The sequence below is a fragment of the Hemicordylus capensis genome, chromosome 8 (assembly GCF_027244095.1).
Source record: "Hemicordylus capensis ecotype Gifberg chromosome 8, rHemCap1.1.pri, whole genome shotgun sequence".
Classification (NCBI taxonomy): domain Eukaryota; kingdom Metazoa; phylum Chordata; class Lepidosauria; order Squamata; family Cordylidae; genus Hemicordylus; species Hemicordylus capensis.
In genome coordinates, this window is record NC_069664.1 from 10,844,452 (window position 1) to 10,903,161 (window position 58,710).

At 48.2% G+C, this 58,710-nt stretch overlaps 1 protein-coding gene across 1 annotated transcript; it reads right to left on the bottom strand.

Annotated features, from left to right (window-relative positions):
* Positions 1-1,063: 1,063 nt before the first annotated feature.
* Positions 1,064-34,772, bottom strand: IKBKB (inhibitor of nuclear factor kappa B kinase subunit beta). The gene is made up of 21 exons (XM_053269155.1): positions 34,562-34,772; positions 28,517-28,611; positions 27,953-28,070; positions 26,528-26,597; positions 25,270-25,358; positions 24,076-24,165; positions 22,715-22,839; positions 21,704-21,811; positions 21,072-21,201; positions 19,083-19,277; positions 14,117-14,231; positions 12,057-12,180; positions 10,883-11,034; positions 8,752-8,813; positions 6,582-6,691; positions 5,729-5,778; positions 4,164-4,263; positions 3,435-3,582; positions 2,886-3,013; positions 1,674-1,764; positions 1,064-1,396 (listed from the first exon to the last, which is right to left on the bottom strand). The coding sequence occupies exons 1-21, from the start codon at positions 34,679-34,681 to the stop codon at positions 1,328-1,330; spliced, it is 2,289 nt and encodes a 762-aa protein (XP_053125130.1). The 5' UTR covers positions 34,682-34,772; the 3' UTR covers positions 1,064-1,327.
* Between the last annotated feature and the right edge of the window lie 23,938 nt (positions 34,773-58,710).

Sequence of the window (58,710 nt, forward strand, 5' to 3'; positions counted from 1 at the left end):
CCTTTTCTCCCAAACGCTGGTTAGGGCTACCTGATGCTTGGGAATACTTAGTGAGGAGCTTGCCTCTTCCTGGCATGCCAAAAGCCTAAACCTTGTCTGCTGTTGGCTACCTGTTTGTGTCTCTATCAGCTAAGAAATGACTTCTAAGTGGATTCAAATGTAATTTGTGACTGATGACCGAAACATGTTGACTGCTCCCTTCTCAGAACCCTGAGCTGTTAAGATGCATCTTACAGTTTCCGTCTGAGACTGGGGCAGGCTGGGTCTGAATGACTAGGGGACCCTCTGGTAAGGAAGTTTGGTAGAGCAATGGCTTTCACCAACTCTGAAAACCAGGTTAAATGGACACATTTCAAATAGGAATGCCAAAGTGCAAAGGCAACCCTAAGGTCACCTAGCAGCTGACACTGGAAAAAAGTTCTGCTGACAACACTGACTGGAGAGATAAATGCATCTACTGTTGGAAATGAGATCTTGTAGCCACAGACTGTTGAGGCACCACTCCCTTGATTTAGGCCTGGTTAGCTAGTTGTCTTGCAGTTGTGGATCTTCTCTCCTGATCCCACACTCCAGTGGTAGCTGTCTTTGCCAAAACATCCTTTCTGCAGGTTTAATTATTTTGATTGATGAATCATGTTGCCCTGAGGTTATCTGACAGAACAGCCATAACTGCATAAAAGATGTTCTAGGAAGGGCACAGTGGATTCTGAAGGTTCAGCCCCTGGAAAACCTCCTTAGCCCCTCCAGATCTGATGGCTGTTGGATCCTCTCAATCCTACTGTCTCGATAGTCCTGGTTTGAAAGGCGAGAAAATTCTCTCTGAATAGGACCTAAGCCCAATGCTATTAGCAGACAATGCCAATGAAGCCAGCGGGAGGGAGTAATCTTAATTTGGTTGTCTGCTGCTGAAGAAGATGGGCTGACCTACCCCATCTGGCAGCTGTTTCCGAGAACTGGCTCCTCCAGATTCATTTTCTGTGAGTCAAAAGCAGAACCAAGATGGAAATGGTCAGGCTTTGAGGGCAACTTAAACACTAAGGAGCCAGGTAGACACTTCACTCAAAACAGTACAGAAAGTATGTATTTATATACAGATGTTTTTAAAGAGTCTTATGTGGTGCTACATAAGAAAGAAAAAAACCCTGCTGGATCAGACCAAGGGACCATCCAGCCCCAGTATCCTGGCTCACTCAGCATCCAACCAGGTGCATCCATCAGTAGTCAACAGGTACAGGTTTCTTATTCAAGGACAAGCCTGCAGTCCTATCTGGCCATCCATCATGAAGAAAACAGTTGGGTTTTAAGCTGCTTAAAACTAAAGCTGCCTTCACATCTGGGTTTGTTCTAGGCTTTCTCTTCCTTCCACTTGAAGCTTCAGCCAACTCCAGTCCAAAGCCTAAACAAGAAATCAAATGCTCAGTTAGACACGTCTCATTCACAAAGTGATCACGTTCTTCGGAAGGGTTCCCTTCCTACCTTGAAGATCTTTATTTTGCTAGAATTGATTGAGAATGCAGCTAAAGGGGTGCTCTAAATATACTGAAGACTAACCAAACTCTTCTCCCCCAGCAGTTTGCTTTCCATACCCCCACCCCTTAAAAACATACAGCTGGGTGGAAACAGTTACTCAGACCTCCCCCCAACCCTTGCAGCATAAACACAAGGGGTGTCACCATAAAGCTGTGCTCCTGGTCATTCATTGTGCTGAGCATCACGTTCTCCAGTTGGCTGCAGAGGCTCTGGGATTCCAGCAGTAGCTCCTCACTAAGAAGCAAAAGACAGGAGACCTATGGGAGAGAGGGCCTCACAAACCCCAGAGAGCAACTACCACTAGTACAAAGGGAGTCGGCTTGCTCATGACACCAAGATTTTTGCCAGGATCCGGAGTGTGCTGCTTTTCCCTATTTAATAATTTGCAATAAAAGGTAACCTAGGTCCATAGCTGCCTAAGACCCACATATCAGATACATAAAATTACAATCTGGGAAGCTTAAACACAGTGGCCAGAGGATATGCTGTCTCTAAACCCTGTGCCTCAATCTTGACCTACTTGCATCTTACATATTCAGGTATCTTGAAGCTTGGTTATAGGACTCTCTTTCCAAAAGCACTCTAGGTCAGCCTGATGTTCACTACACACTGCGGAACACATTAAGTGAAGTGGTGGGAGGTTTATCCAACTGACAGTTGTAAAACAAACAAACACGTAACGCCAGTTTTCTGGTCACCATGCTGGAAGTGTCTTTGACCAAGATATTTTGGTTGTGCTGCTGTGCTGGCATCTAGAAATGCTGAATATCCCACTGGGAGGGCTGAAACCGCTAAAAAGTCATCCGTTCCCACGAAATCCTGATGCGTTCACAGGAGTCTAGTGCTGCGGGGGGGGGGGGGAGAATCTTCTGAAACATTTGAAACAGATTCCACACATATACCAGCACCTGATCCCTCACTGTCACAAGCATCTCACCTCTCCTGGAGCCCAGGAAGATAAGCATGGGGAAGTGGATGGGGGAAGGGAAGCATAGGAGGCTGAACCTCTTCCTAGTCAATACAGCCCAAGTTCAACCCAAACCAGTGCAGTTTGGTTTGGCCACTTCAGTCTGGAACGGGTTTAGCCTCTGAAGCTTTGCACAGTCTTCTACTTTGCAGCAGCTTTGAAACAGAACAGTTGCTTTCAACATTACTGATCCATCCCCAGCACAGCATCCCTCCAGTGGCTGTTGCTGGTGTCTGTCTTCTGGGTTGGTTTGTTTTTTAAGATTGTGAGCCCTTTGGGGATAGGGAGCCATTTTTAAAATTTATTTCTATATATATTATGTAAACCGCATTGGGAACTTTTTGTTGAAAAACAGTATATAAATATTCATCACATTGTCATATCATACCTTTTAATCCCAGGTTCCGGCACATTACTATGTGGTTCTGGAGGCTGCAATGACAGCTGGGCAGGGTTACTAAGGCGTGATGCATTCATGCTGTCTGGACTGCCACTGACAGGACCACGCACCTTACTCTGGAGAAGGGGAAGAGAAAAATTAAGCTTTCTGCACACAGCAAGATGGGGAAAATAAATTATTTGCAGGAGAAAGTGCTTGCTGCTGTTGCCTACCATGGGAAGAGGGGATAGGATAGATCAACCCTGACTTCCTACCAAGCGCACTCTGCAGTGGGGAGTGATGGGTGTGCTCTGGGGCACATCCCCAGCTGATATAGGCCAATAGGCTGGACCAAGTGCCCCCAGGAGAGAGGGTGTGGCCCAGAGTGTCTGTATCAGAATGTCTGTATCAAACAGGCATCCCTCCGAAGACAAGGAATAGGTTCATTCAAAGCAATGAGGGGGGGATTGCCAGAGCAAGGGCTCCGTTGCACTAGCTGATCTCTGCCAGGTGGAGAAGAACCTGACATTCTTAGCAACTATCTTTCACTTCACGCACACAGGCAATTTTCAGCAGGTTCCAGAGTTCTTTCTGCCGTTTCTCCTGAAGTTTGACAACCTTCTCCTCATCTTCACTCATCAGGCTCATCACCTCGTCCACTTTCGGAAACAACTCCAGGGCCTTTTGCTTGCAGACAACTGTATTACTGTTTTTTAAAAAAGAAAAGAAAGATATCTGGTCACTGATCAGCAGCTGTATCAAGGCGTGGCTGCATGGGCCAGCTGAGAGCCAGAGAAAATGTGTAGCTTACAGGTATCTGAGTGGTGGAGTCAATGCCAAATCTTATTTATTCACATTTATATCCCGCTCTTTCTCCAAGGAGCCCAGAGGACTATGTACATGGTTATGTTTATCCTCACAACAACTCTGTGAGTTAGTCAGAGAGAGCTCACACTATCTTATGCTGGTCTTGGACCGTGATAAAGATTATTCATACATTCAGTTTCTATACTGCCATTCCAAAAATGGCTCAGGGCGGTTTACACAGAGAAATAACAAATAATGATTAATCGTCAGAGGGAGACTGACCCAGAGCCATCCAGTGAGTTTCATGGATGATCAAGGGGAATTTGAACTTGCCTCTCTCCAGTCCTCATCCAACACTCTACTCGTGATACCATGCCAGCTCTCACCTTGTGAAAACAGTGCCTATCTGCACTGGATGGCATTATCCCTGTTCCAACTTGCAATGAAGTAGCCATTACAAGGGGTGTTTTGGGGTCCTACCTGAGCTGACCATAAAGGAGGCGGACTTTTTTTTCAAACGTCTGGATTGCCTGCAACAGCAACCGGACTACTTCTTGACTGTCTCCGCTAGCCCTTTGGTCTAGAGAGAGAGAAAAGATAAGAAATCAAGTGACAGAAAAAGAGTGCTCATAAAAAAGCATGAGTATGAAAGTAGTTCTCTGTCTGGCACTGCTTTATGCAGCTGTTGGGAGGAGGTATAGGGTATGAGAAGCAGCCAAAGGGGCTGAAACTCCTGAGAGGTGGGGTGTCGCAGCAAGAGTTTCTCTGATCTCTATCTTGCTGCAGGGATGGGGGGGGGGAACCTTCTGCATGCAAATGCTCTTCCCAGAGCAGCCCCATCCCTTGAGGGGAATATCTTACAGTGCTCACACAAGTAACCTCTTATTCAAATGCAAACCAGGGCAGACCTGCTTAGCAAAGGGGACAATTCATGCTTTCTACAGGCAAGGGTAAACCCCTCCTGTATTCTACAAAAAACAACCACAGTGCTCTGTGGTCACCAGGAGTCAACACCAGCTCAATGGCACACTTTATTTATGTATTTATTCATTCATTCTACATTTTATATCCTGGTCTTCCTCCAAGGAGCCCAGAGTACTACATACTTAAGCTTCTCCTCACAACAACCCTGTGAGGTAGGTTAGGCTGAGAGAGAAGTGACTGGCCCAGAGTCACCCAGCTAGTATCATGGCTGAATGGGGATTTGAACTCGGGTCTCTTCGGTCCTAGTCCAGCACTCTAACCACTGCACCACGCTGGCTCCCACTACACCACGCTTTTACAAGACCACCGGCCACCTAATGGCGCAGTGGGGCAGTAACTTGCCTAGGGAGCAAGAGGCTGCTGGTTCGAATCCCTGTTGGTGTGTTTCCCAGACTATGGGAAAGACCTATATCAGGCAGCAGCGATATAGGAAGGTGCTGAAAGGCATCAGCTCATACTGTGCAGGAGATGGCAATGGTAAACCTCTCCTGTATTCTACCAAAGACAACCACATGACTCTGTGGTTGCCAGGAGTCAACCCGACTTGACAGCACCACCTTACTTTACCACAAGACCAGCTCTGCTTCTCCCTCTCCATCAAGACATTTCTACTCCTTCAGCTAAATCCATTAGAAGAAGCCACTTTCCCCTCCCTGGAAGCCCAGCCCCTTCAGCCCATCCTAACAATCTGTTACAACGTAAAATTTCTTTTAATCTGTGAAGCGTCATCTGGGTCAGAAGGTATTCAGCAGCTGGGTAGGACAAAGGCTACAAACAAAGCTTTCCTACCCAGCAGAGCAGCAAATGGGAGTGGCACAGCTCCCGCACTAGGGTAGGAGGCTCCTTCCCTCTTCATCATCATCATGTGAACATAAGACCAGCCCTGCTGGATCAGGCCCAAGGAGGCCCATCTAGTCCAGCATCCTGTTTCCCACAGTGGCCCCCCAGATGCCGCTGGAAGCCACAGGCAGGAGTTGAACTGCTTTAATGTCTTGTAGTCCTCTCTGTTCTCTACTTGCAGCCCACCTGTAGCAATATTCCAAAGCTACCATGCCTCTTACCTCTTGGCTTTTCCCTTAGCTTCCGGTACAAGTCCTTTGCTTGATTTTCTCTACAAAAGAAGCAGAAATACAATAACCACCTGGGAAATGCAGGTGTGAAGGGGAGGTATTCAGGGAAAGTACAATAGGCTCAGGGATACATGTCATGGCTTGTGTCCAGAAGGTCCCAGCAAGCTGGGAAAGACCTTGGCCTAGAACCCAAGAGTCACTGCCACTCAGAGAAGACCACAGGGACGCAGATGGCCAGACTCTGTATAAGACATCTCCCTATGTCTTCTAGGGAACAAGAAGCTGAATTAGTCTGAAGATGGTACAGTCCAGAAGAAAAGTCTTCACCACTCAATGCTGCTGAATGCATAAGTTGAATTTTATAGAGCAATCCTATGCATGCTTACTCAGAAGTAAGTCTCACTGTATCTAGTAGGGTTTACTTCCAGGCAAGTGTGCAGAGGATTGCAGCCTTAGTACCAGTAATACATCACAAAGCAGACTGCATGACCTGCTGGCCCTTTTTAACCTCAGTTGCCCATGAGAGCACCCTGGAGAAAGAGAAGCACAAACACACAGCTCTAGTGAATTGAACTGGACTGACATGCTTGGTTAAATATTCAGTCCCACAGGCTTCAATACGTATACCCAGCTTTCTGTGACTTCTACAGAGTCTTCTAAATAGTGGGTGACCTAAACAGAAGCCAGCATTATGCACTCGTGACCACTTGCCAAGACAGAGGATTGGCATGCTGATAACAGAGGTCATTTTCCACCACGCCAGGCTGGGATGAATATTTGCAAGAAAAATCTCTTTAAGGACAGAGCTAAAGCCAAAATAGAAGCATCCAAACGAACTACATACAGATCATCCAAGTTGATCCCTTGTTTCCGGCCCTGGGGGATTCTCTGCAATTCCACAATGTCTGTCTGGAGGGCCATGGTCTTCTTCACCAGCTGCTCAACATCCTTCTCCTTAGAGCAGAAAGGAGGACAACTGTCACCCAGAATCATTCAGTCATCTGGATCTCAGAGCATGGTTTAAGATACAGCCACCCTACTGAAGCTAAGCAGGTCTTGGTGTGGATGGGAGGACCATATATGCCATCTTTGAGGGTGGGGCAACAGCTCAGTGGTAGAGCATCTGCTCTGCATGCTGACAGTTCCCAGGTTCAATCCCTGGCAGCTTCTCCAGGTAGGGCTGGGAGAGTCTCCTGCCTGGAACCTTGGAGAGCTGCTGCCAGTCAGTGTAGACAATACTGAGTTAGCTGGACCAATGGTCTGGCTCAGTACTAGGCAGCTTCTTATGTTTCTAAGAAACTTGCTCATGGTAGTTTAGGCTGCAGGTAACTAGTCCTTTTCTGCCACTGTTTTGAAGACTCTCAGGTTGGCAATGGGAAGGCGGCCTTCTCCCCAAGAAAACTGGTAGAGATACCCTTTTCCAAGCAGGACGTTGTATCTTGGGCTTGTCTAGCCACTATTGGTTTGGCTGCTGTGAAGTCACAGCTGATGTCATAGAAGGCCTTTCAGCCCCAGACCTAGTGAGGCTCAATGATGAGGCACAATTGTTTGATTCTGAACCCCAAAGTCCACAAACACCCCGAGTAAAATTAAAATGCAAATGTTTGCCAACACACCATGGTCTTTCAAAATGACATGTTGAGAGCACAAATCCATTGGTTGCTGTGGACCAGTGGTCTGGCAGCTTCCTATGTTCCTGGTGTACGTGAAGTGCCTTGAACACTCAAAATACTGGATTTATGCATTTTATTACTGGGTTGCCTTATCCCCTCTTCTGCTGCGGGCACTCAATCTAGCTGTTAAATTCATGGGAACTTAGGAAGCTGCCTCATATTGAATTAGACCATTGGTCCATCTAGCTCAGTAGCAGCTCTGGGAAGAGCAGAAGGTTCCAAGTTCCCTCCCTGGCAGCATCTCCAAGATAGGGCTGAGAGAGATTCCTGCCTGCAACCTTGGAGAAGCCGCTGCCAGTCTGTGTAGACAATACTGAGCTAGATGGACCAATGGTCTGACTCAGTATATGGCAGCTTCCTATGTTCCTATGTCTTCACAGACTGGCAGCGGCTTCTCCAAGGTTGCAGGCAGGAATTTCTCTCAGCCCTATCTACAGATGCCAGCGAGGGAACTTGGAACTTTCTGCATGCAAGCATGCAGGTGCTCTTCCCAGGGCATCCCCATCCCCAAAGGGGAATACCTGACAGTGCTCACACATGTAGTCTCCCATTCAACTGTAAAGGATGGCAGACCCTGCTTAGCAAAAGGGACAATTCATGCTTGCTATCACGGGACCACCTCTCTTGTGTGTGAGAGAAAAGGGGGAATGCCTCTTAAGATCATGCTTGCCACCTGCAGGTTTTATAACTCAAAATAGTAATTTTAAAAAATTGCTGCTCAGTTTATCAGGGGTAGGTTTTCAGGTAATTAGATATTTTAATTTTATTAATCTAATCACTGCAGCCTGCATTTCGTACCATGTGTCATTATCCTCTCTTTCAAGTCAACCCAAAAAGGCTTTGCTAAAATAGTTCCTCTCTGGCTTTGAAATGTGCCCTCTACATCTCATCAGTCCTTTTAAAAAACATTCTTTTTAAAATGAAAAAATTAGTTTGAACACTGTGTAGAATCTGACCTTGCAAAAGCAGCATAACCACTAGCATCACAATTATATTAACTGTTGGTTTGCTATTTGCAGAAGGGTGTGAAAGACAACAAGCACTTGATCTCTAATTGCACAGAACAATTATCCCCGATTTACAATCCCTGTGATTTTCCTGTCCAGTGCTGCTAAAACCAAGAGAGAGAAACAATTAAGGCTTCCAAAATAGCACCCACATCACTAGCTTTCTGCTTGCATTTGTTTGCAAGGGTTAGTATGTACAACCCCCACAAATCCTTGCCCACTCATCTGCAGCTTCCTAAAGCCCAGTAGAGCAGGCACGATGTGCCCCCATCTCTCCTGCCCCACCTCCCAGGAGAGCCCCAGAAAACATCCCCATATAAAAGTAGAAGCCTACCCGTCCACAGAGCTCTACAGCCTGCTCCATTTCCTTCCAGGCCAGCAGCAGTTTCTCAGATGCTGTAAAGAGAACAGAGCAATGGTTTGAAACTTTTGTTGAGGGCCTTTCACAATCAGGAAAAACATCTGTTTGAGCTTTCTCAAAGGTTTAAAGAGCCCAATAAAACCTAAATGCCTTGACTGGTGAGACAAGGCAGGGATTAAAAGGTACCATTGTGCATGGTTTACTCTGCACAGAGATGACACCACAGTGCCTTGGTCAGCAACTCATTAATTAAAAAACACAACAAAAGCAAAGGCCAACTTTGAAGTCAGATAGGGTTGGGAGGGCCGGCAAACTCTCTGTGGCCGTTCACACTGGGAAAGAGGAGGCTAAAGAGCCTTTTCTCTGTGTCTCAGAGTGGGCAAGTGCCACTGCCACTAAACCGCTTTTCAACAGAAGTTCTCAAAGGGGGTTACATAGAAAACAAATAAATAAGACGGTCCCTGTCCAAAGGGCTCACAATCTAAAGAGAAATGTAAGGTAGACACCAGCGACAGCCACTGGAGGGATGCTGTGCTAGGGTTGGAGAGGGCCAGTTGCTCTCCCCCTGCTAAATACAGGAGAATCCCCACTCTGAAAGGTGCCACTTTGCTCAGTCGGATATCAATGGCAGATGAACAAGGGGACGCCCTTGGGAGCTGGAGCTCTGCGGGGGCCTAGAAAGGAAGTCCATGGGCCACCAACTGCCTATTCCCGCTGCAGGTGGAAGAAAAGCTTGTCAGGAATAGGGAGCCGTCCAGCTGGATTCCCATCTAAATTTGGGGTGAGGCCGGGTGGGATGCTGCACAGGGCACGGCTTCAGGAGCTGCATAGGACGAGAGGGGACAGAGACCACGCCAGAAGTGCAACTCCTCCGCCAATCAAGCATCAAGGGAGGAGATCAGCAGCATCACGTGATGCATCTCTAAGGTGCCACTGGGAGATCATTACATATTACACATCAAGAAGCGCTGAATGTTCAAATCCTCCCTTGTGCAAAGTACTCCCTGCCCAGAGAAACTAGCATGTCAGGAAGCAGATTCTAGCATAGACTTTCTTCCTGACATGTTTCCTGCATGCCAAGTGTTTTTCGCATGGAGGAGTATTCCAACTTGGAGACCTCCTTGGCAGTCCAAGATGTCCAGGAATGTCAGGAGGTGGGGGCCTTCCTCATGGATCCGGGTGGGCTGGGAAGGTCAGGAGGCGAGGGGAAGCAACAGCAGCGATGAAGCCCAATGTTAAGCAGTACAGAGGCACCCCTGCTACCTGAGCAAAGAGGCACCTTTTAAAGGGAAGAGGCTCCTATATTTAGCAGGAGGAGAGCATCTAGCCCTATCCAGCCCCAGCACAGCGCCCCTCCAGTGGCTACTGTTGGGGTCCCTTTAAAGAAAGAAAGAAATCTTTTGTTGCCCTTTGAGCACAGGGAACTGTCTTATTTATTTTTCTATGTAAACTACTTTGGAAACTTTTGTTAAAAAGCAGTATATAAATAGTAAGAGGAGGAGGAGGAGGAGGAGGAGGAGATGGTGGTGGCAGCAGCACTTCAGCCAAAAGGACCAGAAGGTTGGCTTCCTTGGGCAGGTCAAGTCTTGTGAGGACACACACACACACACACACACCCCCGCCCAACCCTCCAACATGCAGATGTGGGATTGTTGGCCATGCTGGGTGCTCATTCTGGGCCAGGGCAGAGAGGCTGAGGGGAATGACAGAGGCAAGGTAGATGGCCCTGGCTACCTGGTAGGAGAGAGCCAAGGAACGGAGTGGTTAGGGGAGCAGAAACAGGTGGCAGGCAACCCCACCCCGCTCCTTAACATGGGGGCCTCTAGGAGAGCAAGGAGTCCAGTCTAAGCCAAGAGAAGGCAAGCTGAGCTGGGGCAGGCAAGACCACCATGGGATTCTGTAGACCACACAGTGTGGCCCCGAGACAAACAAGAACTAGGTCAGCAACGGCTCATGTCTCCTGAAAGAGGCTGGCCTCGCACACCAAGAACCATGGGAAGAGAGAGAAAGTGAGCTGCCCTGTGCCGAAAAGGAGAGGGAGCAGGGCGGGGAGAGGAAAAGGAACTCCTCCCACCCCCCCGCCTGCCCTGCAAGCAGAACTCACTGATTCCAAACTCAATCTGCTCATGGTACTTCTCCAGGTCAATCTGGATGCTGGTTCTGAAGAAGTCCAGCTTGGCCTTCAGCTGCTGCGACAGGGAAGCCATGGAGTTCTTCATCTTGGAAAGTGTGCTGTTGTGCCTGAGAACGTTCCTCCTGTGAGGCCAGGTGGCGGGGGGAAAGAGTCATTCCCTCCGATGAGGTCCAGCCAACGACGCTCCAGGCTCTGCAGCTACATGTCCCCCTCCCCACTCACACCCCGACTTCCACAGCCACTCTCCATACCCAGTGCCAGCCCAGCCATATGGCCCAAACCTTTTCGCTCCCATCATCTTCAATATTTTTCAAGCAGACACCACTTCGGTGCAGGAACGATTTCCCACTGCGCTGACAGTGCTGGGAGGGCCCTCTGAGAGACGGAGCCCTCTCTTAGGAGTTCTAGGAGAAAACCCTGGCCGGGGGGGGGGGGGGAGGCACTCTGTGCACGCCTTCCAAGAGGGTAAAGGGGCTCAAGAGGGCTCCGTTCTCTGCAGGGTGGGTGGGAATGGTCACCTCCACATGGTGCCAGGGAGGCTGGGCAGAGCATTCCGTTTCAGCCACAGCTTCACACGGGCCCAATAAACTGCTAGTTGGCGGGGGGGACACAGCATTGGTGGGGGCTGCCACTGCCTCCAAGTCTTGCAATGAAGAACCCGGCCTTAACTTGTAGTCTTCTCATACCCACAGATGACAGGAGCCTGGAATCAAAAGCTGTGTGCATGCCACATGGTTGCGATGTCCAGACACTGATATCCAGGGCAGAATGCAGCACCCCGTGAACTTCTGCGTCAATCTTTTTGATTTTAAGAAGTCACGTTTCTAGTCCCTATGACTGCAAACATGAACATGAAATCATGCAGGGGGTGGGGCATTCTGCAATTTCAGAGGGCAGCTGGGCAGGGCTTCCAGGCTAGGTCCCAGTCCCTTCCCAGAGCTAGCAAAGGCAGAATCAATTAGGCAAATTAATGTAGATCAGTTTTGTTTTGTTTTTTAATTGCAGCATCATAACTTCCCCGGCCACAGGGAATTTCTGTGGCATGTAGTATTCACACAGGCCTGTCCATGACATGTCTGAGCAACCATCCAGTTCCATCCCCACCCAGCCGGCCCTACACCGCACAAGGCACCCCGTCACTTACATGGCTGCTCGCTGGCCCTGCTGAAGCTGGTTAGCGTCTTCGTTCAGCCTCCAGATTGCATGCCAGACCTGACCCCACACTTTGCGCAGCTGGAAGTAGTTGAGGATCTTCTTTGAATCCTGAACTGTGGAAGGAAAGCGGGAGAGCGGAGAGGAGAGTCGCAAAGAATGGAGCCCAGGGAGCTAGGCAGAAACCAGAAAATCCAGCCCAGCTCAGTTTGTGGAGCTAAGCATGCCAAGCCCTGGCTCCTGCTGTCCCAGGCCCAACTTGTCTCTTTCGGAGGGGGTCTGTCCTGAATTTCCTGCCAATCAGTCTCATGGAGGGACCCAGGGTTCTAGAGTCACAGGAAAGGGAGAAAAAGTATTCTAAAGTGTGTGGGCAGTGAAGAAATCTCACAAGCCAAAGGGTAGCTCAGTAGCACCACTGCTCCGCCCCAGGGCTAGCAAAAGCAGAATACATTTGGCAGATGTTCTTAATACGCATGGTCTGTGAATACTGCAGAATCCAGATCTTCTTGGTGCAAAATTTGGATCTCTCCCTCTATATATGATATGATATAATATATATTATAATATATAATATATTATAATATAATATATAATGTATCTTGCTCACTTCATTGTTGGTTAGATTGGGTTGAAGTAGTTGTAATGTGTCTGGGTTTGTCTAGAGATGGGGAGACAGGGGGCGCCTTCGTTCCTTGTGGGGCAGCTATTCCGGTGGTGGTGGGGAACAGAAGGAGTAACGTTGGCAGGTCAGCAGGACGTTCCAGTAGGCAGAAATTTAATAGCTGTCTCCCCCTCCGGCTGTCCTGCCAGCTCTGTGACCTTGAGGAGCACTGCCAACAACCCACATAGCCTTACCTTCCTCCTCTGCAATGCCAGGTTGGTCCAAAATAAACCTGAACTCATCCATGATTTGATTATGGATGAAGGTGCCGACCTGGTGTGTATCACAGAGACTTGGTTGGGGGAGGCTAGTGGCCCAGTCTGGTCCCAGCTTCTTCCTCCAGGGTATTCTGTAGAGGAGCAGGTGAGGGGACATGGGCGGGGAGGGGGAGTGGTTGTGGTCTATAAGGATAACATCTCCCTTACCAGGGTCCCTGTTGTGGTATCTGACCATGTTGAATGAGTGTACTTAAGTTTGGGGACCAGGGACAGATTGGGACTTCTGTTGGTGTACTGATTACCCTGCTGTCCAATGGAATCCCTTGCTGAGCTCACGGACTTGGTTGTGGAACTTGCGTTGGAGTCTCCCAGACTTTTGGTGCTGGGGGACTTCAATGCTCATTTCAGGACCAATCTGTCCGGGGCAGCTCAGGAGTTCATAGCGGCCATGACAACTATGGGCCTATTCCAAGTGGTCTCTGGACAAACGCACATTGCAGGTCACATGCTTGATTTGGTCTTTTACTCTGATCAGGGTGGTGTTCCGTGTGTGGGGAATCCCGTGATTTCCAAATTGTCATGGATGGACCACCATCTGGTTAAGGTTGGGCTTACAACCACTTTCCACCTCCGCAGGGGTATGGGGCCTATTAGAATGGTCCGCTCAAAGAGGTTATTGGACCCAACAGGATTCCAAGAAGCCTTGGAGGGATTTAATGTTGGCTTTGCCAGTGATCTTGTTGATGCCCTGGTGGAGAACTGGAACAACATGCTCACCAGGGCAGTAGATACTATTGCTCCTAAGCGTCCCCTCCGACCCACCTCAAAACTGGCCCCTTGGTATACGGAAGATCTTTGGGGGCAGAGGTGGCAAGGTAGGCGACTATAAACATAAAGAAATCCCCGGGAAAATTCATTAAGTTCCGGAAATTGCAAGAAAACTCTCCCATTAGAAAAAGTGTGAGTTAGGGTTAACATAAGTGTGAGGGTTGGGGTTCCAACAGAATTTGGCAGTTTTCTCCGGTACTTTTACACACAGAAAGCCTGGAATTTGTGGTACAGGATGAATGCTTGCAAACCGCAAGACTATCCTTCCACACCAGTGATTCTCCTTGGGGAAAACCTGCCAACCTCTCCCACCCCAAGCGACACCAAACAGAAGAAGGTTCTTACGGATGCAGTCAATGCTTTCGGGATGAGACCGTGGGGAGATCGGAGGCTCATAGGTGACTTTTCGGTTGTCGAAGAGGAAGAAGAGGCCTGCGTCAGCAGCTGCAGCATCATTTAACTGCAAAAACAGGCAAGTGTCATTCCACTAGACAGGTGCCTTCTGGGGACACATCCATTACATGGCTATACTGTAGATATAATCCGGCCCTATCCAAAGGACTCGGGGTGGGCCACAGCAATGACACACTGACTAACAAAGCACTCGCATAACAAATAAAGTTGCACTAGAGCAAGAAAAGACTCGCACTTAAAATCCAGGATGCATTTATTTTATTTATTTAGCACATTTTAATACCACCTATAACCAGGTCTCAAGGCTGTTCACAACTAATAAAAACATCCATAAGCTTTGAAAGCAACAGTTAAAACAGATAAACAAATTAAAATTTAAAACAAGGTTTTTTAAAAAATCAACTGAAAGCCTGACTGAACAGGTGTGTCTTCCATGCTCTTCTAAAAGCCACCAGTAAGACAGGGAGTGTGTTCCACAGCCCTGGGGCAGCTACAGAAAAGACCCACCACTGAATCAGTACCAGACGAGCCAGGAGTAACTGCAAAAGGACCTCCTCTGACTATCTTAATTGGCAGCAGGGTTCGTAACGAAGAAGGCATTCTCTTAGGATCTGAGGATCTGAGCACGACTGCACAGCTCTCTTCTGCGACAGTTCCCTTTAAAAGGAATGAGGTGGGTTGCAGGCTGCACAAGCATGCTTGGGATAGCGCAAGATTCTCCCTGAATGTGAGCTTCAGCAAAAGCAACTAGTGCCACAGCCCCCTGTCTAAGCCAGCCTGCAAAAAACCTAAGACCTGCCCAACGGAAGGAGACAGGAGATCTCCCCACAAGGATCAACACCATAGAGAATACACCTGCCAAGTAGATTGATACACTCGGACTGTGGACGGGCGCCTAGAGGCCAGGATGGCGTCTTGAACTGCGGAAGGATAGCCACAGGCCACTAGAGAGTCCCTCTCAATCTCCAAGCATGAAGATTGAGCCACTCTGAGTCTGGGTGGGAAACCGGACCCTGTCGAAGGAGATGGGGCCGACTCCCGAGGGGAAGCGGGGGTTCTGTTGACAGAGCAACCTGGTCTGAAAACCAAGGCCGATGCGGCCAGTGCGGAGCCACAAGAATGACCTCCGCCCTTTGATGACGAATCCTTTGCACCGTTCTGGACAGAACAGCAAGAGGCGGGAAGGCATAAAGCAGACCCCGAGGCCAGGGGGATAGCAAGGCATCCACCCACTCCACCCCTGGAGACAAATACCCGGAGAAGAACCTGTCCACTCTGGCATTGACTGAGACTGTGAACAGGTCCACCAGGGGAGTGCCGTACTGTTGAACGATTGCCTGAAAAACTTGATCATCCAGAGTCCACTCCGCCTGGTCCAGCTGAGACCGGCTCAACCAGTCCGCCACTGTGTTGTCCACCCTGCTGACGTGATCGGCTTCCAGTGAATACAGATTCCTTTCTGCCCAGTGCAGCAGGGCTTTGGTCTTGCAAGGACCAATGCTTTGTCCCCCCTGACGATTGAGATGAGCCTTGGCCGTGGCACTGTCGGTAAGCACCAGAACATGACGGTCGCGAACCTCGGGAAGGAACTGGACAGGGGAAAGTCGAATGGCCAAAAGTTCCAGCCAGTTGATTGACTGGAGCCGCTGCTCCTCTGACCACTGACCTTGAGCCACCCGTCACCCACAATGACCTCCCCATCCCAGAAGACTGGCATCAGTCGTACCACGATGCGATCGACTGGCAGGAAGCCTACCCCTTTGCGTAGAGCCTGAGATGTCCACCAGTCCATGGAAGTGGGATCCTCAGATGGGACCTGGTTGTTACTAGATCCTGAACAGGCAGGAGCAGCCACTGAAGGGGTCGAGAATGGAAGTGTGCCCAAGGCACGATCCCCATCGTTGAGACCATTAGACCCTGCAGTTGAGTTAGACTGAGAATGTCGGAGTGAGGGAGGAGCCGTAACCTCCGGCATGCGGTGAACAGCTTCTGTCTCCTTTCGCAAGTCAGACAGACAGACCCTTGTGTCAAATAAATGACAGCCCCCAGATCCCGAATCTTGGTCTGGGGAACAAGGGAGCTCTTCTTGAAGTTCACAAGGAAGCCATGGGCTTCCAATACTGTGAGGGTCTCCTTGACATCCTCCTGGGCCTTCAGACGAGACGGAGACTGGATCAAAAGATCATCTAGATAGGGATAAAGATGAATCCCCCTGGTTCTCAAGTGCGCCACGAGTGCTACCATGATTTTGGTAAACACCCGCGGCGCCGTCGAGAGACTGAAGGGGAGCGCATGATACTGATAATGTGCCCCGGCGTAGGCAAAGCGCAGAAACCTCCTGTCCAGGGGGTGGATGGGTACATGGAGATACGCCTCCTGAGATCCACAGAGAACAGCAAGTCCCCCTCCTGAAGGGCTATCAAGATGGAATGAAGAGTCTCCATCCAAAACCACCTCCACCTGAGGAAGTGGTTGACAAATTTTAGCTCCAGAATGGCCCTCCACTCCCTATTCTTTTTTGGGACTAAAAAGAGAATAGAGTAGACCCTGTGCCCCACCTCCTCTGGAGGAACCGGTTCGACTGCCTTGATGCTGAGCAGATGTTTGATGGCCTTCATAATCAGGGCATGCTTGGTCTGCTTGCATGACCAAGAGGAGGGTAGGAAGTGGTCTGGAGGACGTGACAAAAATTCCAGACTGTACCCCTGAGAGACAGCCTGGCGAAGCCAAGCGTCCGCACACGTCTTTGACCATACCTGTGCAAACACCCCCAGTCTTCCCCCCACCTGCATCCCTGAAAGGCAGTCATTGGGAGGCAGGGCGCTTGAATCCAGGCTTTGGGTACTGGCCTGTCTGCTGAAACTTTGGTTGTGGGCGGTCCCGAAAAGAACCTTGTGGCTTTGACCAGGTGGACTTGTCTTGTTTTCCCTGGCAGGGACGAAAATTAGACCGGAACCCCTGGAGACAAAATTGCTGGAGGCAGACAAGCTAGAAAAGAAAGACCTGCGATCCTGCCACTGAACATCACCTTTTTCCTATCTTTTGTCTCAATCAACACCGGCTCTAACGCCTCATCAAACAACTTTCCCCCCATAAAAGATGAATTGGCCAAGTTACACCTTGACTTTTGATCTACTTTCCAGTTCTTAAGCCATAAACGGCGCTTCACTGTAATGTCAGAAGCCATAGCCCTGGCAGACAGTTGCACCGCACCAAGCGAGCTGCCAGCCATAAAGGCGGAAGCCTCTCCCAGTTTTTTGAGGCCCTGCCAAAGAGCTAGCAGTTCCAGTGAGACCAGTGGAAGCAGTTCCTTGACCCAAAGAACTGAAGCCCGTGCGAAAACAGAGTTGGCCACAGAGGCCCGCAAAGAAAGTGCAGATGCCTCGAGTGACCGACACAAGGCAGAATCACATTTTTTGTCATCTTTTGTCATCTATATTCCACAGCACCTCATTGCCATCCTTTGGGAGAACTGCACCGGCAACTAAACATGCCACCTCCTTATCCACTGATGGAAACTGAAGCTCGTCCATAACCGCCCTTGTGGTGGTATAAAGGCGCCTAACCCCAGGAGGAGGACCCTTACTCTCCACGGGTCGATCCCACTCACCTTGGATGATGTCTAGGAAAAGCTGTGGGCAAGGCACTGCAACCTCTGGGGCCTTGAGGGATGGCAATACTGCTGGGTCCCCCTCAGTAGCATCCTGAGGAGCAGGAACTAGCCCCTCCAGACACAGAGACTTACGGGCCTTATGAAGGAGGCCAGGAAAATCTGGCTGACTGAACAGCCTATGGGGGCCTGCGGCGCTGGCAAGCTATCCCCCTCATCCCCTGACAACGCCCCCTCCTCTCTGCCTGAGTCAGAGTCTGTGTCATCAAAGCGCTTCCCACCCCCATCGGGAAGTAAAGCGGGGGCCAGTAGGGAGCCTTGGATAGTGGGACGACACGGGGCGCAGGAGGACAGGGTGGGAGGCCCCAGCTCTGCCAGAGGGGCTGCAGAGGCAGACGGCGGTGGAGTAGTGGTGTCAGCCGGGTCTTCCCTGCGTGCGCCCAAAATGGCAGCTGCTGGGGTAGTGGCGGGAATCTGCCGGGCCAGGGCGGGAACAAGCTTCCCGGACTCCTCCGCCACCACCTGCCTCAGAAGAGCAGCAAAACTGGGAGGAGTCTCCTCCTTGACCGCCGCAGCAGGCACTGCCTCTTCAGCCGTCCCAGACGGACAGGGATGCTTGACAGGCGGCTCGCCCAAGGACGGACCGGTGCGATCTTCCCCGACCTGAGCAGCCCCGTCCTCCATAAGACCGCCGCTATCCGACATCCCCTCCTGCAGCAACGGCGGGGAAAAGACCATCCCGCTCGTCTCCCCCTCAGCCAAGGCGGTCACTTGAGGCCGTGACTCCGTAGCCGCTTGCATGCCGCTGCGCTTAGCAGCACGAGCCGCTGCCTTCTGCTCCTTAGTGAGCTTCTTCAGCTTCTTAGCCTAGGGGGCCCAAGTGATGGGCGCGGGTGAGGTAGCCACAGCCCACTCGGTGTGGCATGCTGCAGGAGCCACTGAGTCCTCGGAGAGGGAGGGAGAGGCCTCCTTTGCACAGCGCATCTCTCGGGCTTCCACAGCCCTCAAACAGAGCCGCCGCGATGACTAGACAGGAAACAGGTGCTAGATAGCTAGTCTCCCCGAGACCCTGACTATCCCGGGGTTTTTTTGGTTAGAGAAAAGTTCAAAAGAAAAAGAAACGAGGAAAACAGGGAGAAAGAAGCTAAGCACAGCAGCGTTTCGTGGAGCAAAGCAAATAGGCACCTGCTGGAGCGAGACAAGGCGAATGACTGAAGGCTGAGGGGGCTGTCACTCCCTTCTGCTGAAAGGATGTCTCCCTTGGATGAAAAATGCTGCGGGACCTACCTTACTGTCAGCTAGACACGGAACAGCTGGCTTCTCAGGAAATACTGCTAACCCGCCCTCCTGCAGCAGCTCCTGGTCGAGCTCCTGGATGCCAGTGTCAGCCTGGATTCTGGCTCTCACACTCTGTAAAGTCTCTTCCTCCGCCAGAGGGTACACGTGGACAACACCCGTCACCATGTCCAGGATACGAACCAACTGAAAACAGAAAGGCCCAGGCAGTCAGGGGAAATTCAAACCGTTGTTGGATAACAGGGCATAAGCCAGGTCGGAGAGGAGTCCTACCCATTTTGGAGAGCTATGATCATGGAGAAACAAGAGAGGAGGCAAGGAGCTTGATCACCTGTCAAGCCCCCACTGGGTAGGACAATTTTTCTGCCCACCTCATTCAGAAGCTGGGGACGGAATCTGGGGAGGGGGCATGTCCTACCCAGCTAGGGCTTGACAGACAAACAAGATCCCTGCCTCTGGCCTTGTTTTTATCTGATACATTATTGCAAAATGGGATAGCACCCAGCTCCCGAATTAGGGTAGGACTAGTCTCCTACCCAGTTTATGGTTGTGTGAACTTATATTCATATGCCGCCATACTTCATAAATGAATTCATGGTGGTTTAGAACAAAATTCATTAAAAGAAACACATTGAAACACAGCCTCTGAAATAATAGAAATGCAGGAGAAGGTCATCATTAAAATAGGGCAGCCACAGAAAAATGTATTGACTTAGGATAAGGCCTACTGGAATAAAGGAGTCTTCAACTTTAGTTTAAAATTAAACAGGGAGGGTGCAAGTCTAAGATCAAGGGGCAGGGAGTTCCAGAGAGCTGAGGCCACCTCTGAGAAGGCTCTCCCATGCGTTACAGCATATACAGGGCACACAGCACACCCCAGGCCATGCCCTCATTTTGCCCAGAAATTTAAAAATGGGGTGGGGGGACCTGTCCCCTAGCAAAGCCACTCTCACTCACTCTCCTTGCAAGAGAGAAAGAGAGGCTATAGGTAGGAGCAGTGCACATTTTGTGTCCAGAGAATTCCAGATTCTGCTTCAAGGCAACTAGGATTCTGGGAATAGCATGTATGTGTGACACAGGCAGGGAAATTCTGGCTCGAATGCACAGACAAGCCATCTTCCACAGACACATTCTGAAGCAGTGCAGACTGATGGAGGACTGGCTCACGTGCAAGTCCTCACACTCAGATTAATAATCTCTCTGAAGCAGCAAGAAAGCAAAATGCACCCTGAGACACGGTGGCCTGAGCTTTCAAAGTTACTTTGGCAGAGATACAAAGTGATCCTGAAAAATATTTCCCTATATAAATACATTACTTTATTTGCAATTGTTTGTTTAAAATGAAGCATCCAGTTTCCTAAAGAAAAATCTCTGCCCATACAGTAAAATAATGTCATTGAAAAATTAACAACTCACTTAACGTGGACAAATGAAAACCAAAATGTGAATAATGCATGATGCTATGTGGTCAGTGCTCAAACAGAGAGAAGAGATTATTCTCTGTTTGGTGCAACAGGTCAAGTCTAGATGAAGCAATTACATGAAATTAAGCTGACAGATATATTGTTAATAACAAAGCAGCACACACCAGTTTCTTTTGCAGTCGGGGGGTTCCCCTGTCAACATAAAGATTTTAAATGCATTTCAGTGCATGCAGAACCTCGCAGAAGAGGAGAGAGCTGCTCTTGAGGTAGTGAGCATGAACTGATAAGCAGGGTTAACCTTGGTTTGTATTTGGATGGGTGGTTATATGTGAGTACTGTAAGATATTGGGATGGGGTCATAGGTCAGTGGAGGAGCCTCTGCTTTGCATGCAGGTGGTCCCAGGTTCCCTCCAGGGCAGCATCTCCAGGTAGGGCTGGGAGAGACGCCTAACTGGAACCTTGGAAAGCCCCTGCCGATCAGTGCAGACAGACTAGATGGACCAATAGTCTGACGCAGAGGAAGGCAGCTTCCTATGTTCCTCTGAATGTAATTTACTTTTAAATTCAGGATATCATCCAAAGCCTTGAAACAGCCGTTGGGGCCATGTCTGGGGTCTGTGCCTCTCTGCCGTGGGTGCCATTTCAGCATGAGCTGCAGCCATTTCTCCAGCCGATCCGCCAGAATACTACAAATGCAAATATGAAAGAGGAAGGAAGAGTAGGTGAGGGAAATGAGGACCAGCTGTGCCAGAAAGACCTGAAAAGGAGAATCCCTTTAATGCAGAGAAGGCTCTCAAAACTGTGCATGGGGGCGTCTGTAGTCAGTACAGCTCCCAACCTCTCTCCATGGGTTCTGTTCACGACACACCTGTGTCGGTATCTGGGCCATATCCAGCTCAGTTTCCCCTTCTTCCTCTGCTATTTCCCCCATTTTCAAAATGCACACAGTATGCTCCATGGGGCATGGACCTCTCTTTTAAATTAATGTTACAATATACAATGCAGTGTACATCGATGGCATTATAACAGGACAACAAAGTGCCTACCTCAAGTGCCTAGATAGCATAAGCTCCTGCCATTTCATAACTGGGAGGTTTTCTGGGTTTCAGAGCAGGTAGTAGTGAAATCCCCAACTGAGCTGCAGAAGAAGCAAGCCAATTTTCTCTCGGTGTGCAAGTAGCTCCTTACCTGTTCAGATTATTGGGGTGTGGCAATCTGCTAGAAAATTTCACCTCTCCAGCCAAGTCTTCCCAGACAACAATGTCCGTCTCACTCTTCTGCCGCACCTTTGCATGCCTGAGCAAAGCAAGGGCATAAACGCTAAAGACTGACAGTTTGTGGTATAAGCTTTTGTGGACTAAAGCCCCCTTTGCAAGGTAAACCAAGTGCATCCTCAGTTGGCAGATTAGACAGACAGACAAAATCAAGCTATCTACAAATCCACTTGCCCATCATCACACAGATCTTCTCATCAAAGGTCTCCCTGCCACTACCATTTTTGAGAAGGTAAACAAACGGAAGGTATCCTTCCTGAGCAGCAGGAGAGGGCTCCCACTGTTCTTTACTCTTTCCACTTCCATCTCTCAGTACAGACAACAGAAGACCTGCTTCTCCCCTAAACCCTCTGTCTGTGTGCCAGAAAAGCATCCAAGGGAAGAGAGCGGATCAGCAATGACCACAAATAATGGCTGGCTAAGGAGCCAAGCCTAAGTCTGTGGATCCCGGCTCTTGAGACTGTAGGAAACATGGTTTTGGGTCCCATTTCCTCGCATCTGGTGCTGTCTACTGCATCACTAAGCCATAGCTCAGTGGATGAGCATCTGCCTTGCATGCAGAAGGTCCCAGGCTCAGTCCCTGGCAGCATCTCCAGGTAGGGTTGGGAGGGACTCCTGGCTGAAACCTTGGAGAGCTGCTGCCGGTCTGTGTTGACAATGCTGAGCTAGAGGGACCAATGGTCTGACTCAGGATAAGGCTGCTTCCTATGTTTCTAGGGATGGAGCAGTAGCTCAGTGGAAGAGCCTCTGTTTTTGAATGAAAGATCCCAGGTTCACTCCCTGGCAGCATCTCCAGGGAGGGCTGGGAGAGACTCCAGCCAGGAGCCTTGGAGAGCTGCTGCCAGTCTGTGTAGACAGGACTGAGCTAGATGGACCAATGAAGGCAGCTTTCTATGTCCCAACCTCCCCTGCTCAGGTTACTCACCATTGCACTGGTTGCCAGTTGGGTAGAAAGGGCCGGAAGCCTGTGATGCACTCAAAGGCCAACGTGCCAAAGCTCCAATAATCCACCGTCACCGTGTACTTCTGCTGCTCCAGCAGTTCTGGAGCCTAAATTGTGGAGGCAGACAGAAAAAAGCTCAGTCAAGTTCCCTTCCCCAAAAGTTCACTAGGACCCAGGCCGAGCCCCACAAGTGCCCTTTCCCTGCCCTTTAAGCCAGCGTGGTGTTAAAAAGTGGTTTTTAAAAATATTGGTAAGTTCAGGACTGACAGAAGGAACCTACTCTTCACACAAGATTTAATTAAGTAATGCCATTTGCTCTCACTAGATCTGGGGAACAGTATCCAAGTCATGTGCATGTGCAAGTGCACACAAGTTTTTTTGATGTCTGATCCCACCAATTTTAACTTAATTTAAATTAATTTAAGTTAATTTTAGATCCTGCTCAGGTTGAATCAGGAAGGCCCCACTCTGAATGCAGGTGCGCACACACTGCCTTGATACTGTCACCCTGAACAAAACTCATTCCACAAACATGAAAAAAATTAAGAGGGACCACTGCTGGTGAAAGAGTAGATAATCTGTTTAGCCTGCTTTCCAAAGGGAAGAAGGCATATGAGATCTGTGTGTTTGTTTGGGGGGCGGGGCGGGAGTGTCCGTCCATCCTTCTAACAACTTTTGCCTTTACAGTCTGATACAAACCAAATCCAAAGCGTATGGGAGGGGATCCTAGAGAACCCCTAGGATGCGTAAGAGGTTATTTATTTATATCTGTGTAATCTATTTAGATCTATGTTAACTGTTTTGAGAACTTTTCAGCAGTATATAAATTTTCATTGTATTTGTATGTTAAAAGAATAGGAAAGAGGGCTCCTTTAGTTCTGCTTAGAATTACTTGCAAGGAAAACAGATTTAATTGAGACACTTGGAAGAATTTCCTATCTTTAAAGTTTGACAGTGTCCACTGACAAAATCCTGGACCTGTGGGACCCAGGAAGACTGTGTTCTTGGAAATGCTTTCTCAGGACACTGGCTTTGCCATTTGTGTTCCCAACAGCAAAGTATCTTGTTCTTGGTTGCAACCAGCATTCCCTCTAACAGAGAATTCCAGATGCTATTGACTACAACTCCCAGCATCCCCAGCTGTGATGGCCTTTGGCTGGGAATCATGGGAGTTGTAGTCAACAACATCTGGAATTCCTTGTTAGAGGGAACACTGTTTGCAAGCCTATTGCAAAATCCAGGAGGATACAACTAAGGTAGAGAATTTGGTCTCCCCGCCAGTACTTCTCTTCAGTTGTATTCTTCTGGGCTTCCACACTCCGCCCTCCTCAGCCACTCCTTACCAGATACTGCAGAGTCCCGACGAAAGATGTGCAAAGACTGCCTTGATCCAGCTCTTTGGCATACCCCAGGTCAATGATCTTGTGTATTAGCTGAGAGAAAGCATAGAGAGGATGCTTGTAGGCATATGTTAAGAGGGTTTAGAGGGAGAGAAGAACAGGAGGGCTTCAGCCAAAACAAAACAAAAAAAGATGGCAAAAGATGGCTGATAACTGCACTGGGTGAATGCCCACTTGCATGGCTGAGTGGTTGCCCTGGTCCCATAAATGTTTGATGGTCCCCCTCAACTGAGCTCTGGATACAGCATGCTCTCCAGTTCATCCTCCCACTGTGCTCAGAAGACCAATGAGAAGAATAGATTAAGGATCACGGCAGAGAGACAAGCAGTGTGTTCTAACCTATAGAGCTGAAAGACAGTAATGCAGCTAGGTAACATGTTGGCCAAAAGCAAGACTATCCCACTGCCACCCATAAGCCCAACCACAGAGCAACCTGCACAATCCAGACCACTGGGCAACAAGCAGAGAGTTCAGCGCACTGTAAAAAGAAGCCTGCACAGAATGACGTTCTTTAACTCAGGCAAGAGGGACGTTTTTTAACTCAGGCAAGCCCCACGCTGCAGGAAAGCAACCCAATGCAACCACCATCACTGAGAATCTCCAGCTATCACGGGGATGGGGCCATGGCTCAATGGCAGAGCATCTGCTTTGCCTGCAGAAGGACCCAGCTTCAATTCATGGCATCTCCAACTTAGGGCCGGGGGAAACTCCTGCCTGCAGGAGTAGTGTAGACAGTACTGAGCTAGGTGGACCAAGGGGCTGACTCAGTAGAAGGCAGCTTCCTATGTTCTTCCTTCCAAATGGCCATGGAATGCATTGAATTTCCAAATGGCCATTTGGAACGAACCAGGGTTAAATGCTGCCAGAATCTCCAGGCAGGGCTGGGAAAGACTCTTCCTGAAACCTTGGAGAGCTGCTGCCAGTCAGTGTAGACAGTACTGAGCTAAATGAACCAATGGTCTGACTTGGTATAAAGACGCTGCCTATGTTCCTAGCTGGGCTGATCTGCTGAATATGGCAATCAACCCGGCTCCGAGTGAGATAATAACCCATCCAATGAGTCTTCCCACAACTCACCCCAATATCCTGTACTTGGTTGTGAAAGTTTCCGAAGTTTAATGGAGGAATATCACTCACCCTCTCATTGCCTTGCTGCAGGACAATGTTCTCCGGTTTCAGGTCTCTGTGGATGATTCTGTTCTCATGAAGATATCGGAGAGCAGAGGCTGAAAGAGAGAGGGCGGGGCATTGGAAGACAAATGTCATCAACCGAATGACCGCAATCTATTCGTATTAGATCAATCTGTAGGTGCTGATGATAGTGCAAAGAAGTGTGGAAAAGGTCACCACACTAGAAGCAGAGAATGGACTGCAGGTAGAAGAATCCAGTTTTGAATGCTCTTCCACATAAAATTACTCTTCAGGTTTTTAAAAAACCTGACGCCACACTGGTCTGGATGGCACAGTGAGGGGCTTGTGCATGGGGTGGGGTTGGGGAGGCGATAGTGAAAAAAGTCCTATCCTGGCCACGTGTCTGCTGTGCTGGTTTCCTATGGGCAGGGAGTTTTTAACATAGGGGAGTAGTGAAAAGTGTCATCGCCCACCTGAAGTCTGTGATGGTACGGTCCGTTCTGCCATCCCATTCCGCTGCTGCATGTGTAGACCAGGCTACTTAGCCTTAGCAGCAAGAATGCTAGCAGTGCTGTGGCATCCTATGGAGTAACGGACTAACTGCTCTGCTGGGCCAAATGTTCATTTATGCTAAAGCATGAATGATCACATTTTTCTGAGGATCTGTTTTGGAAGCTGCATGCAGAAGGTTCCAAGTGCCCTCCCTGGAAGCATCCCCAAGATAAGGCTGAGAGAGACTCCTGCCTGCAACCTTGGAGAAGCCCCTACCAGTCTGTGTAGACAATACTGAGCTAGAGGCACCCAAGGGTCTGACTAGAAAGAAGGCAGCTTCCTATGCTCCTATGAGTCAGACCACTGGTCCAGCTAGCTCAGTAGTGTCAACACAGACTGGCAGTGGCTTCTCCAAAGTTGCAGGCAGGAGTCCTCTCTTGGAGATTCTCAGCCCTATCTTGGAGATGCTGCCAGGAAGGGAACTTGGAACCTCCTGCATGCAAGCATTCAGGCATTCTTCCACTGAGCTATGGCTCCATCCCCTAAGGGGAATATCTTACAGTGTTCCCATGTAGTCTTGGAAGACCCTGCTTAGCAAAGGGGACTATTCTACTCCAATGGAGGCTGTGCAGAAAGACGTCCCACTGGATTGTGCTCCATGGATCAGAGTCACCTACATCCCACTGTGCTGTCCTTCATGTCACTCAAAAACCCACTGACCATGACCACTGCCCCAGCTTACCTCAAAGCAGGGCAGCCTCTGGTAACTTACCAATGTCGGACAGTAAGATGAGGATAGCTCTCTCCCGCAGGCCACAGCAGTTCTCCGGCTGGTTCAGATACTGCAGAAGTTCAAGAAAGGACATTAAAAAACACCCCGTTCAGAGGGCTTGTCTGTTTGGCGTACACTTCTGTTAATGTTTAGCACACAGTGAAGTAGTGATTTGTGAGCACTGCAAGATATTCCCCTCAGGGGATGGAGCCGCTCTGGGAAGAGCAGAAGGTTCCAAGTTCCCTCCCTGGCTTCTCCAAGATAGGGCTGAGAGAGATTCCTGCCTGCAACCTTGGAGAAGCCGCTGCCAGTCTGTGGAGACAATACTGAGCTACATAGACCAGTGGTCTGACTCAGTATATGGCAATTTCCTATGTTCCTAACTTATCTTTGTTCTTTGAGAGACCTCTGTGTAGTTCCACAAAGAGGAGATTGCTAAGCTCAATTGTGCCATTCCCAGAGCAGAAGCTAAGAACCAATTTGGTAGTCTTAAATGATCTATTTCATTTATTGAATTATATATTGCTTTTCCACTTTAAAAAACCCCCACTCAGATTTGGAGCACTGCCCTCCTAAGACTCCACCACTTTCAAAAGCAGGACACATATCTGAATTCTCCTTAACACCTTGAATGCAGAAAATGAGTATATCAGAGAAAAGGACAGACGAGAACACCTCTTCCTTACTAGCTTTCTAGAGTTAGGGATTTATTTTATTTATTTAGAACATGTATACACCACTTTTGAACAAAAAGCTCACAAAATGATTTACGGTACAGAGCACAGAAATACAGAGAGAAAGGTTCCCTGTCCCAAAGTGCTCACAATATTTTTTTTTAAAAACCCAACACACAAGGGAGGTACTAGCAGCAATAGTCGGAAAAGATGCTATGCTGGAATCAATAGGGCCAGTTGTTCTCCCCCTGTTAAATGGAAGAGAACCACCACCTGAAAGGTGCCTCTTTGTCCATTTGACAGAGGTTAATGTTGACATGGTACAGCATTCAGTCATATGATCCATATTGGCAGTGGTACAGTCTTCTTCTTAGAAAACTAAAGGACAGCCTCCAAGTTTCAGGAACTAAACACATCCAAATCATTTCTTTTGTCTCTTTCCCCATAAGAATGAAAGGAGCCCTGCTGGAAATGATGAAGTGTTTTTAACTAGTCCAGCATTCTGTTTCCCACAGTGAGTAACTGGATGTCCACAGTCGGGGAATGAAGGCCATCCTCTGTCCTTCAGAAACTAGCATTCAAAGTTAGGCTGCCTCTGAACTTGGAGGCTTCAATTCATAATGACTAATGGCTTTAAGAAAAGCCTCATTCATTATTCTAAGAACCGTCCAGGAAAATAAAGTAGCAGTCTGCATAAATCTGACCAGATTCCCACTTCTCCCTAGAGTACTGTGCACCCCAAAAGACTCACCCTTCTGAGATCTCCTCCCTGGCAGTACTCCATAGCCAGCAGTGGTAAGTCATTAGGGGCAAGATTCTGCATCCCTTCTGGGACATCCCGGGCAGCCACCACATTGGGGTGATTTAGTCTGGGAGAAAGAAAACAGAAGAGAAACATATAATCCCAGGGGGTCTCATCACTTCAGTAGCTGTTTTCATACTTTCAGTTTTCAGGGAACACTTCCCAGACTGAGCTGCCTTACTGAGAAAACCCTGAGCATCTGCCAAGAACGTCTTGTGTGCTGCAGAGGGTTCTGGAGTCCGGGGCATATTCCATTGCGCACACTAAGTTTATCATCTTTAAAGGCAGGGAAAAAAGAAGATTTTTAAAAGCTTTAACTGGCTCCTCTTCTCCATTTACAGTACGCTGTGACACATAAATAGATAAATGTCACCTTTTGTAAATCCACAAAATGAGACAGAGTAATAAATAAATCTGCAAGCAAAACAGAATTAACATCCTGATGTTAACGGACTAGAAATGGAAAGCCAGTTCATGCCATGTCAAAGCCAAGAGTTTCCCTCTACTGCTCACCGTTTCATGATCTGTATTTCCAAACACCATCTTTCCCTATTGCGGGGGCTGAGCTCCTGGCGACACTGTTTGATAGCAATCTGTTCCCTGGATTCCTGTTTTGATAAAGAAGAAGTGGGGAGAGGTTTCAGCAGCGTGAACACAATGCAACAAACTTCAAGCTCTCAGCACACCAGAGAGGAGTGTTGCTTCAGAGGTTCCAAACGCCTATACAGTTCTGTGAAGCCATTTGTGGGGAAAGCACAGGTAGACCGTATTGCGATGACTGTACTCTCGGCTTTTGCCCTAGAAGACTGTCCCACTGTCTTTACAGTTAGGAAATCCCTCCCAGTGTCTAGCTTAAATCTGCTTCCTTGACATTTCAACCCATTAGGGCTGTTCCCATGACCGTTGACTTTCACAAAGGTCCTACCCAGCTTTGGGAGCTCTGTGCGTTCTCGGTTTTCAGCTGTGGGCAATTTTAAAAGCTAGGTTGAAGGAGGGGGAAGTGATTGTGTGAGAAGCGGGCGCAGGCTATGATGGTGTTTCCGTGTCCCTTAGTACTATGCTGGGTTAAAGTGCTGGGTAGGATGCGGTCAGAGCCTGCGGCCCCCTCCCACACAATCACTTCTCCCTCCTCCAGCCTAGCTCTCAAATTTCAGACAGCCAAAAATCTTTTTGGGGAATGCACGCAGCTCCCAAAGTTGGGTAGGACCCTTGTCATACCCAGTTAACAGTCACGAGAACAGCCCCATTCATTCTAGTTCTGCCCTCAGGAGGAGCAACAGAGAAAAAGCCCAGTTCTACTATCTATCTATCTATCTAATATACTGCTTGACTCCAAAGGCTCTAGGTGGTTCACAAAAATAAACACAACAAAAAACAAAACTGTTAAAATAATGTAAAACATTCAGAGATTACCAAAAGCCTAGCTAAAAAAAATGTGTCTTTGGGGCTCTTATAAAGGCTGGTAAAGATGTTAAGCCATGAACGTTTATAGGGAGTACATTCCACAGCCCAGGAGCGACTACAGAGAAGGCAAGCTGGTGGCAACCAGAGACAGACCTCGCTCGATGACCTTAATGTGAGCAGAGTATGTGAGAGCCCTTCAGATATTTGAAGACGGCCATCACATTTCCCACGAGTCTTCTCTTCTCCAGGCTAAACATACCCAACTCCTTCGAACATGCCACAGAGGACTAGGTTTCCAGACCCCTGTACGATATGCAAGGGAAGCCAAGGCAGATTCAGCATACATTCATTGCTCAAACTGCTCCTGCTTACTGATTCCTGTTAAACCACTATCCCTATTTTTGCTGTTGGGGGAGAAGTTCACTTTTTTTTAAATGCTGAGTACAACATGCATAATTGTTTCCATCCTTTCCCCCCACATTTCTAGAAGTTAAATCTTTAAGTGGGGGTGGGTGGGTGCTTTTATACTGCTTTTTCTGAATACACAGTTTGTAAAAGAATAGGATGGGTTTTGTTGTTGTTGTTGTTGTTTTGCTCTATATAGTTTATAATGCACCACCAATGGTTTCTTTGCTACCATACATTCGTTATCAAACCAAAGTTTGGATCTAAAGGTGGAAACCCGAGACTTTAGTAGTCTCTTACATATAAGAGAATCTTGCAGTGGCTACACTATCAGTTGATATGATCTACTGTGTCTGCTGAAATAACAGAAAAGCAGTCTGCAGAAATATCTCAGAAGCAAGAAGATCAGAAATGACTTTATCCACTGACCATGCTTTTAAAAGCAACATTAAGGACAAGTGGTCACTATGTAGACAGCACCCAATATTTGATATAAAAAGTCATGGGAAACAACTATATAATTGATTACACTGGACCCCTCTCCCAACAAAAATGTAAATCCTCTTATATTATCTCAATCTGCAGCTCCATTTACAATGAGAAGCTCTAACCTGTTGATCACTTGGGCAAAACAAAACCCAACTTACATTTCTTATCCAGGAGGGTGGGGGCAGGCAGGATTGCGCCTTGCCTTCAAAGGATATGAACATGAAGTGCCAGGGTCCTTTTCCTCCCTATATAACCATCTATCCAGACAAAAAGCCTTGCTGATTGGATTTGAGCTGAAGCTAATCTATAAGTAAAGCCTGATCCATTCTGAGATTAAACATTGCCTTAGAGAAGAGAGAGAGGAAAGGAAATTTTGGCCAGTTTATTGACACACCCTGTTTCAGAAGCAAGTGCTGGACAAGCTATTGCAGATTAAATGAATAGCAAGCTTTCAACAATGTGTAACTGGAGATGAAGCAGAATTCTCTGTAATATGCAATGCAATGCAATTTCTTGTAATATAACAAGAAAGTGAAAAATCAGGCTGGTTCTCACAATCCTAAACAGAACTGGAGGAATGCTCGGGGAACGGGGTGGTGGGTGGGACTCCCAATCAGTGGCCATGTGTTTGCAAAGATCAAGAGGAGGAGAGCTGGTCTTGTGGAAGGGAGCATGAATTGTTCCCTTTGATAAGCACATTCTGCCTTGATTTGCATTTGGGCGGCTGACTACATGTGAGGGCTGTAAGATCTTCGCCTTAGGGGATGGAGCTGTAGCTCAGTAGAAGAGCATCTGCAGAAGGTCCCAGGTTTAATCCCTGGCAGCATCTCCAGGTAGGGCTGGGAGAGACTCCTGCCTGCAACCTTGGAGAGACACTGCCAGTCAGTGTAGGCAAGTTAGATGGACCAATGGCCTGACTCAGTATAAGACAGCTTCCTATGAGGGGAGACTGATCACGTGGGAGCCGAGAACTGGGTAGGACAGGCACAGCCAACACACATTCTGTCCCCAGCATTTTACTGAGGGTGGACTAAAAAAGTCCTACCCAGCTCCCATCTTTCATCACTTGCTGGGCACATCTCCGACTACCAGTTGCAAGGGAGTAACAACAGGAGAGAGAGGTATGCCCTCAACTCCTGCCTGTGGCTTCCAGCGGCATCTGGTGGGCCACTGTGCGAAACAGGATGCTGGACTAGATGGGCCTTCTTGGGCCTGATCCAGCAGGGCTGTTCTTATGTTCCGTTTAAGATCATGAGAACCAGCCAATAATTTTTGCTTGTGAAATACCAGAGTCTTAGACATTTGTATATATGATGGAAATCCTGAGGTGTATGACCATCTCCTACTATCTTACCTACACGCAAGTTTCATGAAAAAGCTCCTGGAAGTACTTTGCATGTGGGAATTTTATAGCATAGCTCTTGAAAATCGGACAGTGTACAATACAATCAGAATCTGCAGGCAGGAAGTAGGTAGAAGCAGGGCTGGTCATGTCTGGATTTACCCCCATTTTGGTGGCCTTCTTCCCTGTCCAAATTAACAGTGGCTTGACACACAGAGTTTTAGCAAGTCATGATTTTCCCATCACTTATCTCTGTGCCAAAAAAACCTTCAGTTTGCTAAATGTTTGAGTTTCACACTGCAGTAAAGGCCGAAGGGCCATGCCAGGAAAAAGAACCGTCTTGCGGCACCTTGAAGATTAACAAATCCAAGACAACATCTGGTTTCATGGGCCAGAATCCAACTCCATCAGACGCATGAAGTCTTATCCTCAGTGACTTCATGCGTCTGATGAAGTGGATTCTGGCCCACAAAAGCTTAAGAAAAATCCCGCAGAGAAGTAAGGCACTGGTACAAGAAGCAAAAATAAGAGAGAAACTCCCAATAATGGGAAGAAATTGATTAACTTAACTAATCAAAACATGCTTCAATTCACAAGACCTCAGGACCTACAAACCCATTTTCTTTAGAAGCGCTTCAACATACCAGCATAATTTTCTGTAAAAAATTGTTTCATTGTCCCCAAAGAAGAGCCTCTGAAATGAGACACTAAGTACATGAACCAATTTCTGCATACTTTTTGAGGATTCCTCTTATCTTTATTTCTGTGAAAGGCCCTGCTGCTATGAACCAGTTTGTCTTTAAGGAGGAACGTAAGCCAGCGTGGTGTAGTGGTTAGAGTACTGGAATAGGACTGGGGAGACCCGAGTTCAAATCCCCATTCAGTCATGATACTAGCTGGGTGACTCTGGGCCAGTCACTTCTCTCTCAGCCTAACCTACTTCACAGGGTTGTTGTGAAAGAAACTCAAGTATGTAGTACACCGCTCTGGGCTCCTTGGAGGAAGAGCGGGATATAAATGTAAAAATAAAAATAAAATAAATCAGAACAAGAGTCTGCTGGTGAAGCATCCTGTTTCCGAATGCCAACAACATGCCTTGAGGAAAACCGCAAGCAGGACATGAGGACATAGCTCTCCCCTGTTGTTTCTGAAGCTAAGCCGGTCTTGGTCTGGTCAGTGCCTGGACGGGAGACCCAAGTATTCTACCATAGCTCAGCGGTAGAGCATCAAATGGGGCCATAGTTCAGCAGGAGAGCATCTATTTCAGTGATTCTCAACGTTGGGTCCCCAGATGTTGTTGGACTTCAACTCCCATAATCCCCAACCAAGGGCCACTGGGGCTGGGGATTATGGGAGTTGAAGTCCACTAACATCTGTGGACCCAACATTGAGAATCCCTGATCTATTTGAATGCAGACAGCCCCAGGCTCAATCCCTGGCAGCATCTCCAGGTAGAGCTGGGAGAGACTCCTGCCTTGGAAATCTGCTGCCAGTCAGTGCAGACAATACTAAGCTAGATGGACCAATGGTCTCCTATGTTTCCATCTCTTTACTTGACTTTATATGGACAGAAACCCTTACCCTTTTCTGCTCATACAGTTTTCTTTCATTTCTCACCTGCACTTGCATCACTGTCATTATAGTTATTTCACGTATTTGAAATAAATACGTGAAATAGAATTATCATGTTTATTGAGGTGAAAACACTCCTAACCCTTTCTTGTGCAAAAAATGCTATGGGGAAAATGTGTGAAACAGCTGCAATCCCGGTCAAAAAGGTAAGGCTTTAAAATCTGTGCCCAGCCCAGATTGAGTTGTGTCCAGGAATTACCTGAGAAATGTAGCAATCTCAATCTATAGACCGTTTTGTTTAGCTGGGCTTTCAACCAGGAAAATATACAACTCCATCCTGCTTCCTGATTGTTTTGTTTTTGTTTTTAACTCTTTATTTATTTTTATTTCTTATTTATTTATTTATCAAATTTGTATACTGCCCCAAACTTTCATCTCTGGGCGGATTACAATAACATAGAACCAGTTTAAAACATATACAAAAACTTAAAAACAATTTTAAAATAACCAGAAATTAAAACCCAAAAATATTAGGAAGCTGAGAAAGCTTGGACAAAAAGCTGGGTTTTCAGGTTTTTTTTGAAAATTGCCAGAGATGGGGAGGATCGTATCTCAGCAGGGAGCGCATTCCACAATTTGGGGGCAGCAGCCGAGAAGGCTCGTCCTTAGTGTTTTGTAGGATGTTATGTACAACAGGGGTCCTCAAACCTGGTTCCCCGTTATCCGTGTTTTGGGGGAAAGATCTCTCCCCACATATGTAGAGGTCTTTCTGGGTGTGGGGTTTTTGGGGGGTGGGTGTGTGACCTTTTAATCTTTTTTTACTTTGGTCCAGAGATGCACCCAGGGCCGCTCCAGAGGGGGGAGCAAGTAAATCCCCCCTGCCCCACTACTACTACTTATTATTATTATTAGTGTTATTTATTCGATTTCTATACCGCCCTTCCAAAAAGGGCTCAGGGCGGTTTACACAGAGAAACAACAAACAAATAACTTCTGTTTCAGAACGATGTGGGGCGCACAGCTCGCCCACCCAGAAAGCCACATTGGCCGCCCCTTCTTCTGCCCCCCCACCCCCAGTTTTTCCTCTGCTGCCGACCCCTCCCTCCTTCAGCGGGGGGTGACGGGGGGGGCTCTCAGCTGAGCCCGCCAAGCTACGTCGCGCGCGCACGTGCGCGCTCCCCCGCCCGGCTGCCGTCCCGGGGGGCGCGCGGGCACCCCCCCTCCCCCCCCCCACACACTCCCTCCCCCTTCTCCTCCTCCCCGCCAATTTTCCTGCCAGGAGCGCCGCTCCCGCAGCGGCCTCCCCGCCTCCTGATCTTCCTCGCGCGCCGCCGCCGCCCACCCACCTTGTGCTCCCAGCGGATGACGTTGCCGAAGCCCCCCGTCCCCAGGCGCTCCCGCATCTCCCACGGGCCGCAGCTGGTCAGGGGCTGGAGGGGCGCGGGCTGCGGCGGCTGAGGCGCCATGGCTAGGCCGCGCCGCGGGGAGGCGGCCCGCTCTCGTCTTGACGGCGGCAGGCCCGGCGACTGGAGTACTTCCGTGTGGAGAGAAAGGGGAGGGAAAGCGGCGGCAGGCCTGGGCAGGCTCTCAAAGAAGAAGCAGCCGCCTCCTCCTCCTCACCCAGTAGCCCGAAACCTCGGATGGATGGAGGGGTTTAAAAAAGGGCCCCTCTTCTGTCGCCGACTTCAAGTTACCACCACAGAGGCCGGGAGAGTGTGTGGCATCGGCTTTATTTATGTCTGTATTTTGCATACACATACATACAACTCTTTGAACGCCTGCAGGCTTAAAACACAGCTAACCATTAAAACATACATATGACGGATTCGTGTACAACCAGCCTGCGCAGCGCAGCTTCGACCCTCGTCGCAGATGTTGGCCGACAACGCCCATGATCCCTGGCTGGCTGTAGGCCGCTGTGGCTGGCGATGATGGGAGTTGTAGTCCCAGAATCCTACAAAATACGGGCAGAGATTAGAATCCGACAGTGTCTCTTCCCCCCCCCCCCCACCCGTGACACTCTATGGATGCGAAAGCTGGACTTGAAACGGAGGTGACTCTATGCTTCCCTGGGATCTACCCCCAGTAGAGAGATTGCTCTGATCCCAAATCTAGGAGCACACCATTCCTACCTAGAACTGGTAGGCTGCAACCAGTTGAAGACTGATCTAAGCCACTGACCAGGCTTAGACACTGCTTCAACAACCTAGAACTGTCCTGCTTGGGACTTACAGGCACTGCACAGCCAGAGTCCACACAACCCAGCTCTAGACAACAAGATATTCTTCGGAAAACAACTCAGCAGTAGCAAAGGATCTTAGGAGGCACATGGGGAAGAGTTTTGCAAGTAAGCCTCCAGAACCTGTTAAATCAGACTGAAGTCACTTCTAAGTATCTGAACTTTTATCAAGAAACAAAGGTTGCACACAGAATTGGGAAGAAAGTAGGTTGAAATTGAGCTTTACTTTATCCCTCTCTCATAACTCTAGAACCAGGGGTCATCCCATGAAACTGATTGCCAAGAAATCTGAGACCGGCAAAAGGAAGTACTTTTTCACACAACACATAATTAAACTATGGGATTATCTGCCACAAGATGTGACAGCCACCATCCTGAGTGGCTTTAAGAAGGGCTTAGATAAATTCATGGAGGACAAGCCTATCAGTAGCTACTATATGGGTGGCTATAGGCCAGCTCAGAGCCATCCTCAGAGACAAGGTGCCTCTAAATTCCAGTTGCAGGGGAGCAACCGCAAGAGAGAGGGCATGCCTCTCAGCTCTTGCCTGTGGGCTTCCCAGAGGGGTGGGGTGGGCCATTGTGTGAAACAGGATGCTGGACTAGATGGGCCTTGGGCCTGATCCAGCAGGGTTGTATTCTTATGTTCTTATTTGCATCTCACCCTGCTGAGAATATGTCACCACTCAGCATTCTTTAAATTCTCACCTTGACTCACAGTGTTCCTTCAAATCACAACTGTATGTTTCTGAGGAAGGCAAAGGCCCAAACATCTGATTAATTCTTTTTTAAAAATGACCTGTGCTTTGTCATTTTTGACTTTGGATTACTGCAGGGGTCCAGCAATACGTGGCAACAGAAGGGCCAGCTCCTTGTCTAGGAGGGTGCTTGCCTTCCTTGCCCACCTTCTGGTACTGCCCATGGCAAGACTGCATCTGCCACTGGGCTTATTTTAAGACCCTTGGCCAGGAAAACACAGCAACTGGACCATCGCTGTGCACTGGGCTGCATGTGGGTATGTTGCACATGTGAATGTCAAGTCTGTCTGACCTCCCCTCCGCATCTCTCTTTGCAGCTCAAGACCAGACCCAATGAGAAGTGGCAAAGAGTGCCTGTGAGGATATGCAGAGTGCTCTCATTCTTCTCTCTTCATGTTGGGGATGGGGTGCCAGTGCATCGACCTTTTGCACCAAGCATCTCTCTCTCCCTACCTATCCATTATGTAGTTTATAGCGAGGATAGGCCTTTCTTATCTCAAATGTACGTAACCAATACACCTATTTAGATTGCACGACAATCTCCATGTGTATTCTTAAGGTAGCTGCAACAGCTAAACTCTGCACTACTCTGTAACTGGAGTGGGTAGATTCCTCTTGGTGCTTTGCTAGATAATTAAAAACTCTTAACACTTCAACCATTCTCAGGAGGTGAACTCTGGCTGCCCCACAGCCTCTCCCCCACTCCATCTCCCTCCCTCAGAGAGAATGGAGAAGCTTCAACTTCTCTTTCTTCCACATTATGCAAGACACATCTTCTTTCCTGGAACAAAAATCCGCCATCCCTCCTTTCAGCTTATGTAATCAGAAACACAAATGGTGTGAATTTTAACATCCGTATGATTGATATTACTGTGATACAAATTTGTTGAGTTCTTTTAAAGTCTTTTTAATATGTTGCTCTAATGTTTTAATCGTTTCTTCCTGTGCTGTAAGCAATATTGAGCTTCCTCCAAGACGGAAAAGTGGATGGCAAACATTGAAAATAACAGATCAGATACATTTGCTGCCACAGTAGCTGTGCCCACGTCTTACATTCGACACTCATATAATCTTTGTACCGTGTACGCAGGTACCAATCTGTATGCAGGTACCGTTATTAACATGTTTGGTTAAATGCAGGCACAGCAGCACGTTTCCTATCTGTATCCAGCGTTTCAGGGCCAGCAAAGCAAGCATAAACAATGCAAAGCCATAAAAATGCAGTAAAAGTGAGGCAATTTAAGAAGATTTTGGCACATCTCCCAAAGCTACCGATATATGTAGTTAGTTTGCATAATTTTGCAGATGATGCAGGCTGCAATGCAGATAATCTTAATGCAGTGCAGATAATGGCCACAATTACATTAAACCATATCCTTCAGCCCATCATGTGCAGGCAATGGGCAGACTGGGAGTCTGACCCTCCAGATTTTTTTTCTCTTGCCCTGGCAATTGTTTTCCTCTGCCCCATGGTAGATCTCCCAGGGATTTCGCTAATCCTGCTGCCCCCCCCCACCTGAATTCCTATGAGGCCATGGGACAGGTCCTCAAGGCAGGGCCTGAGCTACTTTCCAACAAACTGAGAAATCACCCCGAAGTTGTTGAGTGACCCTGTCTGTCCCACCTGCTGTGACTGTCTGTCTTAATGCTGCACCCCATCCTGCTCTTCTCTGTGGGTCCCTGCTGGTATATCTGGAGGCCCCTAAGCTGGGAACCATTGCCCTAAGGGGGATATCTTGCAGTGCTCGCAAGTTTCTCATTCAAATGCAAACCAGGGTGGACCCTGCTTACCTTTCCTAAGCAGGGTCCACCCTGGTTTGCATTTGAATGCATGCTGGCTACCTCAAGACCAGCTCTCCTCCTCCCTAGAGCACAGATCTCCCATTGTGTAATACTCTGTGTAAGGCACCCCTCCCTCTGCTAAACTGACTTTTTTTATTTTTCTCACAGCAGCTAGGACACTATCGGCTTCCTGCTTTTTATAGAAAATGTATTTATTTAATTGATGGATCTATAAACAACCCTTAAGCACACAACTCCCAGAGTGACATACAGTGGGGAACAGCAGGTACTTTCACATCCTACTGCGAAATAAATAAATGCATACATACATACATACTGGACTTGTGGTCTCGTCTGATTCTATCCTGGCTCTTATCGAGAGTCTTCCACATATACCTGGTTCTCTATTGTTTGCTTCCAGAGAGCTATTATATGGTTTCGCCACAGGAGGGCAGCATCTCCTTTGCTTTTTATGTAGGCTACCGAATGAATGTTTTGGAAGCTTTCTCTCTTTCTTTTCTATTCTTTTTTTTTTTTTGCTGGAGGCACACAATAGGTTACACACCCCCACCCCACCCTAGACAACTGATGTGGCACCAATGAGCCATTGTTGTTTTTCTGGCCCAGAATTGTCAAATATTTTTTTGTACAGTACCACAAACTTGCAAAACCTGTTTGACCAAAGATGGCACTGGGATTAAAAAACAATAACACACACACATACACACACACAGGATAGCTGTGTCTTTCATCTGGTAACTGAACAAAGGGGCACCTTTTAAAAGTGGTGATTCTCTTTATTGAGCTGGGGGAGAGCAACTGGCCCTCTCCATCCCCAACACAACATCCCTCCAGTGGCTGTTGCTGGTGTCTATCTTAAGCTTATTTTTTAGATTATGAGTCCTTTGGGGACAGGAAGTCTATCTATCTATCTATCTATCTATCTATCTATCTATCTCTGTGTAAACTGCCTTGGAAACTTTTGAAAAGCAGTATATAAATATCCTTTATCGTCTTTCTAACTTCCGCGCAAAGACAGTTGTCAGTCCATATGGAGAATCCAATAAAAGGAAAACATCATAATGCCACTATGCTAAAGAATAAACTGGTGGCTCAAGATGTATATTGAAAGAGTGTTTGGGTTTTTTTTAAAAAAAGGTAGATAGTTTAATGTACTGTAATGAAATATGCTGTTCCAGGTCCTATTAATGTCCTGTCAAGTTTGCAGTTTGCATCCTAGAAGACAGCTGAGGTTCATGCTAGGGTGGGGGCTGGAAAGACAAACATGAGCTTTAGTTCGTACTTTAAGGAAAAGTGTTTGGGCATCTCAGCTGATATTAGAATCTAATAGAAATGGCATGTCTCAGCAGTGTTACTCATTCCTAGCCTGGGGACAAGGAGATTAGCAAGAGCACAGAGGGAAAGGGGAAACTCCAAGTCCATGATATCCAGTCCTTAATGCATGCTTGCGGTGGGGGGTGGGGGTGGGAGGGACACTAGCAGCCCAATACCACATTATGGAGTCGGGACACAGTTACTGCCCACCTGAACCTTCCTAACCATGTTTGGTAAAAAATAGGAGCATAGGTAGGAAACTGCCTTCTACCAAGTCAAACCCTTGTTCCATCACAGACTGGCAGCAGCTTCTCCAAGGCTTCAGGCAGGAATTTCTATCAGCCCTATCTTGGAGATGCTGCCAGGGAGGGAACTTGGAACTTTCTGCTCTTCCCAGAGCGGCTCCATCCCCTGAGGGGAATATCTTGCAGTGCTCACACATCCAGTCTCCCTTATGCAACCAGGACGGACCCTGCTTAGCTAAGGGGACAAGTCATGCTTGCTACCACAAGACCAGCTCTCCTCTCCTGGGTCTACTCGTGAGTTGCTGTGGTGGGGAGCCATGCTGCAGCAACTCACAATTTAAAAAACTGGGTTTGGGAAGCACTTGCTCCGCAAACCCGGTTTAAGGGGAGGGGTACTTTGGTGGGTTAACCGCCTGGAAGCCCGGTGGCTCCCACAATCAGGTGAAATCGGGCTAGGCTCCCCTCGCCTGATTTCGCCTGATCGTGGGAATAGCCTCATGTAGTGTGAAGAAGGAAACATGATGTGATCAGAGGTGTACCTAGGTAATTTTGGAGCCTGGACCTAAAGGCCTTTGGAGGGCCCTCCTCTCCTGTAAATTAAGCTACATCATGCTCCGCTGGGTGACCACACCACCCAAGGCAGACTCAAGAGGGTTTAGGAGGCCCCAGGGGCTGTGGAGGCCACAAAGTCCAGGGGTAAGAGTACCTCTGGATGTGATGTAATTGCATCCAGTGCTTTCCCCACACCCCTTCTCCTATTTGGATGGGGAAATGCTGGATGTAATTATGTCTTATAACTTTTGTTTTTTAAACCAAATGTTACCAGGGAGATCATGCAAGTAAGAAACACAGATTGATGACAGCCACCTATCTGCTACAATGTGTAGCAATTGCAAAACCCAAGATCTTATGGATAGAGCACTGATTTAGGGGCAGGATTCCAAATGGCAACAGTTGAAAAACTGCAACAAAAGTAATGCAGATTAAAACAGATGCACAGTATGTGCACACGTGTATCCTTTCCTCTGGTTGCAGAATGTCTATTTCTGGAGATGCTGCTCCTGACAGCATCGACTCTTTGTACCAGGGAGTTCTTCACACATGGCTTCATGCTGCGGGGTAAATGTTGAGCGAAGCCACTTTGAACTACACTCACGGCATCGAGGGAAGCAGCCCCTCCCCTCTGCTCTCGGGTTTTCTTTTGATGCAGGTTCACATTGCATGCCTCTGTGTTTTCCTTCTAGCCAATTGGGGGTGGGGGGAAGAGAGATTTCTAAAGCCTATTTCTGCATTCCTAAAAGAGTGTATTCCTCTTAGCATGTCAATGATTCTAAATCAGTGCCTCTCCCTATTTGCTCCGGTGTTTTCAGAAAAACTCCCTTAAAACCAGCCATTAAAAATCCTGGAAATACATTGAGATAAGCCAGAATTTGGAAGACCAAGCCTGATTTGTGTGTGGAGTGCTTCCAAGGATCTTGAATGGACTTCGGGGTAAGTTTACCTGGTGTGTGAACACACACTCTCTCTTCTGGAGGAGATTCGGGCTAATAGCCCTGTCTGTAAAGCCTCCAGGAACCCTATTTACCACTAGGGGTAGAGATAGTGAGCAAGGGAATCTCTTCTCTGACTACACTTTCTTTACTGTACTTCCCTTTTGTTAGACTGATAATCTCAGGTTTCATTCTCTCAGAGACTTCCATTTTCTCCCTTCCCTTCTTCCTGTATGTAGCTAGCAGCTAGGCCTGTAGGCCTAGCCTATCTCCCTGATGGATTTCCTAAATAAACTACTTTAATTGGCACTTCAACTCCATGTCTCCAGACCATATTAATCAGCAGTGCTCTCCTTACTTCCACTGCAGCTGGGCCAGGTAGTAAATTAACCTCTCCTGCAGCTCTCTAAGAGAAGGTGGACTAGAACAGAATTCCAGATCTGTTTATTCTTTCCAGTGCCAGCTTGAGCTATTTTTTTCCTGCTTTCAGGCAAAATTAATGTTGTTTTCCTACATGCACATCTTGCTGTGTGCAAAGAGCAATTTTTCATCTTTGAAGGGGCAAACAGACTGTGCAGCTGCCATATCATAGCCCTATACACACACACAGAGCCCTTCTTCGAACATATGGTGCACATTACTGTAAATATAAAGTCCACTGAAAATCGAGGTACTTTTGTTTCTCAGAAGTTAGGGGCTGCTTGCAGCTAAGGCTAAGAAACACTGCTCTGCAAGGGAATATCACACACACTAAGGAAAGCAGATGCCCTCACATGTTTACACACTGCTCCGGATTTTCCACCGGTGCCCAGAGGGGATCACAGCTTTCTCCAGCCTCTCCCATCACTTCACACTTTGGTGTTTCTCCTCCACATCCTTCTTATGTGTGATGGAGAAGCCAAGCCAAGCCTGGCTTGGCCCAGCTGCAAGAGTGGCTGGATGAGGCGGCAGGATCTTCATGAGAGCTGCTTCAAAGCTTTTTCACATTTTCCATCACAAGTCAGTAAGCCTCGAGCATTTCCAGACAGCAGGCTTTACTGTGGGGTTTTATTGTGAAATCAAATTTGCCCCGCAAAACTGATGCAAAAAGTGGTTTTTGTTTTTGTTTTTACTCCAGACATAAATCAGGCTGGCGCTTTCCAGACTAGCTGCTCCTCAGCAGCAAAATACCTCTGTTCACACGAGTCACATTCGAAATGTAAACAGCAGGGGGAGCAATCTTGCAGCAACTAAGAACCTGGCGGGGAAAGCAACTTTTCCACGCCGGATATACAATGTCCTTGATCTATATCGCAGCGATTAAATTCGCAACAAGGCATTGGAAATGTGAATGGCACCCTGGTGCTGGCACAAAAAGGGCTGCAGGGGGCGGCAAGCAGCAGACCCTCCCACCACAGATGCCTCCATCCCATGGGCCCCTCACCATCGCGGGCCCCAGCCCATGGACCTCCCTGCCACCTGCTCCCACTGTCCTTCCTCACCCCAGTGGAACAGGCTATTCCCCATCCTTGCCCCTGGAGGGCACACCTCTTCTCCCACACTTCCCCTCCAATGCCCACTAAGTGGTGTGGCCGGGTGGCATAGTCTAAGTGCCCACCAGTGTTCCTTCTAACTACAACTCCCAGAATCCCCAGCCCAAGGCCATGGCAGCTGGGAATGCTGGGAGTTGTAGTGAACAACATCTGGGCATCCCTGTTAGAGGGAACAGTGGTGCCCACACAGAGGGGCACCTAGGCAATTTTGGAGCCCGGACCTAAAGGCCTTTGGAGCGCCCCACCCCCACTTGCTGGAGCCCCGCTCCTGCAAGTTAAGTACCATCCCCCTATTCTTATCCCATATATTTCTATTCCCCACTCCCCCCTCTGCCTCACTGCTCGGGGCTCCTTGGAGGAAGAGCGGGATATCAATGTAAAAATTAATTAATTAATTAATTAATTAATTAAAGCACTCAGCACAGGTCAAAATAAACATGCTTGGCTGTCGGGCGCAGTTCGGCCAGCAGCGACCACACCACCCAGGACAGACTAAAGAGAATTGGGGGGCCTCCAGGGGGTGTGGGGGCCCTGGACCTCAGCCCCGAAGTCCAGGGGTAAGAGCGCCACTGTGCCCACTTGCCACCGCATCTTAACACCTGAGTAGCATGGCCTCAGCAAGCTGGGCTGCCACTCACAGATGAAGGAGGCGGCATCATATGATCCGTTGCTCAGACAACAGAATGCCTTGGACCACTCAGAGGAACGTAGGAGGCTGCCTTATACCAAGCCAGACTAGGGTCCAATCTAGTCCAATATTGTCTGCACTGCCTGGCAGCAGCTCTCCAAGGATTCAGGCAGGAGTCTTCCCCAGTCCTATCTAGAGATGCTGCCAGGGATGGAACCTGGGACCTCCTGCATGCAAAGTAGATGCTTGAATTGTAAAGCCATTTACAATTTGGAGCCAATTTGGAGCCAATTTGGAGCCATTTTGGAGCCAATTTGGAGCCATTTTGGAAGCGATATGGAAATTGAATCAATCAATCAATCAAACAAACAAACAAATGCTCTACCACTGCTCTATGGCCCCATTGCTCCTTTTTTAAGGAATATACAGTAGTCCCTCTAACTGTGTGGTGTGGCTACACTTGGAGTAAAGTTGCGCTGTTGATTCAGTGTCGACTCCTGGCAACCACAGAGCCCTGTGGTTGTCTCTGGTAGAATACAGGAGGGGGTGACCATTGCCTCCTCCCACGCAGTATGAGATGACGCCTTTCAGCATCTTCCTATATCGCTGCAAGTACTGCGTACAATTCTGGTCACCATATGTCAAGAAGGACATTGTAGAACTGGAAGAGGTGCAGAAGAGGGCAACCAAGATGATCAGGGGTCTAGATCACCTTCCTTACAAGGCAAGGCTACAACACTTGGGGCTTTTTAGTTTAGAAAAAAGACGACTGCAGTGGGACATGATAGAGGTCTATGAAATCATGCATGGTGCAGAGAAAGTGGAGAGAGATAATTTTTTCTCCCTCTCACATCACACTAGAACCAGGGGTCATGCCATTAAATTGATTGCCAAGAAATTTAGGACCAACAAATGAAAGTACGTTTTCACACAATGCACAATCAACTTGTGGAATTCTCTGCCACAAGATGTGGTGACAGACAGCCAATAACCTGGATGGCTTGAAGAGGGGTTTGGATAACTTAATGGAGGAGAGGTCTATCATCGGCTACTAGTCAGAGGGCTATAGGCCACCTCCAGCCTCAAAGGCAGGCTGCCTCTGAGTACCAGTAGCAGGGGAGTAATGTCAGGAGAGAGGGCATGCCCTCCACTCCTGCCTGTGGGCTTCCCAGCGGCATCTGGTGGGCCACTGTGTGGAACAGGAGGCTGGACTAGATGGGCCTCCTTGGGCCTGATCCAGCAGGGCTGTTCTTATGTTTAATTCCGTATTGTCCACACTGAGTGGCAGCAGCAGCTCTCCAGGGTTTCAGGCAGGCGTCTCTCCCAGCCCTGGCTGGAAATGCTGCCAGGGGTCAAACCTGGGACCTCCTGCATGCAAAGCTGATGCTGTCATACCTGGGCAGGTCAAGTATGGCAGGAAGCCCACCATTGGAACCAGCAGGTTGAAGGCAAATAAGCAAGGAGCCAGGAGGCAGAAATCAGTCCATGAGGGGCAGGCAAGGCCAAAGTCAGAACAAACAAGAGGTCAGACTGTAGCCAAGAAATCCAAGCGCAGGGGACCATATCTTGGTGCAGCAGAACGGTGCCTCGAAACCAGGTTCTTCAAAATGTCCAGAGGTTTGCAAGGGCAGTTTTAATGTTCTACCAAGGGTGCTCAATTTGTTCCTGCTGCAGCTAATTTATATTTAGCCAAGTCCCGTACACAGCTTCTATATGGGGGGTGGGGGCAATTGGTCCGTATACAAATCTTGCAAAATCTGAAGCTCAGTTCTTGAGGAGCTTATTACAGACACCACGTTGTATTACAAATAGGGTTGCCATGTCCCCCAGAATTTAGGGTAGCCCCTGGATTTTGGCTCTTCCACCCGGCTGCTAAATTCCACCCGGATTTACACAGATTTCAAATGCACTGCCCGGATTGCCCAGATTGTACTCTGGATCCAATCACACGGGAGGGCAGACAAGGAGGGGAAAGTATACAAATCTGTCAAACAAACAAACAAACAAACAAACAAACAAATAAACTGCAAATTTGTTGCTGCGTAATTTGCATACTATGCAAATTGGAGCACCCAGATTTGGGAAGCTTGAATATGGCAGCCCTAGTTACAAATGCAAGAGTCTGCTAAGAAGCAGGTGTCACAAAAGTAGTTCAGCGAGGAGAGCTGGTCTTGTCATGTTTGCTAAGCAGGGTCTGCCCTGGTTGCATATGGACGGGAGACTAGAAGTGTGAGCACTGGAAGATATTCCCCTTGGGGGATGGAGCCGCTCTGGGAAGAGCATCAAGGTTCCAAGTTTCCTTCCCTGGCAGCATCTCCAAGGTAGGGCTGAGAGAGACTCCTGCCTGCAACCTTGAAGAAGCCGCTGCCAGTCTGTGAAGATAATACTGATGGACCAATGGTCTGACTCGGTATATGGCAGCTTCCTATGTTCCTAGAAGTGGGTAAGTGGCTTAGTATTTTTGAACTGTGATTAAAGTTAACATTTCATCCTACTGACCCAGCTCCCTTTGTATTACTAAGATAAATTTTCGTCTTGCTGGAAGCATTCATTAGAAAAGAAATTATGTCATTACGGCTTCTCCTTGGACTTTCTTGTATCAATGAGCTGTGAAAAGGTTAGATTAATGATTAAGCAGAGAGTGGGTGACACAGGAAGGCAAACAGAATTGGTTCGCTTGGTCAGATTTTGTTAGCCTATTTAGATGCCTTGCATACCCCTGTGCTTGAGGAAAGATTTAAGAAGGTTCCATACCCAAGAAGGCCTCTGACTCACCAGGTGATACAGGCAGGACTGAAACAGCCGCCCATTTTCTGCTATACTCATAATTTTTAGAATGAGATCCTGGTTGTTGTTATCTGCTGTATCCAGGACGTTCTGATAAGTTTTATGTATGTGGTTTTTTATCGGATACGGATATGTTATCTTTAAGTGTAGCAAAGTTTTGTTTTACAGCAGGAAAGGTTCGACAGAAGATGATAAGTTGACTGGAATTGTGATTATACTTGACTTGTGTGATTATACTCAAACTCTTTGATTAGTGGCATGTAAGTATGGTTCTCCCTTTCTCTGGTCTGTGATGGAGATAAAGATTCATTCATTCATTCATTCATTCATTGATAGACCACTCCTCCATGGCCCCTTTTAAAGCCATCCAAGCTGGTGGCCATCGCCACATCCTGTGGCAGAGAATTCCACATTAATGATGAGCTGTGTGGAAAAGGATTTCCCTTTGTCAGTCCTAAATTTCCCAGGATTCCGTTTCATGGAACGACGCCTGGTACTAGCGCTGTGTGCAGGGGTGGATTAAGCCTTTTGCCTCCTGTAGGCAGCCAAGGATTTGCTGCCCCCACCGCCGCAGTGAGGGTGGGAAAGTTCCCCCCTTTTATCTTCTAAAAGCCCCCACTGGGTGGTGGGATGGGAGCCCCTGGAACCCTGCCTTGCCCTGTGAGTTATCTATGCCAGGGTCAGGGGTTAAGAGCACATCCCCCCCAAAAAAACTCCCCCCAGTCTGGCTCAGGGGTCATGGCCCCTTCATCCGGGGAATCCTCCATGTCAGAGTTCTGGCCGATGTTCTGCTGCCACCAATCTACAACCCCATCCGTATCATTTATTTCTTTATCGTGTTTTTATCCCGCCTGATCTGTACATCTCTAGGCAGGACGTCATTTCACCGGCAGCTCCGGAGGGCCAAGGCCTGCCGAAGGGCTCCCAGCTGATCCGTGACACCCTCTTTGGGTTGACGGCATTTGAGTGGTGCTGGTGGCACCAACTCCCCCCAGGGGTCCCTCTGGGTAGGAGGCATGTTTGCCTGGTTGCTGGCCACATGCAATCACGTGCGCATGCGCGACAGCCATGTGCGTGCCGGTGTTATGCAAGGGCAGCTGGGGGAGGGCGTCATCAGTCCAAGGTGATAAGTGGTGGGGAGAGCTACTGATACCGAATGTGGCGGCGAGCAGCAGAGGAGCAAGTATGCACCTGCTCTCCTCCATTTTAAAGGTGCCACATGGATCGGCTGCAAATCACACTTGGAATCGCGATCCATGCACATCTCTACCAAAAAAAAGAGAAAAAAGTGGATTCTAAGTGGATTCATGGAAAATTGCGTACCTGATGAGTTCCTGGATGCCGGCGGGGACGATTACTTGGAAGGCAAGGGTGGGATATAGATAGGCACAAATGGTTTTATTGCTTCCTTTACTCCTTACTGGGAACTCCATTCATCCTGTTAGTGACCACATCAGTGCCATGGAGACCGAAGGCCGACTTTCCCATCAATGGGGAAAGCTGGCACCGAGCACATTTTCCCCTTCCCACGGAGGTGACCAAACTATGAGACAAAGCTGGCAAGATGTTGAGGGTGGCAGAAGGGGTCGCTGCCACAATCAATCAAGAGTGTTACTGCGCACGTTTCTGCTTGAGGCCATTTATTTATTTATTTATTTATTTGCTTTCTAGACCGCCCTTCCAAAAATGGCTCAGGGCGGTTTACACAGAGAAATAGTAAATAAATAAGATGGCTCCCTGTCCCCAAAGGGCTCACAATCTAAAAAAGAAACACAAGATAGACACCAGCAACAGTCCCTGGAGGTGCTGTGCTGGGGGTGGAGAGGGCCAGTTGCTCTCCCCCTGCTAAATAAAGAGAATCACCACTTTGAAAAAGTGCCTCTTTGCTTAGTTAAGCCTTGGGGAAATTGCGGCTGGTCAGAGCAGACACAAAGCTGAGCGGGATGGCCCAATCATCTGATTCAGTATAAGGCACCACTGCTTTTTGAGAAAGAAAAGGAGATTAGGAACATAACAAGGACACAGGAACAGCCCTGCTAGATCAGGGCCACGGCCCATCTAGTCCAGGATCCTGTTTCCCACAGTGGCCCACAAGATGCCCCTGAGAAGCCCACAGGCAAGAGGTGGGGGCATGCCCCCTCTCCTGCTGTTGCTCCCCTGCAACTGTATTCTGAGGCTGGAGGTGGCCTATACCCCCCCCCCAACAAGTAGCCATTGGTAGACCTTTCCTCCACGGCCCCTTTTAAAGCCATCCAAGCTGGTGGCCCTCGCCACATCCTGTGGCAGAGAATTCCACATTAATGATGCGCTGTGTGGAAAAGGACTTCCCTTTGTCAGTCCTAAATTTCCCAGGATTCCGTTTCATGGGATGACCCCTGGTGCTAGCGCTGTGTGCAGGGGTGGATTAAGCCTTTTGCCTCCTGTAGGCAGCCAAGGATTTGCTGCCCCCCACCACCACAGTGAGGGTAGGAAAGTTTCCCCCTTTGTATGAGTGTATGAGAGAGAGAACAAATCTCTGTCCACTCTCTCTACTGCATGGATAATTATATACACCACCTCTGTCATGTCTCCCCATAGCCGCCTCTTTTTCCAAGTAAAGAGCCCCAGATGCCTCGTAAGGAAGGTGCTCCTCCAGGCCCCTAGTCATCTTGGCTGCCCTTTTCTGCACCTTTCCCAGTTCCATAATGTTCTTCTTGAGATAAAGGTAAAGTTGTGCCGTCGAGTCGGTGTCGGCTCCTGGCGCCCACAGAGCCCTGGGGTTTTCTTTTGGTAGAGTACAGGAGGGGTTGACCATTGCCTTCTCCAGCACAGTATGAGATGATGCCTTTCAGCACCTTCCTATATCGCTGCTGGGAAACATACCAGTGGGGATTCGAACCAGCAACCTCTTGTTCCCTAGCCAAGTTACTTCCCTGCTGTGCCATACAGTGGATACGGCGACCCAAATTCCAAACACAGATTTCCTACTTCATGTCTGGTTTAGTCCTGACTGCCCCCACTTGGGAGAAGGTTTATAGCTATAGAAGTGGGTTGCGGGGTTAGATTTAAGTCAGGAATTTGACGTGGGGAAAGGGTTAAAAAGAAACCCTTCCCCATCTGCGTGATGGCCCTGATGATCCCAATTGCCCTTTGCTGCAAAACTGCTTTTTAAAAGTAATTTGTTTACATTTGTATCCCACTTTTCCTCCAGGGAGCCCAGAGCAGTGTACCTGGTTATGTTCACCCCCACAAGAGCTCTGTGAGGTAGGTTAACCTGACAGAGAAGTGACTGGCCCAAAGTTACCCAGTCCATTTCATGGCGGAAGGAGGATTTGAACTCGGGTCTCTCCACAGCCCTAGTCTAGCACTCGAACCCAGGGATTCTCAACGTTGGGTCTCCAGCTGTTATTGGACTTCAGCTCCCATAATCCCCAACTAAAGGCCACTAGGGCTGGGGAGTTGAAGTCCAATAACAGCTGGAGACCCAATGTTGAGAATCTCTGCTCTAACCAATACACCATGCTGCTGGCTTTTTGCTCCCAACCCAGAGTTCCCATGTCATGGTTAGGAACATAGGAACGCCTTGGGATTTTCTTGATGAAAGGCGGGGTATAAATTTAACAATTAAAAAAAAACCCCAAACTGCCATATACTGAGTCAATGCCAAAACTGGGGACCACACAGGGCTATGAGGCCAAAAATGAAGAAATCCCCCATGTCAGACCAATGCATAAAAGTCTGAAGAATACAACGGACTATATATATCTTATTAAACCTCTTTATAGGACTCTCTAAAGAGAATGCCTAGATAAACCATCATAAAGAAAATGGCTCCCCCTGAAGATGCCAAAAACATTAGTATAAACTGAAAACATATAATACATAAATAAAAAACAACATGGTGAAATATTCACAACACTATAAACAGTAAAAATAAACAATAGAATATACGAAATCCCAAAATGCTAAATATACAATCCTAAATGTATATACATAGCTTGAATGATATAAATCAACCAAATGTCCACATATGTGCATACATCAGGAGATAGCAAGTGAAAGAGATACGTAAGATACTGAGTCAAACCATGGGTCCCTCTAGCTGACCCAAGACCAGCTCTCCTCCCTTAGAGGAGGGCGTCCCCACCACCACCACTGCCTTGCTCTGCGAATCTTCCTGGACGCTGCTGGGTTCCAAGAAGCCGACTGCAAAGCCATCGAGGCCCCTCCAGCTCACTGGGCAGGCATGTGCAGGCATGGAGACGGGCACAACACCGTGACTCCCACTCTTCTCCCAGGAATCCCAGGAATGTCTCGGGGGAGCTGAGCTCATGGCAACCTGTGCAGGGAAGGGATGACCTTTGGCCCCAGCTGGCGCTGGCCGGGCTTGTAGAGGCGATGCGTCTGTCCTGGAAGAAGCGCCTCGGAAAGCAGGAGAGGCTGGACGTGGTTGGTGCCCTCCCAGGAGATGGCCTCTGCAGAACTAGCGTGACCTCCTCGAAAGGAAGGATTGTGAGACACATTTCTGTGTTGTGAAGCTCAGGGGGGTCTGTAGGCTAGTTCCCATGATTGTCATTTGGGCTTTCACTCCCCCTTAAAGTGCTGGCTCATATCTCGGAGTACTTCTGGACCCACACTTCTCCCTGATATTAGGTTGAGGCAGAGGTGCTCCTACCCCTGGACTTCGGGGCCAAAGTCCAGGGGTAAGAGTGCCTCTGGCTGGGTTAGGTACAGCTGCTGGGTAGGACGTTGCCCCACAGATGATCTTTTCCGGCTCCTCCCACCATGTTTTCCACTTGTGCACGATCACAAAACTTGTGTGGTTATCTGAGAGTAGGGGAGGGATTGGGGTAGAGCAGGAGTTCTCAAACATCGGAGCACTCCTGATGTTGCTGATATACAACTCCCATCATCCCCAGGCACGATAACCTGTAGCAGGGGATGATGGGAGTTGTAGTTTAGCAACATCAGGAGTATCCCTGGCTGGGATGGGAGCTCCTGGGGTAGAAGATCATGTGTCAACAAGGTGGGATAAGATGGATGCAGAGGAGAGAGAGAGGACCAATACTGGCAACAGCTGCCTGAGATGTCCCTACCTAACAGACATAACAGGTGCAGTTGCAGCCTCAGGAAACATCTCTTCATCCACAGGAGAGATGGAGCAGAGCTTGCAAGCTCCTGGCAGCCACTCCCTTTCTGGCAATAGCAGGGACTGGGTTGGTCATACCTTTGCCAAGATGTCCTTCCTGTGCAAGAGAAGGACAGTGCAGGCGGCCATAAACCTGTTGGGGGTTGTAATTTTTACCCCCATATTAATTAGCAGAGCACTAAAGAAACTACCCACTCCAGTTACAGAGTAGAATACAGAGTTCAGTTGTTGCAGTTATTTAGAGAAGACACATGGAGATACTTGTAGAACTAAATACTAAGTATTTATTGGTGAAGTACACTTTGGATAGGAAAGACCTAACCCTAATCTATAGAACTACATAATGAATAGGGAGGGAGGGAGGGAGGGAGGGAGGGAGAAGTTTCCATCTGTTCTCTAAGAAGAAAGAAAGAGATTCTGACTCAGCATAGGAAATACCTGAAGAGTCCAATCAGGGGTCATAGAGTAGAGACATATAGAACAGCTAGGGAGACCCTTACTCACTATCTCTACTCCCAGTGCCCCTAGTGGTCATTAGGATAGTTGATTCAAAAGGTTGATGCACTGGAACTCCATCTCCAACAAAACCAGGTAGGAGAAAAGTCCTACCCTGGTTCAGGAGCCGGGCGCACCTCTGTTGTGATTGTGAGTTCGACAAAAACAAGGTCGGCGTCGGGGAGCTGGATTGTCAGTCAAGCCCCAGCTGGTTCAGATGATTTCCCCATCGACCTCATTCAAAAGCTGGGGAGGGAATTTGGGAAAGGCGTGCTCGTCCTACCCAGCTGGAGCTTGACAGGCAATCACAATTCTCGTACCAAGGAGCTTGACAGGCAATCACAATTCTCGTACCAAGAGTGGGCCTGGAGACGAGATTTTAAAATGGGCTCCTCACTGCCTTCCTCTCCTTCTCCTGGCCCCATGTCTCTGCCAACTATCCCAACAGTTACAAGGTGTAAATAACAGCAGAACCAACTAATACAACAGTATCAATGAGAACTTGAATGATTGCACATATCTCAGCTATGACATCTCACCACCACCCATATACTGTGATATCTCACGCCACCATCCAGGACTTAATGCAGAGTATTTTGCAGTCCGGTTGAACTGAGTGAACTGAACTGATTGAACTGAACAGTCTGATCCAATGCAACAGTAAATTCTCCCAGGCTCAGAGGATCTCCCCAACAGCCCAAGAAAGCTCGCAGAGGATTGCAGCCCAGAGGTTGTTTTCCCTGCATCCATTGACATCACTCAATTGCTTCCAATCTCCTATAATTCCTTAAAAGTAGCTTTGGAGGATGCTGCACTTATTTTTAATGGCAAGAACAGCCGCGCTCTCGTGTTTATTATGTGAACACCGCTGGGTCTCTGGGAGAACGAAATCATTGTTGATAGCACATCCTAAGTGACATGACTGTTTTGCAGCACACAGAGGAGAGGTTCACCGGCAAGTCTGTCAGACAATACCTGACTGAAAGTAAAGAAGAAGATGCAAGCAATTGTTGGCAGAAAGCATCATCCCCTTTAACACAAGAGAGTGCCAAACGGAAGTCAGGGAAGCGGCAAACGTTTATGCCCAAGACGCTGGACAAACACCCAAAGCTTGCAGCTAGTAGTGCTTAATCTGTGTATTGAAAGACACAGAGAAGACTGTTTTAAAAGGCTGGAAACCCGCTGATCAGCAAGGGGGGCGGGGAGATAAAGGACCATTCATGTGACAAACTGCTGAAGTAGCCAACGGTTGTGCAGTTTGAGAGGGAGGGGAGTTCTAAATGGGGGTGGGGGGTTCCTGCGTTTCTGCTTGGGCTCTCTGTCCCTCCTTTCCAACTGCTCCTGATTTAGAACACACACACACACACACACACACACACACACACACACACACACGGAGGGGTGTTCTAAATCGGGGGGGGGGTGTTCCTGCATTTCTGCTTGGGCTCTGTCCCTCCTTTGCAACTGCTCCCTGAGGGAGAAGTTGCAAAGGAGGGACAGATAGCAGAAACGTAGGGGGAAAAAACACCACGATTTAGAACACACACACACACACACACACACACACACACACACACAGAGGGAGGTGTGTTCTAAATCGAGGGTTTTCCTGCGTTTCTGCTTGGGCTCTGTCCCTCCTTTGCAACTGCTCCCTGAGGCGCAGCTTTGCCTTTTGAAGGCAAGGGAAAGCCCCCCCACCCCAATCCTCGTCCAGGCTGTGTCCCGCCAAGGCAGCGCTGGCCATTGTGTGGCCCGTGGCCGCTACAATCATCTTGGCAGGCAGGCGCCGCAGGGTGAGTGCGTGCACTGCCTGCACCACGGGAGACTGGCCAGGCTTGGGAGGCCCTTTGAGGCAGACGGGCCGGGAGACAATTGTCTCCCCGTACCTAATGCATGATACGCCCCTGGTCTCCTACCCCATTTGTGGCCATGCCAACTGCCCTACAGGGTGGTGCCAGTGGCCATGTGTGCTTGCACCTCCAACTGAGGGCCTCTGCGTGTTCATATATCAAGTTGTGCCCTGTCTGCTTATGCCAGGAGCTTACGTGGACGGGATCGACCTTTCTTTTCTGCTTCTCCGTGGAACTCGGTACAGGAAAGCAGGAGCGTCCGTGTCCTTATCATTCCACTGCAGACTTTATTACCACCCATCAGCAGGAAGGTTCCACCTTGCATCCAGCTGTGAAGTTTGTTCCTTCTCTTTGTGTGATAGAACAGTCCATGCCCAACATTTGTGCAATTTCATTTCCAATCCAATCCTCCATTACCTTGGGCTGCTTTCAGCCTTGAGGGAACAGTTGGTTTTGCAGGACCAACATGCCACCGGCACTGAAGAGATCTCTGTGTTGCCTTATGCAGTCCCCAGCATGCAAAAAGGTGAAGTGGAGATTTTGGAAGAGCCTGTGGCCAAGATCTGGGAACTACTCGATCACATCGCATCACTTGTGGCTGATTAACTGAGCCATTTTTGGAAGGGCAGTATATAAATCAAATAAACAAATAATAAAACAAATAAATAACCCTGTGGATGATACATGTCAATGCAATAAACAGCCCCAAAGCAGTCTGTATGCATTCTATGTGCCCCATAGATGCTTCCTGGGGAAAATAAAGGATAGCTGTGCTTGAGTTCTCTGGAAAGAAGATCATATCAAAATTCCCGAAACCAATAAGTAAATGAATAATGTGCTCCCCACTTCCCCAAGCAGGGCAAAGTTTTAGGGGCAGTGAAAGAGAGTCCCTTGAATGAGAGGGTACTGGATACTTGTGGTGTTTTTGCAACATTAGTTTGATTTACAATTAAATAAGAAGAATATATGGGAAGCAAATAGGCACGCATTGAGCAGGTAGCAGATCTGCCAATGCTGCTTTGGGAAATGGCCTTGGCTCAGTGGTAGAGAATATAAGGAGAGCCCCACTGGATCAGGTCCAAGGCCCATCTAGTCCAGCATCCTATTTCACACAGTGGCCACAGGCAAGAGGTGAGGGTCTCCTGCTGTTGCTCCCCTGCAACTGGTATTCAGAGGCATCCTGCCTCTGAGGCTGGAGGTGGCCTACAGTCCTCAGACTAATATCCATTGATAGATCTCTCCTCCATGGCCCCTTTTAAAGCCATTCAAGCTGGTGGCCACCACCACATCCTGTGGCAGATAATGACATAGCTCAATTATGTGCTGTGTGAAAAAGTACTTCCTTTCGTCAATCCTAAATTTCCAGGCAATCAGTTTCATGAGATGACCCCTGGTTCAAGTGTTATGCGAGAGGGATGAAAATGTCTCTCTTTCTACTCATCTCGATTGCCCTTTGCTTCACCTTTTTCTAGTTCTACCATGTCCTTTTTGAGATACCGTGACCAGAACTGTACACAAAGCCAGCACTCTGCTTGCACAAGGTAAATCCTTGGCTTCACAGGAACCCAGGCCACACAGAGGCCAATTGCACAGGTGTGGTGGCCTCCAAAATGGCCACCACGCCAGAGGGGGAAGGCCCGAATGGGCCAAAGAGCCGGCCGAACGGGCCAGTTTGGGCTCCAAGGAAGGCCGGTGGGGGGAGGGGGAACCTCTGTGGACCCCCCTGCCATCTTCAGCAACTCCCCCAAAGGGGCTAAGGTAAATTCTATTCTATTCTATTCTATTCTATTCTATTCTATTCTATTCTATTTTCGGTCCAGGGTCAGACTGAACAGGGAATGGTTCGATTCAACCCTGAACCGTCGAACTGAAAAGGTTAGATGTCGAACATGTTTGACGTCGAACCTGTTTGTACATCCCTAGTGGAAAGGCGAAGGAAATTTAAGCTGCAAAATGATGCCAGAAGGAGATGAGTAATACTTATACTATTACAGTGATGTTCAAGGCACCAACCATACGGGTCTGAGTCAAAACTATGGAGGCTGGGGATAAGAGGAGTCTTTGCCCAACAATATCTGGGGACTCACGGCTGGGAGAGCCACCTAATGGCACAGCAGGGAAATGACTTGACTAGCAAGCCAGAGGTTGCCGGTTCAAATCCCTGCTGGTATGGGAAACACCTCTATTGGGCAGCAGCAATCTAGGAAGATGCTGAAAGGCTTCATCTCATACTGCACCGGAGAAGGCCATGGTCAACCCCTCCTGTATTCTACCCAAGACAACCACAGGGCTCAGTGGGCACCAGGAGTTGACACCGACTCGACGGCCCACTTTACCTTTACCACGGCTGGGAACCCTGCCTAGCACGTTCATCACCCACATCCCATTTCTGTGCTCACTGATGAAAAGGGAACCTGCATTTGCATGCTCACTTGGTATCCTGGCTTAAGTGCTGGGGAAAGGAGATTAGATTTCCGCACCACGCATGTAAACAATAGTGCTTAACAACTCACACTGTTCTCATGTTAGCCTCCAAAGCAAAAGCAGGGACATGGGAGAATAGCACCGATTGCTTGCAACAAGTAAGAAGTGATTGTATGCCCTGTGTGCAGAAGAAACCGCGTTGTCTGGGAAGTCACTCAGTACTTGGAGGGTTTCCAGTGTGTGACTATAAAGGACCATTCTGTTGCAAAGCTATTGACTCAGGGCAGCTTTTCCCTGCTGTGGCCTTGCTGTGACTTTTGGATTAAGCCAAACCTCCCCGTTTGCTTTCCAGGCTAGTTCTCTCTTCTTGTCCAAGGCCATGTGACAGCAGGCCAGCCGAAATCTGCAGGGGAGATGACCCTGCACCCCTTCCCTGCACACATGGTCTCACCAGCCCTGTTCCGAGCCAGGAAGGAAGACGATGGATGGCCTGGTTCCTGGGAGGCTGGAGGAGTCTCCTCCTCCCTACCTGGCTGCACTGGCTTCTGCTGCTTGTCCTGGAGTAGAGTGAGTGAGTGGGTGAGGCTTCTTTAAGTCCAATGGAGGCCTTTTGATACAACTAATCCAAGCTACAGGACCATGCAGCCACCTATTGGTGCAGCGGGGATGCAACCTGCCTAGAGAGCAGGAGGCAGGCTGATGGTTTGAGTCCCCGCTGGTGTGTTTCCCAGAATATGGGAAACTCCGACACTGGGCAGCAGCTATATAGGAAGGTGCTGAAAGGCACCATCAGCTCATACTGTGCAGGAGATGGCAACGGTAAACCTCTCCTGTATTCTACCAAGACAACCACAGGGCTCTGTGGGCGCCAGGAGTCGACACCGACTCGACGGCATAACCGTTAACAGGACCATAATATACGATGACTGACACTTCGCTGTATAATTCCAACCTGGTGGATGGGAGAATTTTTTTGTGGGAGGAGCACCTTGGATTCATCCCTGGTTCTTAATGATTCTGCCTTTACTGTCCGTCTGTCCCCACTGACTCTGGGTGTTTCTTTAGCTGCATTCATTACTACCATGGAAATGTCCATTGAGATGGGCGGTGCGGAGATCAATGTCATGATGTCACCCAGTTGTTTCAAGGAATGGCGAGTTCTGAAATCAACACAAAGATATGTACAACCTTGCGATTAGCCATTCTGGATTTCTCTCAGGACAAGGATGGGATATCAGTCTTTCAAATAAATACATACATGCAATACAATTATTATTTATTTTCGTTTACACAGTCAGACAGGGGTTATTGAAGGGTTTGTTTTATCCATACATGGAGTCCTTCCCAAGGACCTGGGATGGCTGAATTTTATTGTCAATGTTATTGTTGCTGTTGTTGTTATTATTATTATTTATAAATATTTCTTGTTTACACAGTCAGACAGGTGTTATTGACTGGTTTGTTATATCCGGACATCAAGTCCTTCCCAAGGACCTGGGATGGCTGAATTTTATTGTCAATGTTATTGTTGCTGTTGTTGTTATTATTATTATTTATAAATATTTCTTGTTTACACAGTCAGACAGGTGTTATTGACTGGTTTGTTATATCCGGACATCAAGTCCTTCCCAAGGACCTGGGATGGCTGAATTTTATTATCAATGTTATTGTTGCTGTTGTTGTTATTATTATTATTTATAAATATTTCTTGTTTACACAGTCAGACAGGTGTTATTGACTGGCTTGTTATATCCGGACATCAAGTCCTTCCCAAGGACCTTGGATGGCTGAATTTTATTGTCAATGGTTATAGATATCGTCGCAGAATATAGGCTGTTCCCAGTCAAGCTGCTTTTTGTAATTGGCTGATGGTGATTTCTGTGGCCCCGATGGTGGTTGTTGTTGTTGTTATTATTATTCATTTGATTTCTATACCACCCCTCCAAAAATGGCTGAGGGTGGTTTACACAGAGAAATAACAAATAAATAAGATGGCTCCCTGTCCCCAAAGGGCTCATAATCTAAAAGAAACCTAAGATAGACGCCAGCAAGAGTCACTGGAGGTCCTGTGCTGGGGGTGGAGAGGGCCAGTTACTCCACCCCTGCACAGTAAAGAGAATCGCAACGTTAAAAAGTGCCTCTTTGCCCAGTTAGGAGGGGTTTATAAATAAAAAATAAGTATTCAGTAGGAGGAATAACAATAATAGACTTGAAATGTCAGGAAAGAAGTGTGGCAAGAATGATATTCTACTGGCTTTTCAGCCCCCAGTGCTGGTTATTTGAGAAATCAGGTTCTTATTGGTTGGACTTGGGGCTTTCCATGAGGTGAAGTGAGGCAGACATCAGATTACTGGGGCACCAGCAAAGTGGTAAGATGGAACAGAACCTGCCTTCTACTGAGTCAGTCCCTTGGTCCATTTAACTCAGCATTGTCTACACTGACTGGCAGCGGCTTCTCCAAGGTTGTAGGCAGGAACCTCTCTCAGCCCTATCTTGGAGATGCTGCCAGGGAGGGAACTTGGAACCTTCTGCAAGCAAAGCAGATGCGCTAGCCCTGACCTATTGCCCCATCCCTTAAGGAGACTATCTTACCGTGCTCACATGTTGCCACCCATCCAAAAGCAAACCAGGGCAGTCCCTGCTTAGCAAAATGGATCATTTATGCTCGCTACCACAATATCAGCTCTCCTCCCCAAACACCTTCTGCCCCATGCTTTTGAAAAAAAGCGGGGGGGGGGGGAGAAGGGGAGAAGGTTACATACAAGGAGCATTTGTCACCTTGTCTCAGGTACACCAGAACTTGAA

Coding starts and splice junctions, on each gene's coding strand:
- IKBKB (XM_053269155.1), bottom strand. CDS start 34,681: ATGGCGCCTCAGCCGCCGCAGCCCGCGCCCCTCCAGCCCCTGACCAGC. Junction 24,166..25,269: donor TGCAGCAAGGCAATGAGAGG/GTGAGTGATATT, acceptor GCTTTCTCTCAG/CTAATACACAAGATCATTGA. Junction 5,779..6,581: donor GGGATCAACTTGGATGATCT/GTATGTAGTTCG, acceptor CTTCTTTTGTAG/AGAAAATCAAGCAAAGGACT.